General features: G+C 47.3%; 1 protein-coding gene across 1 annotated transcript; it reads right to left on the reverse strand.

Moving 5' to 3' along the window:
* Positions 1–20211: 20211 nt before the first annotated feature.
* LOC129381147 (uncharacterized) lies at positions 20212–23929 on the reverse strand. Its single transcript, XM_055063775.2, has 2 exons — positions 23382–23929; positions 20212–22039 (listed from the first exon to the last, which is right to left on the reverse strand). The coding sequence occupies exons 1-2, from the start codon at positions 23676–23678 to the stop codon at positions 20771–20773; spliced, it is 1566 nt and encodes a 521-aa protein (XP_054919750.1). The 5' UTR covers positions 23679–23929; the 3' UTR covers positions 20212–20770.
* Positions 23930–72089: the final 48160 nt, after the last annotated feature.

A 72089-nucleotide genomic window follows, 5' to 3' on the forward strand; every position in this document is an offset into this window, starting at 1 on the left:
TAGTACGACTTCCTGCTAGCAGGCTTTCTAAACGCAGCACGAACAGGTCGGGGCACCAAACGCACAAAGGTGGGACGGGTGCGAGCGGACGGATGGTAACTGGTCTTGGAAGACCTTATGAATACACGAACTCGTCCAAACCTGGATTTTGATTTATTGCTATCTCCTTCGTGTTAGCACGCTGAACGGAAAGTACTTGTTCATCTCCCACCTTTGACGCAGCTTTGGTCGCAAACCGCCATTAATTTTCTAATCGCAGGTGTGTTATGAAACAGCCAAGATGCAGCTACCACAATGCAGTGCAAGTATAAGGTTTTCATGTGTTTGAAGGCCGGCTCATGCCAGGACGCTGCGCTCCCCCTCGCGCACAGACAGAAACCAGATGTCTCACGTAGCCGATGGAATTCGCCGCCTTTACGGCTCCGGTTACGATTATCGTGCGGATGGCGCACTGATGAAGGCTACTACACGTGCTACAAGAGCCGGAAAACTTTTCGCGCATGTAAACCGTCTGTGTAGATTGCCGACTGCTTTGGGGCACCGCAGAAATGCCGACGATCGCAGTCCTCCTTACGTTGCACGAGGAGGCATGCAGGAACATAACAGTACAGTTGTTTGCCCGGAAACGAACTCACTGGATCGCTGAATACAGCTTTGCAAAAAACATACTCACCAAAGAATATTTCTAACACGAGGAGATGCTAACACATCGCTTTCGTTCGCGTCGAAAGTACTGCTTGCTGCCAGCATCTTTTGCTTCTTGGAGAGGCCGGCTACGTCTACATGTAGGGAGCAACGCCGAACTCCTCAGAGAAACGCAAGCTCGCGAAATTTACCATTACCGTCTCACGAAACCACAGCGCCGAACCACCTTGCACCGTGCTTCATGTGTGGCGGCAGCGGCCAGTCCGGACGAACACCAATGTTGACGTCGCGAGGCGCCCGACCAATCACAGGCGGAAACGAGGCGCGCAAGCTGCCCGAGTCTGCTGCTGCACTTTCCGTCGAAATAAAATAAATCTCTTTGCGGTTTCTTTCGCTCGATTTCGATGCGATATTCGGATTCGGAGGGTTGAAGACCATTACGTATAGCTCTTCACTCATTCTTTCTGGAAAACTCTTCAGCTTCCCTTTAAAGGGCCCTTCACCAGGCCATGTGGCGAAGTTTAATTATATGCTGAAAGTTGTTACGTGTCCTTAGGGAGCTCCGTCCTACCGCCAGAATGTTCAAATTGGTTCCTCAATAGATTGTTCAAATTGGTTCCTCAATAGATAGAATATTTGTGAGTGCTGCAAACCGATCATTTCAGGAGATGAGCATCACAGCCAACATATACACTCTCCACTTGCTCTGTCTAGCCTCCCTCCCCAAGCGAAATTCCATCCCTGTGCTCTTCCCTACTCCAGCTGAAGATCGCATGATGCATGCGTCACGGGCCCTGCCTTTCTTTTTTTTTTTCGCTCGCTTCATTACTGCGCGGCGCTCTTCCACTGACGGTCCTGCGTGTGAGCACTTGCATTTGTCTTCCTTTGCACAGCAAACAATTTGCATGCTGTGCACGACAACAATTACCAAGTGGTGTAAGTCAGTGCAACACAAATGCTGAGACAGACGCAAGCGGATTACAGAGCATGATCGTGCGCTAGTACATGGTAGACAATGACAGTGTCACTCGGCGCGTGCGAGTGTATGACCTGGGTACAAGCAAATGAAATGAAAGTACATCTCTCTTGCTATACGGTACGAAGTAAAGCAATGACATGTGGGCATTCTATTTGTAGGCTTTATTATTTCTCTAAACTTTAATTTGTCTATTGCAGAAAAAGGTCAAATAACTTGTTGCCTTGAATAATTCTCAAATTTACATGCCACTTTGAATGACATCACAGCCCTGGCATACATGTAGTGCACTTATGCGATATATGTCGACCCTCCGGCTGGGAGTGCGGCCCCCGCAAGGACAAGGGCAAACGGCGTCTCGTTTGACATTTAACTTGTTTTTTTTCGGTGCGTAGGGATGTAATACTTAGCAGACATGGTCACTAGCTTGCATTGTATGCACTGCACTTGTCAGCTCAAGATGGTCAGACCTGGTGAAGGGGCCCTCTAAAAACGGTGCTTTCTACAGTTGGTACATATAATCTGTTACATTAAATGCAACAAACCTAATCAAAATCAGTGCCTTGTATTCCAAGAAGTTTCTATCAAAATGTACTAGAAATTGCGTGTTGCAATGCCTAAAATACTGCGAAAAGCTTTTTAATCTGTACTTTTCTTGTTTTAACAAGTACCAGCGAAAACGTATATTTGTTGGGAACCTTGGTTCCACTTTTGCAGTGCAGGAGATAGAAGGAATGCAATAATGAAAGCTGATGCCATGAGCATGGCTTTGCATTCTTTTGTCCTTTATTTTTCATGTGTGCCGACCAACTATCCCATTAACATATGTGCAGCTAACTTAATGCGTCCATCAATATGACAAAGCATAGCTCGGAGCTGCTGTAAGCCAATGCTGTTGCTTAACAGCTTCAGTCTGGCCAAAACCTGTGGTGTGATCTGCCTTGTTATTCTTTTTCTTAAGGCTCGGCTGGAGTTTCAGCGGATGACAACAGTTGCAGTTATGCAAAAATTGAAAGAAATTCTTTGACAAGCTGCACAAAAGTCATTATGGCGTCTAAGAAGAAGTGATACCTTCAGAGCTTCCTCCAAAGATACGAGGAAACCATGAGCGGCATCTCGGAGGTCTCATAATATGGTACTTATCACCATATCAGCGAGCCACAACTAATATTTTATCATGTGAAAGCCTCTCCATAAACTATATGGGAGTGAACATCTTGTGATAGGAAAGGGTACACTGCAATAAGTTCTTTAGTGTAAATAGTAACAATAATTATAGGTGGGCAGCCAACCAGATTAGTGGACGGCATTTCCCCCGCCAGCCATTGTGGGGAGTTTGGTTTGGCAGTAGGGTTCTCCTGACATCCCACAGGCGAGATAGTATTTTCTAGGTTAATTTTTAAGGTGCTCTTTACTCAGTATGCTTCAGTACAGCTTAGACCCTGCCCTGAACTAGAAGACCACTGTTTGCTGGCAGTTGTGAGGAATTTAGTCCATGGTCTTTACTCTCTTGTGAAAACAATTTTACTCGCTTTGCTTTTATATGGGGCTGATGTGTTGCAGGATCCCTTGGCTATGTTAGCACTAGCACATTCAAGAGTATGTAGGACACAATTTTTGTTATAGGGACTCGGTTCAATGGCTCCATGGCGAACACGGAGTCTTCTGCACATTAGAAAATTCCTTAGGTGCAGTATACTACTACCGAGTTTCCTACATAGTTTCATGTAGCATTTACTGCAGCATATGATGGCTAAATGTCACGTCTGTGCATTTATGATGATCCAGTAAACCATTCCTGTGCAAGTATAGAGCTACTTTTTCTGCCCCACATAGGCCCATTATCCATGATTCCCAATCAAGGCCTTTCAAAATACGCATGCAAACGAAAGTGAGCAAACTTGATGTGTGGTGAAGCAGTGTGTCTAATGCTCCTGCGTAACTTTTTCAGAGATGACACACACAGCAGCAATTTGCCTTCTGCCCAGCATGGTGAAGGGGCGAATGGGAACCTTCATTTGTTCTTATGTAAGTAATTCCCTTTTCAGCAGCTTTGGGAAATTGCAGACTGCTTTGCATCTGGCTGCAATGTTGAGTTTATGTATTTTAGTTATAAATGCTTAGAAAGCATTCTACCTACTATTGTGGGCAAATAAAACAAACAGGAAAGCATTAAGTAAAAAAACACCTGACCTGTATGCAACAACTGTAAAAATCATTGTGTATGCTGCTGCACAAATTGTGCGGGTCGCGAGGCAAGTGTATAAGCCTAAATCATGCCGAGATCACATGGAGTGACAGATGTTGAAGCAAAAGAATGCATTCTGGTCTGCCCTAGTTTACTGTTCGTTTGCCTGCAATGGTACATCTGTGAACTACTCTATTCTAAAACTCTAGGGAGCTACATTTGGCCATGAGAGAGTGGCGTAAAAGGTAGCGATCGGCAAGTTGTTGATATGAAACCTGCAAACTGACGAGGACCAAGTCAAAAGATGATAGAATAAATGCTGGGCTCAGAATTGTTACTTTTTTCTGAGGTAACTAACATACGAAAGCACCACATCACTGTAAATATGTCTTAAAGTTCGGTCATTGCTTTTAATCACCGAGAATGACACAGTTCACTGGCACCATATTCCTGCGTGGAGCCGTTATTTTTAAGAAAGTAAGATATGCTTCTGTGAAGTTGCATCACATGTTTTCTCACCATTCGGACATAATTACACATTTACAACATGAGAGGGTAATTGGCCATTTACGGTTTTGGATAATGTGTCAGAGCGCCCTCCTGTTATGCTCATTGAAGAAAATTGCAATTATCAGGAGCAGGCCTGAATGCTAATAGAAAGCTTCAGCATAAGGGCTGATATCTAAATTCCTGGGAAAACCAAAATAACTTTTCTCGGTAATCACTGCACTGATGTTGATATAGTTGCACTGGTCTGGTGCATGCATAAAATGTTAGCTTGTGGTATCTTTTGAAGAAACCAAAAAATGAAAGTCCAGCATCTGTCCTATTTCCATCGTTGTCTCTGCTCTCATCTCTTTCGGCTAGCTTCATATATCCATGGCTTATCATTTTGGAAACACTGCAGTCACCGTCACAACTAAAAGTTTTATGCTAGTGTGTCGCTTTGTGGCACCTTGCTGTAGATTTAAAATTGGCTGATGATGGTGTAGCTTGGTAATATGAAATTATAGATAGAATTCTTGCATATTCGTTTCCTGAGTTCTTGCATTGTCAATGCAAATATTCTTTTATTGCAGATAGCATTCTTGGTATTGTCAGACCAGTTTTCTTTCCATGTGTCTACGCATTTTTGTGAAGCACCCAGATGGAAGTGGTGATGCTCTAGCAAAACTAAGTACTGATATTTAAGTGCTGAAGAAATTTTAAATAAGGGATACGTACATAAAGATTACTTGTATTATTTGTATTAAATAAGTTCATTTATACATAGGTAATAAATGCTTTACGTAAAAAAAATTGCTAACCAAGTGATAGTGTGAGGGCTCCCTCGAGCGCAGTACCACTGTGTGTGGGTTGCTTCCAGAATGCTATAAAGGTACAGATTGCACATGCTCTGCCCTAGGCGCTTGAGGATTTTAAAAATGTGGGTCGTTCCCGTGGTTTTGTGCTCTTGGGACCAGTAGGTATGTTCTTATTTTATGTTTCAGGTATATTTCCTTACAGAGTACGTTGCAACGTATTAGTCATAAAATACTGTTTGATTGAAAACAATGTAGGTTTCTTTAAAACCCATACCGTACTATCCTTTCTGTAAATTATAATTTGCATTTAATTTCTTGCAGGACCCCACAGTGGTGCACTATGTGCCCACTCTTACATTTGAGGGTGATCTGTTGGAAGCAAAATCATTTGCTGTGTGCATTGAAGGGCTGAAGATTGATGAAGGAAGTTTGTTGGCTGCAGTAGCCACTCTGCTGGCGCTGTACTGGGCCTTCAATATTGTTTTTATCAAGAAAGGCCAGAGGACACTAGATTTATTGTGCCGCTCGATTCAAGTGGATAGTGGTGTCCCAGCGACACCACTCGTCCGTGTATGCACAGTCTTTTGGTCCAATAAATTGTTCCAGTGAAACGCTTGTGGTTTTGTACAACCCCATAAAGACGCTAACAGATGCACTGCCATGGCTGAGTTGTCCTAAGTCTGTTGAAAGCTTGTCAAAAGTGAGCCTAAAGGGACAAGTGGGGCGACGGTTAATCTCCTGGATGAACCACTATTGGATGAACATTTGTGGCAAGTGGAGAACTTGTGGGCTTCAAAAGTTAGCCTTTGTGGCAGCATTCTGCAAATTCGGGTGCTGTGTATGTGTAGTCAGATATGAAGAAGAAAATACACTGAAAACGTTTATAGATTGCAAATAAAAGTTTTCACCCGCTGACGTAAAAGGCGTCATCGAGGGCGACCAACGTTTACTGCTTGACCGTGAAATTTGCGTCGCAAGAGGGATCGCTCGACAACACGGAGAGACAGCGGAAGTGATGCTAACCAACTTCAGCCAGGAGTTCCAGCACATCAGCAAGGCCACGACAATTCCGTACATCGAGGAAATTGTGGAAACCAGCAATGCGTTTACTCTCTCGCATTCTGCCGCATCTGCCTCGGCGACCATAGTTCCTGAACCAGACTTCGACATAGATCCAAGTTTCCCCAAGAGTAAGCAGCAGTAGGTCAGAGTTCTTCTCCGACGATACAAAGACTACTTATCGACGTCATCGAGGATTCGACAAATACCAGTCGCAAAGAACCGCATAATAACAGCAAAACTGGGAAAAGTGCGCTCGACCGCTCCGCCAGAGCCCTTACCGAGTTTCGACACGAGAACGTGAAGCTATTGGACAACAAGTCGATGAAATGCTGCGCGACGACATCATCCAGCCGTCGAAAAGCCCGTGAGCATCTCCTGTAGTTTTTGTGAAGAAAAAGGAGGGAACCCTACGTTTCTGCGTCGATTATCGTCGAGTGAACAAGATCACGAAGGAGGACTTGTACCCCCTCCCATGGATAGACGACACATTGGATCGGCTCTGCAACGCTAAATACTTCTCGTCGATGGACCTCAAGTCTGGCTACTGGCCAATAGAAATCGACGAAAGCGATCGCGAAAAGAACACCTTCATCACGCCAGACGGCCTCTACGAGTTTAAGGTCATGCCGTTCGGACTGTGCTTGGCACCTGCAACGTTCCAGAGAGTCATGGACACGGTTTTAGCAGGATTGAAGTGGCAGATCTGTCTTGTTTACTTGGATGACGTCGTCATCTTCGCAGGAAATTTCGAAGATCACCTTAGGCTGCTTGCGACAGTACTAGAGGCCATCAAGTCATCAGGGCTCACTCTGAAGCAGAAAAAGTGCCGCTTCGCTTACTATGAGCTTCTGTTCCTAGGCAACGTCATCAGCAAATCTGGAGTCCGGCCTGACACGCTGAAGACAGGTGCAATTGCAAAGTTCCCGCAGCTCATCAAGAAGGCAGTGCGTAGATTCCTTGACATGTGTGCCTACTACAGACGCTTTCTCAAGGACTTTTCAAGCATCGCTGAGCCGCTGACACATCTAACCAAATGTGATGTCGAGTGTAAGTGGGAAACGCCGCAGGCCGACGCATTTGAAGTACTAAAAACACGCATGCAGTCGCCGCCGTTACTTGCGCACTTCGACGTGGACGCCGATACCGAAATCCGCACTGACGTCAGTAGCCTAGGCCTCGGCGCCCTCCTAGTCCAGAGCAAAGACGGACTTCAATGAATGATCGCTTACCCTAGCTGGTCAATGTCAAAACCTGCAGGCAATTATTCTACGATTGAAAAGGACTGCCTCACCATCATTTGGGCTACAACCAAATTCCGCCCTTACCTATATGACAGGCCATCCAAAGTCGTCAGCGACCATCACATGTTGTGTTGGCTAGCTAACTTAAAGGACCCATTACGGCGGCTAGTACGGTGGAGCTTCATACTGCAAGAATATGACATCACTGTAATCTGCAAGTCAGGAAGAAAACACACTGATGCCGATTGCCTATCCCGCACCCCCATTGACCCGCCGCCGCAAGACGACGAGGTTGGCGACGCCTTCTTTGGAATAATAAGCGCGGAATACTTCATTGAACAGCAACGAGAGACCCGGAGCTAAAAGGCTCGTCGATTATTTAGAAGGGAATACAGACGTGCCTAGGTCATATAGGCGCGGATTCTCTTCGTTCACGCTTCGAAGCAACGTACTCGTGAATAAGAACTTCTCACCAGTCCACGCCAACTACCTTATTGTTCCGTCAGCGCAGCGCCCAGAAGAACAGCACGCCCTACATGACGACCCGACAGCTGGGCATCTCGGATTCTCCCGTACGCTATGGAGGATACAGGAAAGGTATTACTGGCCGCGCCTTACCGCCGACGTCGCTCGTTCCGTCAAGACATGCCGAGACTGTCAGCGACGCAAGACACCATGACCGACAAGGCCAGCGGGATTACTACAGCCGATTAAGCCTCCTTGTCGGCCTTTTCAGCAGATCGGGCTGGATTTGTCGCGACCATTTCTGACGTCAACATCCCGAAATAAGTGGATCGTTGTGGCGGCGGATTACCTCACCCGCTTCGCTGAAATGAAAGCTCTGCCTAAAGGTAGCGCAGTCGAAATGGCGAAATGTTTCGTCGAGAACATCCTGCTGCGACGTGGCGCCCCAGAAGTCCTCATCACCGACAGAGGAACGGCTTTTACAGCAGAGCTGACCCAAGCCATTCTGCAAGACAGCTAGACAAGCCACATAAGGACAACTGCCTACCAGCCGAAGACGAATGGTCTCACGGAGCGCCTGAGCAAGACCCTCGCCGACATGCTAGCAATGTACGTCGACTTTGAGCACAAGACCTGGGATGCCGCCCTGCTGTACGTAACGTTCGCTTACAGCACGACGGTGCAAGAAACAACACAGATCACACCGTTCAAGCTGGTTTACGGCACGAACCCGACGACTACTCTCTACGCCATGCTGCCGCACGTCTGTGACGAAGGGAATCTTGACGTCGCCACCTATCTCCAGCGCGCCGAAGAAGCCCGACAGCTTGACCGCCTGCGGATCAAGAACCTGCAGAGGAGCGACAGCCGACACTATAACCTTCGACGACGTTACGTCGAGTACCACCTAAGCGACCGTGTTTGGACTCCGATACGCCGACGAGGACTCAGTGAGGTACTATTGCGACGCTATTTCGGACCGCTCAAGATCATCCGACGTATTGGCACACTAGACTATGAGGTCGTGCCAGAAGGCATTTCGCATTCACAGCGGCGCCGCGCACGATCTGAAGTGGTCCACGTGGTGCGTCTTAAGCCCTCTTACACACGCTGACGAACTTCCTTATTTTGTTGTGTCTTCGCTACGAGTGTTTTTGTTTATTGCTTTCGTTTCTTTGCAGTATCGGCTCGATGTTTTTTAAGAGGGGGGTACTGACACATGTACCTGTTTATCGGGTGACCACGTTTCACCGGTTAACAAATGTTATCGCGCAGCGCAGGACGCGCCTGCATGTATTGTAAGTTGCACGAAAGTTATCGATGGTTCTATCCGCTGTCTGTTGTCACCGTACCCTGTGTAATCTGACTTCATCGCGTGACGCGAATGGTGTAGAACTGTGTGGAACATACGCGGGTCCCAGCGATCACTCTGGAAGATTCGACGAATGATGTATAAAAGCCGATGCGCTTGACCCGCTGATTAGATTTTAGACGATCGCCGATTGTGCTCGCCACTGTCGCCGTTCTTTGACTGTGGCCTATTTTTGACGGCACAAGTTCGCCCTATAAGGGCTAGTTTCGTCGTGCCCAGTTTTGGTGCTTTGTTCATCGTCACTACCACGTGACATTGTTAAGTTCCATTAGCCAACTGTTACACCAATCAATCACATAGTCCAAGTCAGACTGAAGAGCATTAGTGTCGTCGTTTTAATTATTTCACGATATTACACGTAGTTGGAGAAGTATGGAGTTGGAGTAACGGAGTTGGAGAAGTATGGGAGAGCCATTTGCCCTGCAGTGGGCGTAACCAGGCTGATGATGACGATGATGAAGATGATGACGACGACGACGATGATGATGATATTGCTACGGAACAGTATTTGCGATCACGAAGAGGCGATCAGTGTGAAGACGACGACGACGATTGGAGGCTGGCGCGGGCTGTTGCCTCTTGGCCAAGTGCGGCGAATTTTCTTGTAATTACACCTGTATATAGCTTTTCGTCTGCGTCTTCCTACGTAACACATCTGGTGGAGGTGGACGTTCCCTGTACCCCGTCACGGAGCTTCGCAGTGGACGTTACGTCGAGCCTTCTTTCATGGCTCCCGGCGACGACAACTCTACTCCGCCGGCTCCGAAACCTGCTGCCACTTCGACGACCTACATCACTCTCCCCGCTCCCCGTGATCCTGGCGTATTCTCTCTGGCGAAATGGGGAAGACGTCGATGACTGGATCAGCCTGTACGAACACGTCAGCCGCAATAACCCGTGGGACCCTACTATCCTGCCCGCCAACGTAGTCTTTTACCTCGGTGGCACACCTCGAGTTTGGTTTCGGACGCACGAAGATGAGCTCACCAGTTGGCATTCACTTAAACAAAAGCTTCGAGACTTGTTCGACAACCCCTACGGTCATCAACTTTCCGCGCAGAAGGCGCTCTCCGGCGGTGTGCAGACGTCGACAGAGCCCTATGTCACGTACATTCAGTTGACGCACACATGATTGAATCAGACAAGGTTTCCCACATCCTCAAAGGCATTGCCTTCAACTTGCTCGCTTGCAACAACTTAGAGACTGTGGATGCCGTTATAGAAGAGTGCCACCGCATGTAACTCGCTAAAAGCCGACGTATTGACCAGCAGTTTGCCCGTCTGCCCAACAACCCAGCGACATCTTCCTGTGCCGACGCTTCTCGTCCCAACAACACTGCCGATGTTACCAGGATTGTCTGTCGTGAGATCGAGGCCGCCTATGCGGCTGCCTTCGACTCCAGCCCCACCAACGCATCAGCAGTCACGGTTTCGCTGATCCAGGCAGTTGTCCGCCAGGTCGAAAACATGGGTCTTCACACAATTTGCTCGGCCCATCGCCCTGATACCCGCCCGACTTCTTCGATTCCGCCCCGTCCCGCATCTTCTTACCCACCACGTTTCCGCAACCCATCTCAATGGCGCACTGCTGACAAGCCCATTTGTTTTCACTGCCATTGAATCGGGCACATTTCTCGGCACTGTCGCAGTCGCTGGAGTTCCCCGACCCGGTCTACTTATACTGCCTACTCTCGCCCCCCAGGCGGCCCGTCTCGTCCCGATGCCGCACGCTCCAATAATGTCGCCGCTGATTCTCCTGCACCGAACCGCCCCTATACTCGTTCGCCTTCGCCCCAACGACGGCAATCTCGCTCTCCCCAGCCCCGTCGCTGCTATTCGCCGACTCCCTTCGGACGCCGCTCCCAGCCGGAAAACTAAACAATGCAGCACCTCGAGGTGACGCTGCATTGCTCCCTACGCCGCCAAATCCTGTACTTACATTGCCCACTTATCTGAACTTTCTTGACGTGCAAGTCGACGGTGTTTCTGTCCCTGCGCTTATAGACACTGGGGCGCATTTGTCAGTAATGAGCGCTGACCTTCGTAACCGGCTCAAGAAAATAATCACGCCCGCCACGACGGCTGTTGTGCGTGTCGCCGATGGTGGAACAGCCCCCGTAATTGGTATTTGTACCTCCCGCTTCACTATCATGCTCTTCACAGTCATCCCCCACTGTCCCCACGACATCATCCTCGTCTTAGACTTCCTCTCCGCACATTCTGCTCTCATCGATTGTTCCGCCAGTACTCTCCGCTTTGACCTGCCTGTTCGGGATCCCGCTGAAGCACACCCCAGTCGCCTCAGTTCCGTCGACTTTGTTCGCTTGCCACCTTCAGCACTGACTTACGTTGACTTCGTGTGATCCGCACCAGTCCCCGACGGTCACTACATCACGACTCCTATGCAAGACGTCCTCCTTACACACGGGATCACAGTGCCTCATACAATTTTATCTATTACGGCGAATTGCGTCTGCCTGCCAGTGGTGAATTTTGGCTTGACGACACAAGTGCTGCCACCCGGGATGTCTCTGGCCCAGCTTTGCTCATTCGAGTATCACTCAGTAGCATCTATTGCAGTAGACGACAATTCATTCGATCCTCTCCTACCATCGCAGTCGGCAACTTGTACCATCGCCGACTTACAGAAAATGATTGCGCCCGACTTGCCGTCCGAGCACGCTCGTGAGCGCTACCGCGTTCTGTTTTCCTACCACGATATTTTTTACTTTAACGATCGTCTTTTGGCCCAAACTACAGCTGTTAAGCATCGCTATAATACCGGCGATGCCCCTCCTATTCGTCGCCGCCCGTATAGAGTGTCATAATCATCATCATTTATTGACCCTTAAAGGCCCCTGTTGGGGTATTACATAAGGGTGGAGCATACCTAAGAAAAAGAAAGGTACAAACAGTCATGACTGAAGTAAGAAACAATAACAATAACATTCATGAGGGGTAAAGAAGGTGTAATCAAATGAATGTCAAACACAAAAAGTAATAACCAATGCACTAAAAAATGTGGGATGTAGGAGAAATAAGTCAAATCCATTAAGCATTAATGCTCGGAAAGTTCATTAGTATGTTTCGAAACTTGGTAGGGTTACGTTGGATTACTACGCGGTCCGGTAAACTATTCCATTCTGCAATAGCTACCGGCAAGAAAGAGCTGTTGAGGGATTTAGTAGAGCCGTGAACACGTTGAATACTGAGGTTGTTTGAGAGAATGGCGTGATGTACGGTTGGGTGGCAAAAGAAGTGTGTCGCGTAAATGCGGGAACTTGTTATAGAGCTTTTGAAAGAGGCATAGGCGTTAGATTTTTCGACGATGTGCTAGTGATTGGATGTGGAGGAACGATTTGATGTTTTTAACACTTAGCCGATAGTCGTACTGGGATGTAATAAACCGGGCTGCGCGATTTTGGACGGCTTTCAGTAGCTCAACAAGGTACGCTTGATGGGGATTCCATATTGCCGAGGCGAATTCCAGTTGAGTACGGATAAATGTTTAATATGCTAGTTGACAGATCACAGGGGCTGCTGATGATAGTTACCGTCTTATGAAACCCAGGTTTCGATTAGTGGCAGTAACCAGATTTTGGATATGTTCTGACCATGTAAGCTTGCTAGTGAAGGTGATACCGAGGTACCTGTATGATTGAACCAGCTCAATAGGAAGGGAATGCAAAGAGTAAGAGTATGACATGAGAGAGTGTTTCCGCGATATGCGCATGAACTTGTATTTTTTGTCGTTTAGCTGCATGAGCCACTCTGTGGACCATTTTTCAATTGTAGTGAGGTCACGCTGTAAAAGCAACTGATCATTGTATGAGTTTATACGGCAGTACAGCACGCAGTCATCGGCAAAGAACCGGATGGATGACGAAATACCAGAGGGGAGATCGTTAATGAAAATTAAAAAGAAAAGGTGTCCAAGGACTGAACCTTGCGGTACTCCAGACAATACTTCGGTGACTGTAGAGGGACGGTGTCCAATCACTGTAAACTGTGATCGGGCAATTAGGAAGCACCGGATCCCGGACGTGATTAAAGGATAGAGACACAAGCTGTTCACTTTGATCATTAGTCGTTCGTGAGGTACACGGTGAAAGGCTTTCAAAAAGTCTAGATAAATTACGTCTATTTGGAAGAGAGAATCAAGTTTTAAATGGAGGTCAGTAGTGAATTCAAAGAGTTGAGTTTCACATGAGTGACCTGGTCGGAAGCCATGCTGGTTACAGAAAAGGAAAGAGTTAGCTTCAAGATGAGAGGCAACATGAGAATAGATTATGTGTTCGAAAAGTTTGCAGGCAATAAAGGCGAGCGATATCGGGCGTATAATTCGATGGATCAGTTCTGTCGCCACTTTTGAAAACCGGGACAACCTTGCTTAACTTCCAGTCGTTAGGAATGGTACAGGTAGTTATGGACTGCGTAAAGATGATTTGTAGAATTTTGCTAGTAAGCACCTTAGTGCTTTTGACAACTTTAGCGGGAATGTTATCCGGGCCGGGAGCACTGGAGACCTTGATATTATCCATCAGGGCCAAAATGCCCTCTAATGTGACGTCAATTGAAGGCATGCAGGAAAAGTTGCAGTCAAGGAGGGTACTCTTACCTAAGGCGGGTTCTTGAGTGAAAACGGAAGAGAAATAAGAATTCATGACATCGGATCGATGATCAGTAGAGACAGGTGATCCATCAGGATATGACAAAGTTATATTGTGAGAAGCACTGCGGTTTGTGGGTAGAAGTTTCCAAAAGTTGTGTGGGTTTTCACGAAGGATACTAAGAAGGTCGATATGAGAAAAATTTTTTTTTGATTGCCTTAACAAATTATTGTATTGGCGGAGGCATGCGAAATACTTTTCCCATTTGGAATCGCAGTCCGAGTGTTTAGCTGCCCGAAAAAGGCGCTTCTTTTTGTTTACGAGCTTCCTAAGGGAGTTGGTGAACCATGGTATATCGACATCGCTCCGAAGGCGGACAAGTGGCACATATTTCTCTACAAGAGACAATATCTTCTGTTTCTAAAGTAGCCAATTGCTCTCTACATTGCGCGAGGAAGCGGACTGCTCAAAAGACACAACAAAAGCATCTAATTCCTGATTTATTTTTGAGAAGTCTGCTTTGTTTTAATCGCGGATATATTTTGTTGAAGGTTGACTGGTTGGTACCTGAGAGGTCAGGTCAAATAACACCATCTTGTGATCACTTAGGCCATCAATACTTGTTAATGATTGAACAGCATCGGGGTTTGAAACCAAAACTAAATGAAGAATATTGGCAGCGCGAGTCGGCGTAGACACCATTTGTGTGAAGTTAAATGTTAGAACAAGATCAAGAAATTCTTTAGATAGCTGCGAAGATGCTGTCATTTTATCCCAGTTAATGTCAGGAAGGTTCAAATCACCACAGAGGATGAAGTTACTTTTGGGAAATGTGGCAAATAAATGCAAAAGCAAGTTGTGTAAGTCTTTCGTAAAAGATTTATCGCAGTCGGGCGCACGGTAGCACGCGATAATAATATTTGAGCAAAAACGAAAAGACACTTTAACGCAAAGAATTTCTTGTGCGTTGTTGATTGGTATTACGGAGGAAGACAGATCAGATTTAATCAGTAAGAGAACACCCCCCCCCCCCCCCCACCCCGCGACCAACCCTGTCAATTCTGAAGGCGTTGAACACGTCATTGGACATAAGTTCTTGCGTGTCTCTATCAGTAGTAAGCCATGACTCTGTAAATATTGCAATGTCGGCAGAACTGTCTTCAATAACGGCTTCTATAAGGTCTTTTTTAGGAAGATAGCTTCGTACGTTTCCCAGAAGGAATGAAATACTGTCGTATACTGGGACTTTAGGCTGGTGTGAATGTGGCCATGTAGTGTGGCAGGATAACAGCGAGCGAGTTTGCCGTGAACGCAACGACTTTAGTTCTCTAACGGTATCAGTCAGATAGTCGTAAATGAATAATTTGTTGTTCATTGCTAGCTTGTCAAAATGAATTTTAAAGGAAGTGGATCGAGCCTCTTGCGCATGTGTAAAAAGTTTTTGGCGGGCTATTCTGACACGTGCCGAGTAATCTTCGCGAACTGCAAAGGGTGTATTCTTCAGCTTTTATGTTGCAGAAAGAATTGAACTTTTATCCTTAAATCTTGCAAATTTTGCAATTATGGGGCGGTTCTTTCCAACCTGGTAACGTCCTAGTCTATGCGCCCTTTCGATATCACTGCTGTTAATCGTAATGGCTAGCTTATCAGCACAAGATGAGACAACATGCGACTCTGATCGCATCCAGCTCTCCCCATTCTCATCCGGAATTCCAAAAAATAGCAGATTTGACCGGCGCTGACGGTTTTCTGAGTCGTCGCACTTTCCGGCTAAGGCATGTACTTCAGCAGTAAGTTTGGCAATTTCAGCATTAGGGGAGGAGACTGACTCAGAAGTAGCGTAACGGTTATTTTCAGCAAGTTTTTCTAAGGCATCAACACGACTTGAAAGACTGTTGACGAGGTGCTCAACTTTGCTTTGGGCAACCCGGAACATTGTTACCTCCGATAAAAAGGTAATTTGCGATGCTTCAAGACGCGACAAAGTATTAGAAATGGATTCAAGGGACGGTGCAGTGTTATGATCAGGACCGGGATTAACTTCGACGTCCCCAGACAAAATGAGCGTAAAAGCCACGACAACAGCATTTGCATACAAATAAACCAGTTTCAGCAAGCGTCGAAAAAAGTCACGCATTCCAGGGGGGCACGACACCGCAAGCAAGAATGGGTTGCTGCTGCGAAATGAAGCAGCATAAGGTAAGTAACTAACCTGCGTCAAGAAAGGGACAATCATGGCAGGTGCCTGCGCGGTAGCGTGCCCCGCCTGGCAGCGGAACGGAGGCGGGTTTAATAGACCAGCGGCGTTGACCGCGCGCAAGGTGGCTCCAGGTTGCTAGATGAGAGCATCAGTAATGGTGGGAATCAGCGGCCACGTAGCAGCCTCTGTCCTTGTTCCGTTGAAAAATTGGCCAGATACTGTGAAGCGGCGACATGCTGTGCCCTCGATGCAGGCAAGGTAGACGGGAAGGCTTCCAAAGACCAACACAAGGTAGGCCTGCGTCAAGAAAGGGACAGTCATGACAGGTGTCTGCGCGGTGGCGTGCCCCGCTCACCGGCTGCGCGTCAAGTTATTCAGGCAGACGTTCGCAAAATGCTTGCCAAGAACATTATTGAGTCGTCATGTAGTCCATGGGCGTCACCTGTTGTACTGGACAAAAAGAAGGATGGCTCATGGCGCTTTTGCGTAGATTATCGGCACCTTAACAGGGTTACCAAAAAAGGACGTGTATCCGCTACCTCGGATTGATGACACCCTTGACTGCCTCCACGGGGCTCGCTATTTCTCCTATATTGACTTTCGCTCCGGCTACTGGCAGATTGCCGTGAATGATCTCGACCGCGAGAAGACTGCTGCTTTTGTAACACCCGACCGCCTTTATCAATTCAAAGTGATGCCGTTCGGTCTATGTAACGCCCCTACAACTTTTTAACGCATGATGGACTCCCTTGTTCACGGTTTCAAATGGTCCACGTGCCTGTGCTACTTGGACGAGGTTATAGTGTTCTCCCCAACGTTCGCTACGCACTTCGAGCGCCTCTCAGCAGTCCTGGACGTTTTTCGTCGAGCCGGTCTGCAACTCAACGCATCGAAGTGCCAATTCGGCCGTCGCCAGATTACCGTCCTTGGACATCGCGTTGACGCGAACGGAGTGCAACCGGACCCAAGCAATATCCATGCTGTTACGGACTTCCCTGTTCCGAAGTGTGTCAAGGATGTCCGCAGCTTCATCGGCCTTTGTTTGTACTTCCGCCGTTTCGTGAAAAATATCGCCGCCATAGCACGACCACTAACCGAGCTTTTGAAAAAATACGTCCCTTTCCAGTGGGGCGATAACGAGGCCTCTGCATTCTCGCACCTAATCGACCTTCTCACAACGCCTCCCGTTCTGGCCCATTTCGATCCTTCGGCGCCTACCGAAGTCCGTACTGATGCCAGCGGTCACGGAATTGGCGCAGTACTGGCACAACACCAGCGCGGCAGCGACCGTGTTATCGCTTACGCCAGCAGGCTACTCTCACCCGTGGAGCGCAACTATTCCATTACTGAGCGTGAGTGTCTGGCCCTAGCTTGGGCGGTTGCAAAATTCCGCCAATACTTATATGGCCGACCCTTTTCCGTTGTCACAGACCATCGCGCGCTTTGCTGGTTATGGTCACTGAAAGATGCTACAGGACGACTTGGTCGCTGGGCCTTACGCCTTCAAGAATATTCGTATACTGTCACCTATAAATCTGGCCGACTACACAAGGACGCTGACTGCTTTTCTCGTTACCCGGTAGACGAGCCTCACGACGCCAACAGTAGTAGCGCCAACTGCATTTTCTCTGTGTTTGCCTTCGCTAACATCGCCGATGAGTAGTACCGAGACCTATCGCTGCGAGCACCCATCGAGCGTCTGCGCTCTACACCTACCGACGCATCCGTTCGCCGATATGTCCTCCAGGGCGGCATTCGGCATCGAAGGAACTTCCTCCCTGACGGCTCTGATCTTCTTCTTCTCGTGCCAAAGCATCTACGACAGACTGTGCTCTTTGAGATGCATGACGCACCCACTGCAGGACATCTTGGGGTAACCCGCACGTACGACCGCGTCCGCTGCCGCTTCTATTGGCCTGGTCTCACTCGCTCCATCCGACGCTATGTTGCTGCCTGTGATCCCTGCCAGTGTCGGAAAACACCTCAGGTGCTACCTGCGGGTCACCTCCAGCCGATCACCGCCCTGTGGAACCGTTCTTTCGTGTTGGATTAGACCTGCTCGGTCCCTTTCCCACGTCATCCTCTGGGAACAAATGGGTAGCCGTCGCGACTGATTACGCCACCCGATACGCTATCACTCGGGCTCTCCCTACCAGTTGCGCCACTGACGTCGCGGACTTTCTCTTGCGTGACATTATCCTGCTTCATGGCGCCCCGCGACCGCTGCTTACTGACCGTGGTCGAAACTTCCTCTCGAAAGTTATCGCCGACATTGTGCATTCCTGCTCCATTCAACACAAGCTGACTACATCATACCATCCTCAAACCAATGGCCTGACAGAGCAGTTAAACCGTACTCTTACCGATATGCTGTTCAAGTACGTTTCTAAGGACCACCACGACTGGGACATTGCCCTTCCTTACGTCACATTTGCGTACAATTCTTCCCGGCGCGACACCGCCGGATTTTCTCCATTTTATCTTCTGTACGGTCGCGAACCTACCTTGCCGCTAGACACCGCACTTCCTCCTGCAGCGATCTCAACAAGCGAGTATGCGCGCGACGCCATCGCCCTCGGCGACCATGCACGCCAGCTTGCCCTTGCTCGAATGACGGCCTCACAAACCATTCAGCAGTGTCAGTACAATGCCCGCCATCGTGACGTGCAGTTTTCGCCTGGTGCGCTCGCGCTCCTGTGGTCGCCCTCTCGTCACGTCGGACTTTCAGAGAAGCTCCTTACGCGATACACAGGGCCCTACCGCGTGCTGCGCCAGGTGACGCCTCTGACGTACGAAATTGCTCCTGTGGGTTCAACCTCGTCATCTACTCCGGCATCTAGTGATGTCGTGCATGTCAGTAGGCTCAAGGCCTACACTGCTTCCGAGTCCGCTTTTAGTCGCTCCCGGACGGCGCTTTTTCCGCCGGGGGTAGTGCTACGGAACAGTATTTGCGATCACGAAGAGGCGATCAGTGTGAAGACGACGACAACGATTAGAGGCTAGCGCGGGCTGTTGCCTCTTGGCCAAGTGCGTAGTATTTTCTTGTAAATATACTTGTACATAGCTTTTCGTCTCCGTCTTCCTACTAACCATATCACGCAATCGTCAGCACACAAGTGAATGTTAGACGTCAATGAAGAAGGTAGGTGATTAACATAAATCAGGAACGTAGGGGCCCCAGTACTGATCCCTGAGGAATACCGGAACGAACCTCAGTCAATGACGAATTATAATTGTTCGCAGTAACAAATTGATAACAGTTAGTAAAGAAACACTCAGTTCATTTCCGTAGGTTACTGTCAAGGTTTAAAAGACTCAGCTTGAATAGCAGCAGTTTGTGGCAAACTTTGTCCAACGCTTTGCTAAAGTCTCAAAATACGCGAACGGCACAGGAAGCCCGATCTAAAATACAGTATAATCTATGAGTGAAGGATATTACTTGGGCTTCACATCAGAATATTTGCGAAAGCCATGTTGAGCTGAGGTGAAAAATGAGTTGGAGTCAAGAAAGTTAACGATTCATCCTCATGCCGCGTCGCCGCCGCATTCGTCCTTATACTCTCTTCGTCATGTCAGATTCGTCATGCCACGGTCATGCCGTCATCGTCATAGCGCCTACGGCTGCGCCAAAGCACGTTTAGAAGTCCCTCGAGAGATCAAGCATTAGCTATGAGCGCACGCAGTTTAAATTGGGACACTATAAAACATTTTTACATGGGAACGTCATAAAATAAGCGGGACCTTTAAATTCCAAAGCGATTTGGTGAGCTCGAAACAGGGAGGACATCTTAAAAGCTTTACACAGCGATAAGTTACTGGACCATCGATTTTAGTAACATGTGAAGACGGGGAATTTCGGTTTGCCAAGCGCGTGACTTTGGTACTGCGCAGTGACTTAAGTTCTCTCGTGGTGCTTGAGTTGAGCTAAGATACACAGGCTTTTTCACCAAGCTCTGTAAGTTGCAGTAAGGTTTTGCTTGTTTCGATTCGTCTTTCTATATGCACCGTATTATTTGGGATGGAAAGAGGAATGCTTCTGTTCGTCTTCTGTCCATTCCCGTGTTTTCTGTTCTTTGTTTTCATGCGCTCCCGGTGTGATGGGTCGGCGTCCGTCGCAGGGTCATTGAACATACGAAGACACCGAGCTATGAATAGAAAAAAAAGGCTTCATGTTTTACTGCCATCATCGCAGCCGTCACAGTGTTTTACAGTCAGCACAGTGAAAAACTGTGCGTTACTATGGTTCAAAAGGTTGAGGAAACATTAACAAGGTTTCTGTCATTAGACCAATAAAATAAATCGGTAAAAAATAGATTCATGCCCATTGCTTCTTTAATAAAATCCTTCCGGCTTTAATATTGCAATGCTGTAGCTTCTGGCAATAATTGGTTAATTACAAGAATCGTAACAATAAAGGCTTGCGGCAATAATAGCACAATACTAAGGCTTCTCGGAAGTTACGTGATTCTTACTTACGGGGAAGCGCCAGTATTGTTTCCCGCTCGTCAGTCAACTAAAATGGAATACAAAACAAGCCTGTACGTGCAGCCTATAGGGCGCACTCGTCTAGCAAGGGCGCTGAGCAGTGGCATCGCGTGCGTAAAACAGCGCACATACTGCGCGAGTGAAGACCGAAGTGTACTTGGCGTCACGGTGGTCGAAGCTACATACAATATACACTCAAGAGCTCCAGCAAGACGCCGCAACCTATTCGTCGACTACGACTACGTCAAACTTCAGTTCACCGTCACGAATGAAGCCAGCCTCCCGGGGTTGCGCGACTCCAGTTTTGAACAGACGATCCGCCTTGCTGTTCTGTTCGGCGAAGTATTTTTCCAGCGCACAGTTTCTCCCGGGATCTTCGTGCAGCATCGTCACGCTTGTGACGGGCGAAAGCAGCCGGGACGTGCGCAAAAAGCCTGTGCAGGACACGGCCACGAGCAGGGCGTCGGAGGTGGACATCGCTCGGACCGCGAAAGACAAGCAGGCGTCGCTCCGGTGCCAGCGCACCACTTGAGCAGACGGGCGGTCCGGGGACGCGAACAGTCGGTCGGCGTTCCTGACGGTCAAGCGATACGTCACCAGCCTGTTCTCCTCGAACGCCACTCTCTGCGACGTCGCCAGAGTTTCGTCCGGGAAAAACTGCAAGAAGTTCGGAAGCCGCTCGCAGTAAGCGGTCGGGCGACGCTGGTACGACGGGGCGCTTTGTCGCAGGTGTTCCAGGGCTGTGAGCGAGACGCTCGCGAACACCTCCAGCTTTCGAAGGATGATCGCCTGCTCCTTGCTCGACGGGGACGAAGTTCCCGAATCGCTCGCCGCCTCGGGAACTGCGCCCCCTCCTCCTGGACGAACTTCGGGCGCCGAGTCTCGCCTCGAACGACGAGCTATCGACCGCTGCCGGGATTCGAACTCTCGGCGGACCTTTTCGGAGACCCTGCCCGCGATCCTTTCCATCTCGCGTTTCAAGCCGTCGTCGCAGTCTCTGATCGCCCGGAGCAGCTGCTCAGTGTGACGGTCGAGTCTTTCCGCCAGCTCGTTGTGGTCTCGACTGACCGCCGAATTCACGGTCTCCGACACTCGCTGCATCTCGCTCCTCAAATCGCGTTCGCAGAATTCGAGCGTGCGGGTCATCTCCAGCAGCTGCAGGCCTTGGCTTCTGGACTGTTGGAACAGTTCGTTCACTGGACTCCGATTTTGAAGCTCGGCCAACGAGTCACTGATGTGTACTTTCAACTCGGCCAATGCTGCGTTCAGCTCGTCGATCGTCAAACGGCCGTCGTTCGATGCCGGCTGTTGTGGGCCAGCGGGGATGGCGCAACCGCCGAGGTAGTGCGCCGGCAGGTTTCGCTGCAGGATTCGTTCTTCGCAGCGGCGACATTCTACCGCGTGGAAGAGGCAGTCTTCCTCGTAGTGGCGCAGCACGGATTCCACGGTGTCCGTGAACTCGCAACCTTGGGCTTCGTTCCAGCAGTGGGCCTGAATACGAAAGACGAAGAAATGAATTTACGGCGCGTGTATGCACTAACGCTGCCGCCGTACATTTAAATACAGCGTCAGTGACAGTTAAGATACTGCTAAGCAGTGTGTCGGAACGGAACGAAAACGAAAAAGAACGATATTTTTACCAGTATGAAAACGTAACCGAAGTGTTTATTGTTTTGTTTGGGAGCGAAAGCTCGATATTTTTTATCGGTTCCCGGTTCAAGAAGAAAGACTGCAATACAAAACAACCGACGTCAGATAACGTAAGAATTAGAGCTTATCTCAGGCAGGCAGAATGCGAGCGATAGCCGGTCGAACGCTCTACTAATCTAAGCCTGCCGCTCGGTGCACTAGCAGATCGGCATCGTAGGAAAAGACAGAGCTTGCCCGCTGAAGAGCGTATCATATCGTTTTCTGCGAGTTCGACGCTTTGTTAACGAAATTTCGTGACTCATTTATATTCGTTTAAGTTCGTTTTATCGGAAGAGCGGTCTCGCATTTCGACGAGTACACTCGGTGAAATGCTGTTTTTGAGATCTTGCTCAGTGCATTCAAGTGACTCAATGACTCGAGGCACTGAATTCTCTGAATTCATAATTGACTTATTGAAAAAGAAACTGCTACTATGTTTTTATCGTTATATTGCTTTGAAATATTTTGCATGCGATCCAAGACCGTTATGAAGCGTAATTAATCATGTTTTTCATTCCGGAGCAGAACCGGAAGGGAAGTTTTTTCAATGGAACAGAACTAAAACCAGAACGAAAAACATCTTGTTCCGAAAGTCTGCTGTTAAGTCATGATTTCTACGTTAGGTTATGTCCTGGACTGCCTGAAACTTTCTATCCGTTACAGTCATTGGCTGGAAACACTGCCTCGTGCAGTCCAGGACTGCCAGGTACGGTTATAATCTAAGAGGCCACCGACTATTGTGCTCATTAAAAGCGAGCTAGCACTTCCGGCGTGCCCAGCAATAGCTTGTCACAGGATCCGCCACGGAACTGCAGCGACGGTTCGAATCCCAGTTGGGGTGACCACGTTCCGATAATGATGAAAAAAAAAAACGCTCGCGTGCTTTCATCAGGTGTACTTTAAAGAACCGCGAGTATAAAAAAAAATTGTTGCGTAGCCTTCCGCTACGGTGTGTCCCGTGGGTTACCGAGTAGCCATTATCTTAATCGTGGACCTTAAATCGCGGGATTTTATGGATGCCGGCACAGGAAGCGTCACAAGGTGATCAAACATTGCGGCACGCCCGGGAACGCGGGTAAACATGTGTATAGTTTCATTCTGACTTAGCACTCGTCTGCAACGCTACGCGACAATTCACCCTCACCTTCAGGCTGTTCGCTTTTCTCGCTGGAAAGCGAATCGTCTCGCACTCCTCTTCACCGAAGGGCTCGCGATCCAGAGGACACACGCAGCCGCCATCTTGGACGCTAGCTCTGAGGCACAGCTCGCACAGAAAGTGCGAACAGGGAAGCACGACCGTGCTGTTGGGAAGGACGCCGCACAGGCCGCAAATACGAGACTGCGGCACGTCCTCGGCGATCCGCGTCGGTCTCCAGTTGACGCCGACGACGTCGTGGCCTACGATTCTCTGCATCTTCGCGCGCCTTCCCTGGTCTGCCATGGCAACGTTCCGGCCACAGTCACTGCACTGACGGGCCACGCGCGCGTGTTCGTTTCGCTTGCGCCCTCTGCAAAGTCGAGATTATCGCCGCTAGAACTGAACGGTGGGTTTGTTTCGTTGTCACGGTAACGGATGAAGAGTTGGGTGCACCATCGGTGACACGGGCCAACTTGAATGCGTAGTTTGTGGCAAAATCTAAGCACAGCAGCCAGACAAGAACGATGAGAAGTGCTTCAGCGCATGCACACAACATCGCCAAGATAATAAAACAAATGCCGTTGCGCTGTATACCGTGACGTCACACCCTGGACTACAGAACCGAAGGAGCGAGCAACGGTGGTTATCGCATCCATGCGTTCGCTGTCTTTCCTGCAATTTCTGCTAGTCTGCGCATTCACGGCCACGGGCATCGTAGAATTAATCAGCTGAGCAAAAAGTACACTAAGTCAAAGCATGAGCAAAGTTCCCTACAAGGTCGGCGTACGAAAAAAAAAGAAAGGTTGATTTTTTTTTTTTCCGAAGTGGCATGCGTTGACACATAACAGCGCAACAGGAAAGAGCGAAAATAACGTCAACCGGCGTGAAAATAACACGTGAACGAGTGCAATAGACAAATCCTTGCGTAGCAGGAAAATATCACCGGAAGTAGAGAACTGAAGTCGACGCTTGATAATCCGAAGCCTTGCATCGAAGTAGCGTCACGTCTTCATTCCAATGGCGGTTGAATGACTTCAATATCAGATCTCCCTCTAGTAAAGTATTGTGAAACGATGTGTTAGCAGTAAACATGCTGCCCAAGGAAGTACGTCGCACGAATTCGGGGTCGTATTCACTGGCTTCGCCTAGAATTTGCGCAGAAGGGTCTGAATAGAATCGGGAACAACCTCAACTCTAAATTCATCGTATTCATTATTCATTCTAACAGAGCTTCTCCATCAAGAAAATAAAAAAAATTCGAGCCAACATTGTATTGTTTTTTCTTGCGTACGCTTAATTTGTTAGGGAGAATAAAGTGTAAACTTTGCTTGCCGCAAATGGTGCTCGTACGGGGTGTCGTCATCTCCTCTGTACGCCATGTTGTCACACGCGTCTCACTGCGTTCTAGATTGGCGATTGTCTTCATAAACTCGTAACGTATTGCGGAGAAAATCTTAACTTTGAACGTAGACGGTATTCAAAAGTGACATCTATGCGTAAAAAATTGTATTATATGAATAGATACAGTGTATGTGCGTTGTGTAAGCATCGCCAACAATAATTCTTATCGCTTTCTTCTGCAGCGTCAACAGGCGCGCTGTGACAGTTTTACATGTGGTACCTGAGTCAAGGTGACAATAGAAAATGTAGGCATGAAATCTGGCGTGATAAATTGTGAGCTTTGACTGTGGTAGGAATATTCAAAGGGGCGTTTGGATCGGAAATCAATCGAAACCATACGGCCACTCGGCTTGTTCCGCAAGTGCAAGCGAAAGCTTGTACGTGTAAGAAGGATGGTGGTTTGATGCAGTGGTGTGTTGTCGCGCTCGTAAGGGAGGAAGTCAGGGAGGGTGCATGCCGGCTTTTCACGCGCTCAAAGGTGTGTGTGTGGTGGGGGGCGGAGTGGAAGTGATCGGGGAGACACGCGCGCATCGTTATTCCGTTTCCAAAAAAGACCAACATCGTAATTTTCGGTTACGGCACGAAATGATAAGGCGCGAAAGAAAAGAACGCGCGCTTAGGTCGTAGTGCTTTCTGTCTAATGTAAATACCAAAACATAAATTAGCTCAGAGGTTCCAGTATATTTGAAAATACGCTAAAAAAGAAATGTTATGCACGTCGAATACGCCATCAGCGCCAGTGCGCTTTAAAACCGAAATCACGTGGCCCGCGCCCCGCGCGGTAATTGTTCAATCCTGTTTGATCGGTCTTGTCAGTCCTGTGCCGCGGTATTCTGTGAATTCTGCAATTTTCCCGAGCGAACTGCATATCTATATACACATTGCACGCAAGGTGCATCATTTTTTATACATGTCATCTGGCTATGCAGCCTGTGGTGTATTGATAAGCGTGTGTGTACTTTTACATGGCAGCAATGCTGGGGAGAAAATTTCACCCGTAACAGCGAGTTCGCGCGCACAGGACTTGCTCCATCCGAGGACGAGCTTAGGTTCTACTGGCAATGCTTTCGGGACGTTTCGCATCTGCCGGAGACCCTGTCGTGTGTTGCGAAGTGACACTGCCAGCGAAGGAAACTCTTCCGAGTGGGTCAAGCGGTGCAGAGGAGCGACCAACACATCGTGGATGAAATTTCCTTGTTTTACTTTCGCTGCACGCACCAATCCAATGCAATGTTCCCTGGCAAAGCTTTGAGATAAGTTGCATATTTCAGTTCCCTAAAGTCATCTTCGCGCGTTGTAGTAGCAACATGCGGAGGAGCATACGCAGTGTACTGTGGTATGGCAAAATAAGAGCGGAAGGGAGCCACTTCACAATTGTATTGCGAGCTAAAAGATATTGGGCAGAAACAATCGACGATGATTCTAAGTGTAAGTGAATAGCCCGAAACAACGAGTGCGCGAAGGTTCTCCTTGTTGAGTGCGACCACAGATGATTACCTTTGATATGCAAAGCTCCTTCTAAAGAGGAGCATTGGTTAATTAAGCACTTCTACGCACTCTTTTCACAGCACAAAGCTTTCAATTTCATTCAAACAGAAGTCCTGCACAACGACTATTCAAACCGCTGTTTTTATTATTTTTATATTTTTACTGGCTCTTTTTTCGCGAAAGAGTACTAGGTTGCGCGCGATAGGTTTTTATACGGTGCGCGCAGTTTCACAAAACAAAGGCTCAAACCACTACAGCTTCGTCACTGATAGCTCTGAAGGTTTTCCAGTACACTCATTGGGCACCTCGGTGCTCATTCTGCGACAGGGAACGGCGGGTGTGCGCTCGTACCGTTATAGAACGCATACTATGTCCAGTGGCAGTGGCCTTCGCTTATGGCATGTTTCACCGCAATACACACCGTACGCTTCATTGCGTAACACATTTGTGCTGAGGCAAAGCTGACATCAAAATTTCACGCAGGAACTTTAGTGGTCTAAGTATGCGCAAGCATCGTGCCACTTGCTCATCTCCCCGCAGCCCAGTGTCATTATCAATGTTATGAAATTCGACCCTTCGACTCTTATCAGCACTTATCGGTCGTCATCAAACTTATCGGACTATCTCCGACCATTATCAACCCGTATTGGTTGTTATCTACCTTATCGGACTCGATCCGACCATTGTGAACCCTTATCGGTTATTATTAGCCTTATCAGAATTACTCCGACTATTAAAAGCGCTCATCTCTCTGTAGCACTTTGCACATTCGCATCGAACCATTATCAACCATGATGAGACCCATATAACCCCTCATCACTCCTTATCAGCTCATTGCTTATTTGTGTGTGTTGCGCGACGTGAAGCGCATGAGCCCTCAGAGATCGGCGACGTTTCGGTCACGTAAGGAACCACTCAACAGAAGGCACATCTAGCGACCATCGAAACGCATCGGAGATGTGGCGTGTTTGGCATTAAATTTTCGCAAAGTCGTAATTCTCCTGATGTCTACAATGCTCTAAGTCAGCTCTACAAGTGCTAGAGCTGACTTTTATTCCAGCATCACGAAGTCTTTCAACAAAGCCTTCATAGTGTGACGAAGAAGATCGGCAGGCTGAAAAGCCCCGTGGCCATCGCGTGGCACGTACCCAGTTCGTTCGCTGGCTGCGCCCTACCTGCTGGTGCTGAGTTTGTCTCTGCTGCTCTACGAGCCGAATAAACCCCCCTCTACAATTGGTGGAGGTGCTGGGTACAACCAGAATTCTGGAACTTCGTAATCGGACACTGCAGCCCGTCTTCATAATGCCGGAAGAAGGACCACCACAACCACAACCCGCTGCCCCGGTGACTACCGTGGTCTGCCCCGGCCCGTTGCGGCAACGTAACCGCCCATCTTCAGTGGTACCGAAGACCATGACGTAGAAGACTGGCTCGCTGACTACGACCGGGTGAGCATCCACAACCACTGGGACGACACCAAAAAACTTAGTTACGTGTCGTTTTATTTGAGCGGTGTCGCCAGCGTGTGGCACCGCAACCACGAACGTGATCTGACGACGTGGACGGCCTTCAAGACTAACGTGACAGAGGTATTTGGCCGCCCCGCGGTTCGCAAGCTTCGCGCCGAGCAACGTTTGCGTAGCCGTGCGCAACAGTGCGGGGAGACATTTACCAGCTATATAGAAGAAGTTGTCGATCTCTGCAACCGCGTTGACGTCGCAATGGCTGATGCCGAGAAGATCCGCCATATATTAAAAGGCATTGAAGACGACGCCTTCCAGATGCTGTTGGCGAAAAATCCCTCCACAGTCTCTAAACTCGTCAGTCTGTGTCAAAGCTTCGACGAACTGCGCAAACAACGCGTAGCCACCCGCCAATCTACACCTCAGGCCACTTCAATGTCGAGCTTGGCTGCTGCCCGGATAACACTTCGCTGCTGCTACAGATAAAGGTGTTCGTCCATGAAGAGGTGGCTCGTCAGCTTGATTCCACTTGCACACGGCCAGCCGAGTACTCCGTTGGCGCCCGCTCTACAATCTGTCATCAAGGAGCAGGTAGCCGACCACATTTCGCCTTCTCTTCAGCAGGCTCCGACGGCCACTCCCCTGACGTACGCTGAAGTCACGATGAGGCCTGCGCCACAGACCTACGGCCCCCTTCGCCCACCTTCGCGCCCACTCGTGTCCCCTCCAGTTCGTCCACTGGTGCATTATACACGACCTCAAGACCATTGGCGCACGGAAGACAACCGTCCGATTTGTTTCTTATTGTGGCCGTGCTGGACACGTGGCACGTCACGGTCGCCTGCTTACACCGAACGTCCCGAACAATGTGCGTCCGTATGCGCCACGTTTCCAACAACGCCGCAACTATTCGGACGCCTTTGAATCTCCTTCTGCCGTCGACACCGCATTCTCCGCCGCTCGCCGTTCACCTTCTCCTTGCCGCCGCTCGCTTTCCCCCATGCACCGGCGGCGGAGCCCTTTGCGCCAGGAAAACTAAATATCGCAGTTCAGGAGGCGAGAACTGCGGTGCCAGCGAAATGTATAAGGCCTCACACTTCCCCGAAGAACGTTATTGAAGTCGCAATAGAAGGAACATCGACTTGTCGACACCGGCGCTGCACTTTCAGCGATAGACGCCCGTATTTGCCGAAAGACAGGAAAAGTGACGACGCCGCTTTCTGGACTGCCTCTTCAAACTGCCAACGCGCATCACGTCGAGCTATCCGGCGCCTGCACTGCTCGTGTCGTAATTCAGGAGGTCCTCTATATCATAGAATTCATCGTGTTGCCATCATGGCCACACGACGTCATATTAGGTTGGGATTTTCTCTCCACACATCATGCGGTCATTGACTACGCCCAAGCTGAAATCAAGCTGTTTCAGTTTTCGACCGATATCATGGCTGACCATAAGGACCATTGTCGCAAAATCGCTGTTTCAGAAGACACCGTTATACCTGCCTGGTCTTCCACTCTTGTCAGTATCCCTTGCGAATCTGTAGATGACGGCACAGTACTCTTCGCTCCGTCCGAACTCTTAGTTCGCCGCCGTTCACTACCACTGCCGTTCGCCGTCCTCGAGTTCAAAGCTGGCGCCTCTCTCATGTGCGTCTCAAACCCATCGGCTGAACCAATTACTTTACGCCGCCGTGAAAGCCTTGGCAGAGCAGAGCCACTGACCTCATCTTCAATATTTGACACGATGGACGACTCCACTTATCTTGCTGCTCTCGAGGCATCGCCTCCTCAGTCACTGCCGCGTTCTTTTAGGCCATCTATTGCCAGTGACCTTACGACGACGCAGCGCGACGAACTTCTTCGCTTGCTCCAAGGCTTCTCTTCGTCTTTTGACTGCCAAGCAACATCATTCGGCCGCACAACGACTGTTTCGCACACTATCGACACTAGGAGCCATGCACCAATTCGACAGCGTCCCTACCGAGTATCGGCGACTGAAAGACGCGTTATCAATGACCAGGTGAACGATATGCTCAATCGCGGTGTCATCCAGCCTTCTAATAGTTCTTGGGCATCACCAGTCGTCCTAGTTAAAAAGAAAGACAGCACCATACGATTTTGCGTCGATTATCGAAGGCTTAACAAGATTACCCGAAAGGATGTATACCCGTTGCCACGTATTGACGACGCACTTGACTGTTTGCAAGGAGCGGAGTTTTTTTCCTCCTTAGATCTCCACTCTGGCTACTGGCGGGTGCCCATGGCTGACGCTGACTGTTCGAAAACCGCGTTTGTAACACCAGACGGCTTGTATGAATTCACTGTAATGCCGTTCGGTCTGTGCGATGCGCCCGCCACCTTCGAACGCATGATGGACGGCATCCTATGTGGCCTGAAGTGGCATACTTGCCTCTACTACCTCGACGACGTTGTCGTCTTTTCTCCTGATTTTCCGGCCCATCTTCGGCGTTTACATCAAGTTTTGACCTGTCTTCGGAATGCTGGTCTCCAGATTAACTTAAAAAAAGTGCCGATTTGCAGCTCGAAAACTGACTATATTAGGCCACCTTGTCTCCAAAGAAGGCATTCTTCCTGATCCTGCTAAACTTCGCGCCGTATCCGAATTTCCGAAGCCCACTAACTTGAAAGCACAACGCAACTTCATAGGCCTATGCTCTTATTTTCGACGTTTCTGTTGTAGCGGCGGATGCCGCCCAAGTACACGAACCGCTAGCAACCAAACAATCCCGGTTTATTGCCACATACAGTCATATATATACACATAGCGACACTGGTGCCTCTGGCGGCAGGTGATCCCCAAACCGGAACCGAAACCACATATACAACATATTCCCTTTCTTATAAAAAAAAGACAGCTACATGGGTTAGTGATTTAGTAGTGGTGGTACGTAGTGCTTTTTTACAGAATTATATTTACAGTAACAACAATGTGCTTGTCTTATGCACTTAATACAAAAATATAAAACAATAAGAGGAAAACAAGATACAACTCCATTTATGTCCATATTTCACAACGTCAGCAAACTCAACACTCGTGCAGATTGTGACAGGTTCATGTTCACTGCAAAACGTGTCTTTCTGTACTTAGTGTCCATAGCGGTCTGGAGGTCGTCTATTCTTTGATGGCTGTACCCTACGCTGAGGTCCCGATGCTTCTGAGAAACCACTGGCGGCAGGCGAAGTCTCTTCCGGCTCACAGCCGGTCACTGGTGGCATAGGCGGCTGCTTCGCAGCAGCCACAGCTGAAGTTCCGGTTGGCGCTTCTGAAACGGGTCTCTCCAAGGTAGGCGGTGAGCTGCTTTCCCTAGCGGTGTCATTTGTATCACTCCTTTCCCCCCACCCACAGATAGATGCAGAAGCTTGTGGCATCCTTGACAACTTTGAAGCGTTCCACGTTTTTCCATCATCAAGTTGGAAAGACGATTGCCCCTGCTTTTTTATCACTTTTCTTGGGCGGCTAAAAGCTAGGTCACCTTTAAAAGCAGTTGTTTGTCTGCGTACTCGTACAAGGTCACCAACATTCACTTTGGTTTCCCTTGCGGCCCTGCGAGCGTCTGTGTATAGTTTACTGGATTGCTGCTTTTGCTTCACCCGCTCGCGTAGGCGGTGGAGCTCTGAAGTAGGGTCGGTTGCAAATATTGCTGACGGATACCCAACGACATCGAGCCGAGTCCTTGGCAGACGTCCATGCAGGAGAAGTGCTGGAGCAACTGCAGTTGTGCAGTTGCTCCAACCACATATACAACAGTTTCGTTCTCAATTTCGCTACTGTGATCGCACCACTACACCAACTTCTCCAAGGCGACAATAAACTTTCTGCTTGATCGGAAGCCTCTGATGATGCCTTTGCGACTCTTCGTCACCTACTCACGTCTCCGCCAATGTTGCGCCATATTGATCCAAGCGCACCTAGAGAACTTCACACTGGCGCCAGTGGTGTCGGCCTTGGTGCCGTGCTCGCACAACGCAAGAACACTAATGCCGAATACGTAGTCGCCTATGCCAGTCGTGCCCTCACGAAACATGAGGCCAATTACTCAGTAACAGAAAAAGAGTGCCTGGCTATCGTATGGGGTCTTCAAAAATTTCGTCCATATCTCTACGGTCGACGCTTTGACGTGGTGACGGATCATCACGCTCTTTGCTGGTTGTCCAACCTAAAAGACCCGTCGGGCCGCCTCGCTCGGTGGGCCCTTCGAATCCAGGAATATGATATCCGTGTCGTCTATCGCTCTGGACGCAAACACGCTGCGCCGATGCCCTCTCGCGCTCCCCAGTTACTTCAGACAGCAGCACTTCTACCGACAGACATGACATCTCACCACCTGACATCCTGCACATGGCACGGAGCAACGAAACGACCCATGGATCGTCATGATATTCGACTTTTTGTCCAATCCTCCGGCAACTTCGGCACCTCGAGCATTACGCCGACAGGAGCAGCATTTCAAAATCCGGGACGGACTTTTATACCGCCGCAACTACCACAATGACGGACGCAAATGGCTTTTAGTAGTGCCTCGCCATCTACGACAAGAGTTCTGCTCCGCTTTTCATTCTGACCCGCAGTGTGGTCACGGCGGAGTGTCAAAAACTTACACACGGCTTCGCCTACAATATTATTGGCGAGGGATGTACACCTTCGTCCACAAATACGTACGCTCCTGCATTGCCTGCCAGCGACGCAAATGTGTCCCGCATCTCTCCACCGCACCTCTCCAACCACTTCCCTGCCCAGCTCAGCCATTTGACCGTGTCGGCATTGATATATACGGGCCTCTTCCATCTACTGGCGCTGGCAACCGATGGATTGTTGTCGTCGTAGATCATTTGACACGGTATGCTGAAACCGCCGCCTTGCCTGCCGCATCAGCAAAACACATCGCCTCGTTCATTCTAAACAACTTGGTTCTCCGCCATGGTGCACCTCGTGAACTGTTGAGCGATCGAGGCCGCGTATTCCTCTGAGATGTCTTGCAGTCACTCCTATCTGAATGCCAAATTATTCACCGCACTACTACTGCTTATCATCCACAGACCAATGGGTTAACAGAACGATTCAACAGAACTCTTGGTGACATGCTATCAATGTATGTTGCATCTGACCACTCCAACTGGGACCTTGTACTTCCGCTCGTCACTTACGCATATAACACACCCTCTCAAGCCACTACCGGATTCTCACCATTCTTTCTGCTTTACGGCCGCCATCCCTCCAGCACCATTGATACGGTTCTCCCGTACCGGCTGGACGCTGCTGAATGCTCACCTGTTTCTGTGGTTGCTGAGCACGCCGAGAAATGCCGACAACTGGCCCGTTCTTTGACGTCTGGTCAACAGTGCCGCCAAAAAGAACTCCATGACCTCAATCCTCCCCCTGACCCCTTCCCCGTCGACTCACTCGTGTGGCTTTGGGTCCCGCCTGTTGCTGCTCCTGGCCTTTCGTCCAAGCTCTTCCCGAAGTACCACGGGCCCTACCGCGTGGTTGCACAAACATCACCAGTGAACTACGTGGTCGAACCCGTATCGCCATCTCCCGATCTGCGTCGTCGGGGGCGAGAGACTGTGCACATTGACCGGCTGAAGCAGTATTACAATCCACCCACCTCTTTCTAGGTCGCCAGGATGGCTACTCTTCAATTCCGGGGGTGATTGTGACGAAGAAGATCGGCAGGCTGAAAAGCCCCGTGGCCATAGCGTGGCACGTACCCAGTTCGTTCGCTGGCTGCGCCCTACCTGCTGGTACTGAGTTTGTCGCTGCTGCTCTACGAGCCGAATAAACCCCCCTTTACAATAGAAACTGTTATCCTTTGACATTTGTTTTGCATGGCCGGTAGAACACAGTCATATGTATCAGATACCTTCACCGACTCCTAGCGTAGTTGTTTAGCCTATTGGGTAAGACACTCGGCTTCTGAGCGCGGGGTCGTAATTTCAAAACTAACCAACACCAACGTTTTTCCTTTCGAACTTATTCTGTTATACATTACACATTATTTTCTTTAGACATTATACAATAATTTCGTTACAGCGATTCGGTTTAAATGACCGACGGACGGACGGACCGGTTTCCTCGTTGGGTAGGCCTAGAAATGCTTACGCATTTAAAAACCAAATTATGCATCGCTTTTAGATCTTTGCGACGCTTGCTTCTAGTTTCAAGCTATATATATATATATATATATATATATATATATAATGTATATATATAACGAGTCCATTTTGATTTCTTCCCGCAGCATAAGTTTTCAATCGTGCGAATGCAATCGATGCTGGAGTAAGACAGCAAGGTGGGCCTACCGGGTAAGGATTCATCATAGTATGGGTAACAGCGTAAAAGTGTTCTTTTGCCCGTGTGCCATTTATTTCTTATTATGGGGTTTTACGTGCCAAAACCACTTTCTGATTATGAGGCACGCCGTAGTGGAGGACTCCGGAAATTTCGACTACTTGGGTTTCCTTAACGTGAGCCTAAATCTAAACATGTGGATATTTTCGCATTTCGCCCCCATCGAAATGCAGCCGCCGGGGCCGGGATTTGATCCCGCGACCTCGTGCTCAGCAGCCTAACACCATAGCCACTGACCAACCACGGCGGTTCGTGTGCCATTTGAGCTGTTACCAAAAGTACTATGAATACAATTGATGCGCGGATGCACAAAGCGCGCGAGACCAGAACAGCGAAAAAAAAAAAAAAGACGTGAGACGCGCATTTCATTTGCCATATTCATCACGAGATAGCAACCCAAAAGCTACCACCAGAACCTTGTAAATAGGGCTTAGTATGAGAATTATATTTGTCTTCTTGTATCCTTCAGTATATATAAAAAGCTGTTTTCTTATTTGCAAGGACACTTAGCAGTATTTACCGTGTTGGTAGCATCTCACTTTACATATATATTGAATCGGAACTTCCGCTATTGAGCTTTCTAGACGACGGAATGACCTCCCACCTCCTAGCGGCCGCGCGCTAGGAGGTGGGAGGGAGTGTGCCGGTTAGTGCGCATCTCTTCTGCTGCAGCTGCGGTGGCTGAGCGCGGTCGCGTGCGTTCCTTAACCTGGGACGCAGTCTGTCCTGGGTTCGAAGGCTAGCCGACATAATGGCTTCGTGTGCGCTTCGTGTGTTCTCGCGCGTCTGCTCCGCGTTGAAGCGAGAAACGGCACTGAGGGGAATTTGCTCGCCGCTGCTGCTGTCCTTCATCACTCCAGCATTTAGACAGCGAGTGTCCGCGGTCATCGAGTGAGATGTGTTCGTGTCCGCCTGTGCGCGAGTGGCCCCGTGGTTGTTAATTTATTTAGTAAGTGAATCTATGCAGCCTTTTTATGCAGCCGATAAAACGAGTAATCTTACTTGCTATAGCTGTCTAATATTTGGTTTCGCAATCAATGCATCGTCTGTCGGGCGAAACGATGATCATTTTTCATAAAATACCACCGCGCACAAGCCATTAGTAATTATCGCAGTAATGTTGTAACCTACCGAAACCTTCATGGGAACACGCACTATCTGATTCGGCGGGCCCTTCCATCATCGGCGTTGAAGATCATAATTTAATAAAACCAAAAGCGAAACACGAACAGTAATGTCGAGTGCGTCGAGATCGAGTGGCGGAAACGCGATAACGGAGTTAACCCGTCAAAAGCTGATCACGGGCAAAAGGCAAGACAAGGCGAGTGACCGTAAGCGCTGCCCTTGATTACCTCTGAAAAAGCCATTGTTCCCCACGCTATATATATAAAAAATAATAAAAAAATTATTTTTTTATTGCAAGGAAGCAATACAGAAGCACTCGCACTAAGAATGCAGAATATGTCAACAATCAGACAAATTTAAAGAGAAGTCAAAGAAATGAAACCAGTTAGGAGCCCCAGTACAGCGCTCATATATCCTGCTCCCGGCATGTTGTTGCAGTTGTTGTTGCCTTTAAAACAGTGCCTCCGAGCATCATCTAGGATGCTATCACGCCCCTTTTATTTCCTTTAAGTGATGGAGTGCTAAAGAAAATATTCGTGAAACTCGGTGAAGCGTTCGGCTGCTGTGACAGAGGAAACCGTGTGACGCGATTTCGCGTCCTACCAGCACTGGGAACTTTTTTTATGTTATCACACAACACTGCTGGGAAATTAGTCCAAGGCTTTGCACTGCACACAGACTCTGGGAGCAGTGACCACTCTGCACGTATCTTGGAGGCCAGAACGAGTAACACTGTAGTGGACGAGGATTGCACTATGTGGATTCCATTACACTCGTGTGTGCGTGCGATCCTTCGTTTTCATGCTCGTAACAAATGACGTCGACGGCACGAAAAAGACCATACGGGACAATGATGATGATGGGTTCTCAAACGTGACGCGTACCCGCAACCGAGGCTGCTCCGAGAATAAGATGGTTGTTCGAAAACAATGTCAAATGCATCGACAACACCAATGCCTACAGCGACGTTGTAGTGACAATGCCAGGTAGTTTACCCAGTAGCTCACAGGATTCACAGCTGTCAAGTGCTCTATTATAAATCCGCACTACAAATGTAGATGTGTAAAAGAAGCCGCTCAAATTTCGTAGGTGGCACTGCGTCACTTCGCTCGGTAATATCAGTTCTAGTATAGGTTTTGCCCTCAGAGTCGATCAATCGCCAGACGGGACCTTCAAAACGAGTCATCGAGCCTCAAAAAGCCCCGTCCGCGCCAGTATTGCTCGTTCTGGCCTCCGAAATACATGCACAGATGCTACTAAACTCACAGCCCGCGTGGAGCCCATAGCCGTGTAATAATTGCCCTGCAACATTGTTGTTCAAGCCACTTCGCTCATAAAGGTCTGTCTTTTGAGAAGCTGCTGCTCAAACCACATCTGTACTATGTTTTGCTCAAACGCGTAGCATTTTTCGGAACCTTCGATCCCCCTCCCAAGTGGCTTCCGCTTCCGAACGATTGCGCTCGCTTGCCCAAATTTGAAGTTTGATTCGATTTTTCGGCATAGCGTGTGTTTTTTGTGCATGTGTATGCATAAATGCACCGTTAATAGCGTTCGCCCTACCTTACTGGAGCTATTTCCACGCAATGAAAAATGTAACTTCCTAGATGGCTCAGTGATTACGCTCGACTCCCAAATGCGCATTGCTTCACTGGCCTCGGTTCGCAAATCTGGAATGAGGTTGTTGCGTAGTTGTCTCGACGCGGTTCACACTGTACTATTCTACAAATATAATTACATTTTAAATATTATACCAGATATTCATTGTTTTTCTTCATACCTTGAATTGATACATTTGTATACAACCGCACAAGCCCTCTTCTCCTTCCTCGGGACTCCAACAAACCGCCCTAAAACCGATGTGTTCTTGTCCAGTTGGCCGTAATGGGTAAACGCAATTAAATGACGAAAACGCAGGCAAGCGAATATAATGTGATAGTCTTTACCACAGGATAATACTGCTGTTGCAATGAATGAGTTCAGAGCCGAAAGAATCGCCGAAGGTCTTTATTTGTTGTTTGTTATTGTTATTATTATCTGTCAAAGAATTAATTGTAGCTGAATTATAACCCTATCAGTCGGCTAGTGAATTCAGCCCACGCAAAATTTATTTTCATCAAATTTCTTTCACCTTCAGCATCATGAATAACATGCGCTGTCAGAAAGAATTTGCAATCCTAAAATTTTCGACTAGTTTTGTTAAAGCCGTAAATATTCTGCGCCTTTACACTCGAAAATCCTTCAAGTGTGGAACGTCGACTATGTCACGGGAGAAATCGCTTGGAAAAAAAGAAGCGAGTGACTTCAGAAATTTCAGTGACTAGCTCATTTGCGCATATTCTGAATGTTGCCAACTTTCATACCCGGATTTTCAACTCAATTGCAATATGAATAGACTAGAATGGACAAGGAACTTCGAAAAAAAAAATCGATAAATGCATGAAATGGCGAAGATTTAGCGCTGGCATCCCTGAATCGATCAGTCATGTAATTGGCGTGATTGAACACTTGGTAGAGCGTGCACGTAACTGTAAAATCGAATAACAACGAAAAAGTTATGAAAACGATGGAATGTAGAAAAAGAACAAATCAATAAAAAGTGGCGGGATGCCTTAAGGCGGTTGCAGTATGAAGACAGAAACAGTGAGCGAAAATTTGTCTAGTGCGAATGCTTACTTTCGAAGCCATCACAAGAAGACGACCCGCCTCTAGCTTACACTGTAAAATAATTTACACCCTTGAACGGGAATAACAGAGTAAATCTGCCTGTACCTCGCACCCGTCCACCCTTTTTTCGCTAAGGTGTCAGTTATACACCAATTTACACTCTCATTCATTCCTAAGGGTGCAAAGTGTTTTACAGTGTACATGCTAACGTTGTGGCCAACATGAAGGAAACCTGCTTTCCGTCTCTTTTCGAAAACATGTCGGCGCATATGTGTCTCAGTTCGGAAGCACATGACAATAAAAAGGTGTTACAATGTTCGCGACACGTCCAACACATCGATAGCTTGCAAGGCGTTTTATTGACGCCTGTAATTGCACGCTAAGCGCTTCGAGGGGCGAACTATACGATTTCTTGCAACGGTTATAAAAAATGGACAAGCAACGCACGATTTCGAACACTGGAACTACTGCATGCTTATATATATATATATACGATTCATTTAGTTCAGCCGCAAGGACAGTTAAACGTTAGCGTGGACATTCAATTTAGTAGTCGCTAGTGCAGCAGACAAATGACCCTGTTTTCTGCCAACGCTATTTATAAAGATCGTTGTACAACAAGCTTCTGAACGCACGTATGCGCGATTTCGACAACCGCATGTTCAATTATCTCATGCCTCAAAACATCTACAGGAACTGATAAGGAATTGACAGGGACGATAAGTTCCGCGTTCCGGGAACATACACAAACAAAAAACTAGTGTTAGGGGGAAGTCATTTTATATACGCCTCGTACTGGAAATGGGAAACATGTCCACAGACAATGCGCGGTTCACTTGCACCACTGAAGGTGAGGTAATTAGCAATCACTAAGTTAATAGGAATGCCGATACAACGTTATTTTATTGCTACATTCACTGAACTCCGGCGATAAGCCGGTCAACAGATTGGATACCGCTGGTACAATTTGTGTCAGTGCAGGAGTCGACGTTGAGAATAGCCGAACCAGCAATGTCGTGTGTCAGGCGTGAAGCACAGCACCAACTGAGCAACGACGCAGTTATCGGCGTCAACTGGAGACTGATGCGTATCGTCGAAGGAGTGCCGCCCGAGCACGTCTGCGAACACGGTCACGTGATTCCGCAGAGAACTGTCTGGCTTTTCTGCAAGCACGCCTTTTGCGGACTCTGCTGCGAGGCGAACTCGTCAGCGAGCCACAGCGTCTGCCCCATCGACCAGCAGTCCTGCGGGAAAGACGAACCCCAGACGATATTGCTTCCAGAGAAAATAGCAAACAGCTTGAAGGAGAGTGACGAACCACAGTTTTGTTCCGCAGTTATTGTCCTGTTTCTTTCGTTTGTTTGTTTTTAAAGCGAAGGTTTTTTTTTTGCCTACCAGCCCATGTTTCGCATGGATCCTGAGTCAATGAGCATCTCAGCGAACATGTGTGTGTGTGCATACATATCTGAGAAGGCGGCATATGCACCAAATGCATGTACTAGCGAACAGGCTCTTATAACACTTGTATGGCTGACCGACAAAGTAGCGCCATTACGCGAACCTCTGTTTTGCGCAACAAAAAAAAAAACATTCCTACATAAATACGGAACTCGTGATGAGGATTCAAAGGTCCTCCTAAAACACAGCGACCTCTCAACGAAATTGTATTCAGCGTATTCGTTTCAAATCCTTGATTTTGCTTTACTTAACAGGTCGGTATCTGCCGCTGGCTGTGTGCCTATTCTTTGCCGGTCCTCCAGAATGAGTATGCCCCACTGTGACAGAGGAAGTTCACGATCCATAATTGTAACTATTTCTGTGTCCGTATTCTCGGCGCATACAACCGTCATCGCCATTCTATCGTCGACAGGTATACCATATATCGCTCTCGCCTTCCGGGCATCGCTGCATAAACAAGTGACATTGTTCAGCCTCCTAATTTGTTGTTCGCATTTCGGCACACCTTGTGAGCGGCGTATTGCCTATGAATAAATGTTGCATGAGAATCATGTTGTGACCTGGTGGATAAACAAACAACTCGCGGGATTTCATGTTCATAACAATAAAAGAATGCGGTTAGCGCGAACAACCCGCCGGGGTTGCTTAGTGGCTATTGTGTTGTGCTGCTGAACACAAGGTCGCGGGATCGAACCCCGGCCCCGACAGCCGCATTTCGATGGAGGCGAAATGCGAAGGACACCCGCGTACTTAGATGTAGGTGCATGTCAAAGAATCCCAGGTGGTCCAAATTATTCTGGAGGACCCCACTATGGTGTGCCTCATAATTAGATCGTATTTTTAGCACGTAAAACCCCATAATGTAATACGAAAATAAAAAAAAAACAGCGCGAATGGTCGATAAAAGTATCTTTCCCTTATGCAAGAGTGTTTTTTTAGTAGCTGAGTGTTTGTCTCCTCTGATTGCAGTGCTTCAATTCGAACTCTACATTCGCGCCACAGACAGTTTCGAAATGTCGAAATTGTTTCGAAATGTCGTACTGTTGTGATATTGTTGTGACATAGAATCCATTGTAAATTGTAATATTGCTTCTTATCACATATTCTTGTATTGTTAGGTTGTATTATAACACGTGAGCTTGCAGTAAGCTTTTATATTCTTAAGATCATGTTGTCCAGATTGCAGTACAAATTTAACCCACTCCTATCTAGGATAGCATATTCGATAAATAAATAATACGTAACTGCACGAATTGTCATTATTTGTACAGCATTAAATTTGCCACTACACTAAAGCTTCATTTACATATATTCCAACATGTACGTTGGACTTGCATATATATTTACGAATTCCGAGAGGCAATGCTTCAAGTAGTGTACTAGTAGTACACTACTAGCACCGTGTACCGTTTATAATTTAGCTGTGCATCCTCCTACATGCGCTCGGTGCTTACTCTCTCCCTTTTTCCTCTTTCTACTCCCCTTTCCCCACCCCCAGCGTACGGTGGCAAACCGGGTGCTCGTCTGGTTGACCTCCCTGCCTTTCCTGTCCTTGCTCTCTCTCTCTCTTTCTCTCCTAGAGGCTCAGCTGAGCAGTCGCCTCCTGTGCCGCCTATCTGTGCCGCCTATGGCTGAGCGTGACATTCACGAACGCCTATTCCTTCCGCACTGGAATGACCGACCGCCATGCTTGCGACACCTGCGCGAAGAGACGATCCCGCACCTCCTCTGTCCACGTTACAATGTGCCAAGAAAAGTGCTCGTGACCGCGCTCGAAAAACTGGACAGTCGCCCCTTCACAGAAGATAAGGTTCTAGAACACCAGTCCAGACGGGTTTCGGCAGTCAAGGCCTTAAATGCATTGCTTAAGTTTTTAAGGGCCTGCGAATTGTGCGACCGCCTTTGACTAATGTTGCGCGTATGATCGCGTTACTGAGTGCATTCTTATTTTGTTTTTTTTCTCTATTCCTTCTCCTTTTATTCCCTTTACCCCTTTCCTCAGCACAGGGTAGCCAGCCGGTATTTGCACTGGCTAACCTCCCCGTCTTTCCTTCCCTTTTGTCTGTCTCTCTCACCTATTAAAGAACCTTGGTCCTCACACCTGCGTGTCACTGTGCCACGTGCATGCCTCGCAGGTAATGAACCCAACCATTATTGCGCATGGTGGGTTCGCTCACTTTCATTTGACTTTCCTTCGTACATTAGAAATGCGAAGATACAACAGCATGTACATATGCGAAGATGAAGCTTGATAAAGGGCCAAAAAGTGTCACTGGAAGCAAAGTTCGCTGCACATATACGCAAAACCTCGCAACAAGTTATTTAGTTATACTTATAAGTCTCCAATAAATCTACTTATCTAATAAAAAGTCACTATTCAGGATGCGTCAAACAAGGCAAATAAACATGTCGCGCAACCACACATTCACAGATCAAAGCCCCCACCCCCTCCACTCCCCCGATGTATCGCGCCATATCTGACTCCCGGTGCATGGGCGTTGCCGCGAAATTCAGCCCAATTTCGCAAAGTTCGCGTTAAAGTGTCTTTTCGAACGTGAAAAGGACATTGTAGATAAAAGCGAGCATGATTTCCGGCGCCGGGGTTCTTTTTGGTCGGCGGTGCATGACAGCACGAAAATATTTGGGGGGGGGGGGGCTGATGCCACATAAGCCCCCCCCCCCCCCTGGCTACGCCTCTGCCGGTGGAATGTAATGATAGCACTTGTCTTTTCAGCGACAGTAGTAAGCTGCCAGCCAGGATCTGGCAATGCCTGCCGCATGCGCTCAAGCCCATTTTTATTCTTCTGTAGATCTCCTTCTCATGATCAGGGTTCCCCGTGAGTAATTGACCTAGATTAGCGCATTCCTTCACTGACTCTAGAAGCTGACTGGCGATCTTGAGCTCTTGCTCCCTTGCCAGGCTATTGAGCGTTATCTTTGTCTTCTGCATATTAATCTTCAATCCCGCTCTTACATTTTATGATAAGGTTCTCAATCATTTGTTGTAATTGGTCCCCAGTGTTGCTGAACAGGACAACGTCATCTGCAAACCGAAGATGGTTGAGCTATTCGCCCTTTATCTTCATTCCTAATCCTTCTCTGTTTGATAGCTTGAATGCTTCTTCCAAGCAAGCAGTGAATAGCATTGAATATATTATGTGTCCTTTGCTGATCCGTTTCTTTATTGGTATATTTCTGCTTTTCTTATGGAGAACCAGGGTAGTTTCCAATGGCAGCCTGTCCGGGTGCAGAGGTTCTTAACACCCTCTGCCGCATCGCAGGTCTGACCCCCACCGTGGTAACGTGCTCCGTAGCCGCTGGGGTCTGAGGGCCACGGGTTAATTGTAGGCGTCTTGAGGGAAGTAGTGGCCGAATACTGCACCAGGGAGGCCAAGTCCTGTTCTGGTGACGGAGTGCCTTTGTTGAAGCTTAGTGGGCCTTCCCATTTTGGTTGTACCTGGACTAGTAGAGCCCCACAGGCTCTGAGCATTTTTCTTTTTCCGGTATCATATGCCACCCCAAGCCTGGAGATGTAATGTATTGGAGGAGGATTCGAACTTACGACCTTCAGATTAGATGCCCGATGTCCTACCTCTGCTCCATCCCACCACCTCAGTCACATAGCTCCAACTGGAACACTTCCAAAAGAAGGTATGTACTGCAGTTAACCACATAGTAATCCATTTCTCTTGTCCTCAAAGAGCAATAAAAGAAGCGAAAGCGTGTAACCTCAAGAGATCCATGCCAAATCGAAAGAAATAACATACTATGCTGGTTCCCACAAATATTCATCGACTGCAGCACCACTTTCCCTCTAGTGATTTAGGTAAAAAACTTTCTGGTAGGCAGAGTCTAAGTAGAGCATTGAGTCGAGGAGCATTTGCGAGTAATGCTATCTGCTATGCTATCCCTCAACAGATTCTTATTTTCTACTTTTTCCTTTAGGCTCACTGCTGGAAGGAAAACAAAGGTTGCGAGTTTGTGGGCGCCATGGACGCTCTCCTGCACCACTACGAAGAATGCGCGTTCCGCATCCTTCAGTGCGCAGTAAGTGGAGCGACCATCCTAATCAAAGACCTACCGGCCCACTGTAAAGGCGGGTGCGTCGGTTCCGGTGCCGAAGCATATATCGAAATGCTCGAACCAAACGATCGCTGAGGACATCGAGCCTTCTGCCGAAGACATCAAAGATACCGTGGAGAAACAAAAGAAACAATTTGAATACCTCCGCTGACATCTGTCCAAAAATCAATATCGGATAAACAACCTCGGCGAAACGTCGGCGACGCAAGAGCGCAAGTTGCAAGAACTGCAACTCCAGAGAGCAGACGGCGGAAACCAACCAAAGGGCGACTTCTTCCGTGCAGTGCGCAACGTGGTGCGGCGAAGCTTCCGCCATGTGCGCCAGGCCGTTTCAAGCCGGCAACAGACGCCGAGGGAGCATGCCGAATCGGTCGAGCATCTCGTCGGCGGTGGCTAGCGAAGGCAAAGCGTGTTCGTGGGAGTACGAAGGTCTATTCCAAGATGATGCGGAGTCGCCCCGGAGTAAACCGCTCGTGTGAAAGCCCTCCAGGCACAAGTGCACAATCCTAAGGCGGCCACAGTGGCGCAACATGTCACATAAAATCAAGTTACCGATTTCAATTGCAATTACCGCATTCGAAAATCTCATTGATCACAGTTAACGATTACTTCCTTACGAAAGTAAGTGAGCAATTACTAAAAAAAAAAAGGTAATCGTTTACTTTCCTGTCAGCGTTTGTGACAAACACAGCAAATAAATTGAACTGGCAGGGCTCTCTGAGAGCGTCCTCGGCATCCCTTCCGATGCTGTTTTTGTTTGCCTAAAATTGCTTTTAAAAATTTTGTGTGGCTCATCTCCTATCGTTTTATTAGGAAAGCATCCGCAGCAACAGTGAAAACCTGCTCGATTTGTGCGTAGAGAGGGCTACGTTGTAGCGTACCAACAACCTGCGCGCAAGATTGCCTTTATACTCGTGGACAAGGTTTTTTGGCTATGAAGCGAAAGCTACGGGTCGGAGCTTCTGCACATGACTGTATTCGTACGCAATGTAGTCCGGGCGCACTCGGCAACGGTTTCGGTTTCACCAACCTCCCACAACTTCTCTAGTCAAGGCAAATACAGTAACTCGGCGTGAATCAATGTTTATTCACATAAAATATCTACCACGTTCTGAACAGCCACCAACGCAGCCTGCGTCGGAGCTGCGAAGCAGCTGTATGGCGACGCGCCACCGACGCTGCCATCGGTAGAGCCGGCGCAGCAGTGAGCTCGCTCCCTCGTTTGTACGTGCCGATGGTTGTGATTTCCAGATGGGCTCGCTTTGTTTCCGTGCAGACGCTAGAAAAACATTTTTTGTGTGCTTCAACAGTCTTTAGTTGCTAAAGTCAGTGAACAGTCTCTCAGGGGAGTTGATTGGCGGGACATGCAAACGACGAACACTCACCAGAAGACACTGGGATCATTTTTCGTTTGATGAATGCGGAAAACGTGCGGCGGTCTCGGGTGTGCGAAAACACGAAAGAGTAAATTAAAGTAAAATAAGATACCAATATTTGACTGGTGAATGTTACGTATTGTTTCAAATTAGGTGCTGTAAAAAACAAGTAATGTTTCCTATTTCCCACGTAAGGAAACATTAGCAAAACTGCGGGACTATTTCCAGCAACGGCGAAAGAGGCGCGCTTAGTTTTCATAGCCTTCGCTTCAAAGCCAAGAAAAGTTGTCTGCGAGTATAATCAATACCGCGATGCTATCGGACGGGTCCCTCACGAAGCGCAGTTCTTCAGTTTCTCTCGGACTCCGAACAGGTGCTCCTGCTATGGGGCCAATGAAACGCGGCAAAAAGTTTCCGTAGGCGATTTGCTGGCATCAGCGTCCGATGTGGTCATTGGTATCTAGGACTGACAGCATCGGTTCAATTCATCAGCGAAAAAATCTGCTGTAGCCAAATTTTTGCCAATGCGTCCGCCGCATTTCGATAGGAATGTAATGCAAAAAAAAACGCTGGTGTAATTACACTTATTTTTTTTTTCATTCGAAAGCATGCCCTTAGGCATAATACAAAGGATGTTAAAAATACACGAACAGATTCGACTCATGCAAAAAATCTGGGAGTGAACGATGATGTGGTCCATAAATCCAACGTTCAAGGTCGGGTGGGCGGCCAGGCCGAAGGCCTGTTGCCCGGTGGTGACGGAGACGGCTTAGATGAAGTCCTGGGCACGTCCATAATAGGTGTGTCACTGTCGCATTTTGGATTTCTGTGTTGAAAAATGGGCACGATGAGCCGTAAGGATCATGGTACTGTTGTGGCCAGAGAGCCGTCACAGACGGGGTGAGCGCGACCCCGACACGTATCCTCCTTAACGTAACCTCCTCTCGGCGTGTTAACCCGCCAGGGAGGTCTGACCCACACGGAGGTATGAGAGCTCGTGTGGTACGTCGGAGGTTCTCCTTTTCCCGGGTCAATCGTCCACAGATGTCTTCAGGAAAAATTACACTTATGTTCACGTTAAAAAAAAAAACCAGGGAGTCCAAACAATCCTTATAACAGGAGCGTGGTTCTGGCAAGCAAAAACCCCATAATTTTTTAGATATTTCAAGGAGAAATTAGCCAGAACCACAAACCACATCGAGACTTGCATTGTCATTTAAAATTATTTTAAGGTTGTCAACGTTCCACCCGGAACATTCACGGTGGAGGAAATTCATGGGTTTTAATTACATCTAGAAAACGATTAATATGCTCTGGAAAGTATGCACCGGCTCGTCTTTTTACCTAGAAAGCAATAGAAGCCATCCACACGGGAGCACCATGATCGCACGCGTAATAATCTCGTGCAAAAATGAACTGTGTGTTTTTGATACGTCTGGCATATCCGGCACGGGCCAGTTCTCGCATACTTCCCTACTGACCCATCGTGCTATGCAACGCTTTGTGTTTGACTGTCCCACATTCAGGTTCAACCCACATTTCGTGGTCCCTTCCTTGTAGCAGCCAACAAATAGACCTTGTGCCACATTACACCCCCGCTTCAATATCTGCCCACATCGTAGCAAAACAGACTGTAACTTATATATTTGTTCTAGTGCAAATAAACACATTCGTCATGCCGGTACCAGCATAATGCCACCGTCATTGTCTTTGCCGCTGTCGTCTCACACACGTTCGCATTACACATACAACTGGTCGCATTGCACAAGCATGTACAACTGTCTCCTTATCAAAACCCTTATATATGCTGGACAGCCAGCTATCTGTTCAATTGTGCGCATAGCACCGTTCCAGCAGTAAAGTAGAATATGCATCACTTTTTTCCCACTTTTCGTGCATTTACAAAAAGTATAACACATGCAGAAAATTATTTCCAGAATACCAAAGTCAACCAAAGAAACTCATGATACTATGAAAGCAGCACTGTTAAGTAAGTAGGTCACTAGAAGGCCTGTTCGGCGGTCGTATAACCAAATACAACTATACACTTTAACAGCCGTTTCACTAGCTGACGCCGACATCAATGTAACCGTGGTTCGGTCCAGACGTACAACCAAGTTAGAACCCTTCGTGTGAAGAAAGGCCACGAGGGACGAAGAGAAGTCTCTTTGGGCATTACCAAACGTAAAGACAAAAACGAAATCGCAATAACTGCGAGGTTTTAGAAGTTCTTTTCAACAAAAGACAATATGAAGACTGAGTCATAATGACGGCACAATTCCACCAGGACGATAACATGTACATAGTACGAAGGATTCCATACATGGCACGTTTTGTAAGAAATGTCCGAGACCTCACTCACTAGCATATAACCGCATAAACCGACGGAAAGGCACAGTTACAAATAAAGTCATTGTCACATGTATAAAATGATGTTGCATATATACAGTGTACACAATGGTTATGTACAATGATTATGTGACAAAGACATTTTACATAATTTTTAAGTGATGCTATGAGATGTGTACATATAAAAACTGTTTAGAAAAAGTTTATTTACACAAGAGGCGATACGAACAGTGAGTCACAATCACGGCATAATTCCGCCAGGACGAAGCATATAAAAGAAACGAACGATAGTACACACGGCACTTTCTCAATAAACTAACAAGCAGAAAGAACTAAGACTAGAACTAGAACTATAACTAAGAACTAAGAGCTCAAACAGTATAGTGCAAATTGGAGGTGACCGCCGTCACTTGCACTTCGTTCTACGAAGAGGCCGGACGTGTGCCCAGTGAGCTCCTGAACAACACTTTGCGATGTGGTGAAAGCGGTTTAAATCATGGATCCGGGACTTCAAAGAGGTGCAACGTAATGCGTTTTCTCTCGAAATCACCGCTGAATCGCCACTAAGAAATATGCAGATGCCACGCACTGTGGGAGTCGATGTAAGCGAAGCTTTGTCTGCTGTTTGCGTTCATTGACGTTATTTGGCGTTGACGTATTGACGGCATACGACAGTCGTGGCGGGATGTGAAATATTACCTTGCCTGCTCCTCTCGACGCTTTATGCGAGCCTTCGTCTCGTCGGCACGAAGTGCACACTTCCGCGCCATTGTGGGTTGTAGCGTTATAGCTTACCGAAACTGTCTTTTTTTTTCTCTCTATTTCCTCGCTCGTATTCTTCCCACCTCCTTCCCTCTACCGTGGTTGCTGTGGCGGGTGCGCACGGAGACAAGCGCGACAGCTCTTGTACATCATTTGTAAGGGGTCACGCCTATGTTACGGTGTCCTAAGGGCGTTGTGCAGATGGGACCTGGCGTAAATCTTGACGCGAGTTTCTCTGGCCGTCCTTACTCTGTGCCACACTGTTGTGTACTAACGCAAGAGCGTAAAGCGGCCCGTGTCGCAGAAAATTTTGTGTCGATGGCCACAGGCGTCGTAAGAATCATACTGAACCACAACCGCGCAGGCCGTCCACGTGGCGCAGGTTTGTTTTAGATTCTTTACAAAGTTATTCCTCGGAATTTTGAGAACAGCAGCTCATAAGAAAATGTCGTGAAATAAAACACCGACAGCACATGCCTTTTATGCACTTGTGACATGGCCACGTCTCGACCGCGTCCCGACCCGGTCATCGTCAGCTGCGTGCGTCTCAACTACGTCCCGACGTGGCCGGCGTTACAGCAGCAGCCGCAGCAGTGGGAAAGCCAAAAGAAGAGCCAAAGACAGCTTCGCTTTAATATTTTTATTGTCCTGGTCACGTGGCGCTACTTGAACATACCTTATGCAAAAAAAAAAAAGGAACATCCGTCGGGCATGGCGGAGAGTATACATGTACTATGCCCGGATATAGTGAAGTGTCTGAAAAGCCCCGGCCGTAGCGTAGTAGTAAGCTCTCAACTAAAGACGCACTCGGAAATTCTCGGGAACATTTCCAAACATTCAGAAACCAGGCCCCTAGAATTTCCGAAAGGTGTGAGAATTCCCTCATCGAACTTTGATGCCTTGGATACATCACTTTTTCTCGCTTCTGCATAGTTCTCCCGTTTTCTTCTTTTTTTTTCTTTTTTTTTGAATATTTTGCCGAAGAGAATATATCCCAACTATTTGAGGAGCCTATTGACCTCAGCCTGTGCGAAGCACTTCAATAACAGAAAGCTCGTCGTAACCCTATGGTGCCCAATTATTTGTTTATATCGCTTTCAAAACCGTCAGTACGTTCATCGGCGACGCGATTCGTCTGAGAATATGAACGTTTTTCGCAGCAGTACATTCAAACAGTTGCAGCCGTGGCTACCATCGTCACTAACGTGGTGTCACATCAGAGTCCAACACAACAAAGTAATTAATTAAATGTAGCCCTCTGGAAATAAGTAAAAGAATACGAGGACGTGCTCAAAGAATAGAGAGAGAAAGGAACTGAGTGAATCGAGGTATACTATATACCGCCAAGACACGGGACCCGTACGAGGATCATCCCCGTGCCCGAATCGTACGGGTCCAGCCCTCGGACCGTTTTCTACCGGACAAGGTCGACCGCGCCAAGGCTGTGCTCCTAGAAAGGGGCGCAAACAAAGTACTCCCGTTTCGTGTCTCGCGTGATTCGCTTTTGCTCGCTCTGACCCTCAGTGTATGATAGCCCAGTATCGAGGGCCCAAATAAGGAACTCGCCCATTGGGAGCTGTGTATGCAGCATACGTCTTTACTGTGGCCATGTGTACTATCGGCCTAAATTCAAACGCGAACAATTCGGATGTCACTCTAGTGCGTTGTTGTGTTTTCGGGTTCACCCACATTTGTAACAGGGACTTAATTCCCGACTCTAAAATACGCACTAGCGACTAGTCCTCGTTTCAAAACCGGCTACAGGGCGATTGCATGCCGCACTTCCATGTCATTACGCATACCGTAAGCCTTCTGATCGGTTCCTTCCTGTTTGCGTTTCAATTTATACCGATGATACGTTAGACAAACAGAACGCGGCGCCAATGAAAGTGCCCGAGGAATTCACCACCAACTAAAAGTCGCGCCATTCTCTCATATTGCGTCACATTGCCAGTCGTTCCAGTGCCGTCCATTGTTTTCTCTTTTATTTTTTTTAGCTTTTCTGGCCACAGACAAAATGTCTTAAAATGAAAGTACAGCCATTTAGTCCCGGCTCCCTGACCTGATCATGGACAAATCTCCCAGGGGTATATCCTACATTATAGCCTCCTATATAAGATAATAATGATGATGATGATGATGGTGGTGATGATGATGATCAATACCTTATATCAAGAATGCCACTCGTTGTGTAAGTGAAATATCCTTAGCTCTTCGCAATACATAGACTGCATTTATTACTGCTAGGCAGGTGCCTACGTGTGTTTCCAGCTCCCGTGACGCGCGCAATTTGTCTGTATATTGTAGGTGTATTTAGAGCTATTGTAAATTGCATCCCGTATACACACTAACTGTGGGTGTACCGATTATGACGATGATGACGATGATGATGGTGGTGGTGCTGGTGCTGGTGGGGGTGGTCAAGAATGCCACTCGTTGTGTAAGTGAAATATCCTTGGCTCTTCGCGATACACAGACTGCGGTGATTACCGTTAGGCAGATGCCTACGTGTGTTTCCAGCTCCCGTGACGTGCACAGTTTGTATGTACTGAGTGTATTTAGAGCTACTGTAAATGTCTCCCATATACACAGTAACTGTAGCTGCACCGATTATGACGATAATAATGACGACGACGACGATGACGATGGGATTTTTCGGCATCCCCTTTGCAACGGGGTGGTGACAAGTAGTCACCTAGCCTGCTTGTGCCAGCTGACTCATTGCGTGCCACATCGTGGACGTTTCGCGTAATGGACTTGCTGGCGCTTTTCTATGTCGGCGCATGCCGGCTGCTGTTGTGAGCGCATAAGTACACTCTTAGCCCGGTCCTCGATAACAGCCTGGCTAGAAACGGCACCCTTCGACGTACTGCTTAATATAACGGCTATGGCCAGCCCGACAAAGGGAGATATACGTGACACTCTTCAAGCGGCCTCCAAACCAACTAGTACTGCCTATATGCACTCGCTGATACGCGGCCCATGTCCGTATACGGCCCCGCACGCCGATCTTTGTTCGCGATACGCTACCGAATGCGCCGAAACCGAAACTGCCGAAGCGCCATATATAAACAAACTCACCACGCATGCGCGAATGAAAAGCGAAAAATATATACAAGAAAGGAGAAGTTTTGTATTGACATCGGAGTAGCCGTGCGGACGCGCCTTGTAGACGCTCCCGTTCTGCGGACTATTTGTGCAAACTGGTTGCGAAGCTTTGTAACTGTGTTGGCGGCGCCTTTCGCGCGCGCAGCAGGGCGATATGTTTTCACCAGTGGACATGAAAGGTGTGTTGCGAGGCCAATGCAATGCCGCGCAATGTGAGTGCGATGGATTTTGCCATTCCGCGAACAATGAACCTGCTGCACCATTCCAGGCCTGTTGGCGCTCATACTGTGGACACAGCGCAGTACAACATGCACGAATTGGTGAGTGGAACTTTAGTTTTTTTCTATTTCTATCTCAGGAGGTTTACTGACGCGCGTATAGGTGCAGTGCCACGCAGTATCGCTAAAAAAAAGGGGGGGGGGGGAGGGCAGGTATAGGTAGCTCACTGTACACGACACAGGGCAAAAAAAAATCCGTGTACAGCAACTATAATAAAGACCATGTACGTAAATTTTACAACGCTACGCATTCGAAGCGCGCACACGTGCGTCTTGAAGACAAGTTTAGCAGGATACATAATTTAGTACGTAATTTACACTAATTACGCTCTAACCAAGAGACCCATAATAATTTGACTATATTATATTGCACGGAAAAACCTACAGCGAATTAAATTGTGCGTCAGCTTCGTGTGTATACATATAGTCTTTCGTGTGCATTAGGTTTTTCGCGGAATGCATTACCAGTTGACAGCCTGTCTTATGATGTGTACTCTGTTTACATCATATTTGTTTACTGGTTTACTCGCTTGTTTTGCGGCTTAATTATGAAATGCCGGCGTATATACATTTTCAACAGTTGGCCTAATTCTGTATCTTTTGTAGGGACAACCCAGGACGTGTATTTCTCAGCACCCAGTCAACTGCCAGAAGTGACTCAAACACAGGCCACCAGTAAGTGGACATCAGTTGCAATTTCACATTACCCAGTCGGCTGCTGGCTTGTACTGAGGGTTTTTTTTGTTTTTGTTTTGTTTTTGAGGTGATGATGTCGTTCTAATGTGAATTTGACCAAAAAGGCGCGATCATGTCTCACAGAGGTATATATGGTTGCCATTCTCTGCGAGGGACATGTGCTCGTGTTCGGGAAGCATTAGGCAGTATTGCCACCTAATGAGTCAGATATATATATCAACACTGTAATTTGCCAGTGCCAGCAAGTAGTTGCGAGAAACACGATATATTATGACGCTGTAAAGTTATTTCATTAGTTCGAAGGAAGGTTTTGCAGCAGGAAAAAGGTTGCTATTCCAGGTAAACGTGTCTTTTTCGCACACTGTATATAACCAAACTGTGGATGCGTGAAATTCGTAATATATGAATGGATTTTAATACATCCTTTAGTAATGCTTCTAAAAGAGACTAAAATGACATGTGACTGCCTCTCCAATCAGCATATCATGCACATACAGTACTAAGTGGTAGTTCCATGCAGTGCCGCACTCTATATAGCCGTTCCTTTCAGCAGCATTCGAAGTGGTGGCTGTGTTTTCAGAAGGAGAAATGCACTTGACAATGTATATGTATGTGTGAATTCGGTTTTCTTTGTATGTGTTGGCTCACTGACACAAACAGTGCAAAAATCAGTTGTACCATGAGGCTGACGATGACTTCTGCTGTTAGAAATGCTGCACATCATCTTTTATAGTACTTCATAAAATTTAAAGCAAAGCTAGCGCATAAAATGAACTAACTGCTGTTCTAGCTGTTTTCCTCAAAGGAAGCTTGTCTGTTATAGGCTGTGTTATTCTGAGCTCTCCACTGATGTTTCAGTAGTATTAACCCTTAGTGAGTGAGAGATTGGGGGAAATTATTCATGTGAGTGTTTAAATGGTCTTCTAATTATGTGCATTTGTTCCAACAAAGTTGTCTAGATTACTTTATTATGCAATGTACAGCTTATGAAAGCGTCAGCAACTACTGAGTTGCTAACATGCATATGCATTTCTCACTATGCGGGTGGCACTCGGCTGTACCACTGCAGTGCTGCGGAAATTGCCAGCACCAGTGGCTTTGCAACAGCTGCTTCACAGCCTGTCGCTATGTGCTAATTTACAGTTATCTTAGGATGGGCTAGTATTATGGACCACTGCTACTCTGTATTGTGACAGATCCATATGATAAGTGATGTAATGGGTACAGCGAAAACCTTTCAATATTTTACTATAGTACATAGAAAGACTCTCCTTTTCATCACTGGAGCAGGGGAGAAGAGCATGCACGCGCTCTTGAATGTACATATATTTCAAAACCTGACAAACACACACAAATATATATATATATATATGTATATTAGGGACGTTCCATCTTCATCCTAAATTGACTTGTACAGCACAAAAATACAACACCGACCCTAGAGAAGCACACATGTTAATAGATTGGATACGCACGTTAATTCAACAGATTTGATACTACAGGTGTGCTATTTTACGCAAGGGGAAGCGAAAGGGGAGAGTCAGAAAAATTTGTGGAGTGGAAGAGAAAGCAATCATGCCAAAAAGCATGAGAAGCATCGTGCAGCCAAGATCACTAGCAGGACACCTGAAAAGCACTGATAAAATTAAATACAGGACAACCTCACGTATTATTTGTTTCAATCAACCCAGATCACATGCAGCCATTAGTGCAATCAAGTTGTTTCCTTATGTCATATGAGGGAGTGATTTTGGAACAAAAAACTGTTTAGAGCTGAAGGATTATGCTCCAAGCTAGTCTCTTTGCCTGCTTTTTTATCATATTCTTATCAGCCGCTTATGTTAGGGACAAAAAGTAAGAGCACGAGCTGTTTCCTGATTAGCCATTCCACGCAACATGTCTTTGTGACTATATGTACATGCAGATGATCCATAGATAGAAAATATTCAGTACAGCAGAATCTCGTTACAAGAGACACTTGGTTGTAAGATACATTTGAAAATGGTTTGGTTGGTTTTTCTATGTTTGCCACGTTAACAACACTGTATACAAGAGGCAACTTTGTTACTAAGGGTTACTTTTAAAGTATTATACACTATTTCGAAGGCACACACCCCAGACACATTCACTTCGTGCACCATGTGTGCTCTGAAGGGCGTAATGATCACGGAATACTCACACAAGTCAATTGCGCATGTCTCCTTAAGCATGGACTAGAAAAGGAGGGGAACGAGGACAGTGCAGGGCAGAAAGTGTCGGCAGTTGAAGCTGACGAGCGTCTAAGAGCACCTCAAAGTTACTGCGAGCAACAAGGAGGCTTGCAAAGTGAAGTGTTTACCTTCCAGAAGTTGGGAAGGAAGCTAACACAATCTACAGTCACTAAAAAGCTGTGAATGTCTTCTTTAAAGGGCCCCTAAACCACCGAGGTTGAAATTTAGTTGCAGTGTTGCAGTTGTACACGATAAGGCAACGAACACGTAGCCACGATAATTTTTCAAAACGGTGCAGTAATAGTGGAGCTACGTGTGTTTGATTATCGAAAAGTAGTGCCCGCTCATTTCACTCTTTCATCTGGTACGCGCCATCTGGATGGTATCGTCTTTTCCTCGCCGAGTACACCTCCAAATGTTACGTGACAGGCTATCACCAATGAGCTCTGTTGCTGCCGTGCCGGCCCATCGTCCTGCGAGGGGTGCCGTTAATGACCTCGCCAATACAATGGAACCGTATGGTGACTCGCTGTGTTGAAGAGCCTCATAGGGACACCCTTCTGTCGGCGTTTCTGCTCTTTGCCCCCACTGGCTGCCCACAATGGCATCGCAAGCAACGCGACGAGGAAGAGGGTGTGCGTGTAATTGCTTGCAGACCTTGCCGGCAGTCGTACACTCTCGTTCAACCAATCGACAGCACCAGAAACTGGTGACATCATCAGAGACCGCCTGGTGATGTAAGGACGAACTGAGGGGTGCAGGATTAGTCCGGAGAGGCACACAGTGTCGTTTTCTTCATTTTGTGGCACTCCCGCAGTGCGTAGCAATGCGGCGTTTGGCATAGTCGATTGTGACGGCATTCTGATTTTGATATGCGTGTTTGCTTGAAATGTTCAAAAAATGTCGAGAGGTGGTTTAGGGGCCCTTTAAGCCACCCTGAGCAATTATTCCTTCAGAAATATATAAACATACTTTAGTGATGATGCATAATAAGCTGATATAGTCTGGCTCCTCAGTGTTTTAAAATTTTTGGTTTCGAGAGACATGTTTCCCGTGCCTCTTGAGTATGTCTTCTAATGAGGCTTTACTGTAATGTGCACACACAATTGTGTAACTCCTTCTGCAAGTATTATTCATTAAGCCTCGTCACTGATGTGCAAAGCTTGTGGTTAAGTTTTGATGTCCGTACTTTTTCGAGCTATGTTTATTAATTCAGGCTGTTCTTATTGGTTCTTCGATGCAGGAGACAATGCCTACGAAATTATTGGCCCTGATGACGAGAGTCCTCAGGGGGCAAACGACATCTCTGTTGCAGAAGTGAGCCCGATACCACCTGAAGTTACCATGACAGATGACACGGCAGCAATAGATACAGAGACTGCCATGTCTACTGCACCTGCAACAGTGTACGAGGCAAGCAACAGCGCGTCAGCATCAGCAGCAGTGTCAGAGGAACCGCACCAGGACTGGTAGGGCAACATGTGTGCTATCACTGTGACTTTTTTGTAGTGCATACAACTCATTTGTCAACATACAAAAGCTTTTCACCGCGACTGTGAGCCAGTGTTCTTGTGCAGCAAGTGCAACGCTAAGTTAGGTGTTATAACACAGTACAAGTGTCACTTTAAAATATGCTAACATATTACAGTTGTTGCCTCCCAAGCCAGCCCACATAGCGACAACAATGTGGAACACATGGTGGGACACACCTCTCCCCCATTAGAAGATAGTAGAGACTGTCAGTGTTGTTGCTAGATTAACTGGTCTTTGTAGGCAACTAGAAGGACAACACAGGTGTCATAAGATTGTTGTTTATGTTGTTGTTGAAGAGGTAAAAAAGAAGTTTGGTGCAGCTGAAGTGCCAACTAATATTGAGCAAATTAAAAGCAACCACCTGAGAAAGCAACACTATCGAAATTTGGGTATCTATCTGCCAACAACTCTGGTAAGGATGGCATAGGACAGAAGTATGATGAAAATCACAAAGACACTGCTGTGGCATCCCTGGCCACAGTGAGCAGCGACTTGTAGGGCAAGAGAGTCAACTGAAACGAACATTATGACATAGTGTCATGCTCCCATGTGACCACTTTTCATGTTATTTTGCATGATACAGCTCAACCTCCAGAAACGAGACTGCAACTTGTCTGCAAAAAAATTTCACAAAAAATTATTCAAACACTATTAACACAGCAGTATCTTTTTTGTGTGGGTTCAAGGTTCCCGGATGTTCATTAATGCAAAAAGTGAGGGAAAAAAGAACATGTGTCGTACTTGCACCTTTTTAACAAGTACGAGGGGGACAGAACTTTTCTACTCATGCATCTTCATTATACTGTCAAGTTTTTAAATGCATTTTATAATTATTATTACCAGTTATATCTGAGTGCATTGTATGCATGTAGCAGGTGTAAAATCAGGTCAGTTGGGTCAGATGCCTTATCTGCAAGAGAGCCCTATATTCAAGAAATATTAATTAAAATAGGTACGTTAGACGCAGCCTTTCAGAACTTTATTGCGTGTGGTTGAAGCATTGCTCAATACTTTTGTGGATGGCAGTTTCAACCGGCACAGCACTGCGCTTTGCCACAGTCATATGTGTCTTCAAATTGGTGTTTACGATTTGTGTTGATCTGTTTGTGTATGCATAGAGCAAGGTTATAATTTATTTTTTTCCACAATCTTGTGCGTGCACTAAGCTTGTATAAGGCAGTTACAAAATGTGCGTCACTATAACGAACTGTTCTGTGGAGCTTACATTTGCAAATAATAGTGTTCAGATGGCCGCACTTCTATGTAGGTGCACTGCTAGCTTTGTGTATGTTGTCATGTTTGTATAAAGCTTACGTAAGCTAGATACAAAATGTATGTCACTAAGCATTGTGATATTCTTTAAAGAACTGCTTGGTTGGTTTTACACTCGTGAATTAGTACTGAGGCGGTGGTATTTCCATGTAGGTTCACGGCTAGCTTACTCTGTGCTCACGTGTTTGTATTAAGCTTTTACAAGGGAGTTACTGCATGTACGCCACTAAGCGCTGTGATATTTTTTAAAGAACTGCTTTGTTGGTTTTACACCTGTGAGTAATAGTACTCGGGTGGCACTAGTCATGTGTAGATACACAGGGACCATTTGTATACATTATGCTCATGTAAAGCAGTTACAACGTGTATGTCACTAATCACTGTGGTATTTGTTGAAGAATTGCTGTGATGGTTTTACACATGTGAATAATAGTGGTGAGGGCTCAGTACTTGCGATGTATAGTTGAATTTATACAGTGCCAAGACATGGGCTGTATATGTGCCAAAAGAAATGTATGTCATTATATTGTTGTGATTATTACTGTTTGGATTTTATTAAACTGTAATAAAATTGTTTCTTGTATCTATTGAGGTATGGCAATTTGTCTTGCAACCGAACAGAGGACCTGAACTTGTGCATACAAATAAACAGCTAATGTAAGAGTATACTGCTCATATTCTGCTAAACCAGTTTGACAACTCTTGTACCACAATGCTGGAAAATGACAGCTGACTGGGATGTACAGAAAGAGTTCTGCACTGGCTGAAGGACTGCCCCACAGTGGAGTTGGTAATGTTGCATTTATTGGAATACAACAGAAAGTGCACTTCTATTAAAAATGCGACAGTCAGTGCAGAAACGTAAGGCAGACGAGCAAATGCGGGACATTTTTTTCAGTTCCCTCCATGCCTACTACTGCATTTCTAGTCTTCCTGTGCTCTGCGTACAAGTACCTGTTCAGCTAAGGTTTTTACTCTATGACAGTTGTTTTACAGGGTTCGTAGCAATACTGAAGCAATAAATTCAAGGGGTTTCAAGGACTTTCGAGGCCGCGACATAGTAACTTCAAGGACCTCATGCGATGTGTTTAGTAGCTTGGAGAGGCAATAACTTGTTCAACAACGACATCGTTAATGCAAACAAAGGAAAACAAAACAAATCGCATTTCACTGATTTCAAAGATTTGAAAGACTGCGAATTTGCCTTTCACCACCCACCACTAAACGCACACAAGGAAGCATTTCCAGAAAGCGCTCAAAGTTTTTCTGCAATAGCACAATTAACTGCTTGGACGTGCAACATTTGCGGTTTTTGAACACTGTTTGATTTGACAGTGTATGTGATGTCATTTTTGCCTCAGCTTTTCACCATCAAATAAGCAACAGTCATTTCTAGTTCCTTTTTATTGTGTCTGTAGCTCTCGATTTACTCCTCACGGCTTATCTTCGAATGCCTCAACTGCTGAGCTTCCTGCTTCTGCTTCAAGTACATTTTTTACCGGTTCCATGTGCCTAAAACTGGTACCCGTGGCTTCTTCGTAATTTCAACTTTAAAGATGCCGCTTTCCTTCTAGTACCTCCACTGACAATTCTTTGTGACATGCAAGAGAACCACAGAAGGAAAAACACGCTTTCCAATGTCTGCTAAGTCTAGCCAAGTGTACAAATTTAAGGACTTTCCAGTCTAAAAATTCAAGGGTTTTCACTGCCTTGAAAATGGCATTTTATAAATAAAGGTTTTTGAAGAATTGCTACAGACCCTGGATTCTAGCACCTAAATAATTTCACAAGCTTATTTTGGCAAGGAATTCGAAAATTCATGCTTTTTAACTAACGCTGCACTATCTCTGTACATTGATGCCACGACAGCACAACCATTTTGGAGTAAAGAAAAACACTGAAAGCCTTTAATACCACTCTTTCTTTCTATTGAGCTTCCTATTGCCTAGTTAAGTTTACGAATGTGCCAGGTTTTGGTGGGCGTTTCTTCAAAATTTTCTGTGAGAAGCAGATGACTAACCCCCGTATTCAGAAATGCATCTTAATTTGAAGCTCATGCTTGACTTGATAGAAAAGACGCCTGGTGCGAACGCCCCCCAAGACGCTCATTGTGTTTTTTTTTTTTTGTGCGTTCACGACCTGCGTCATTTAGATCAAGCATGGGCTTCAAGTTAAGATGCATTTCTGAATACGGGGGTAAGTGCACGATTCGGGGCAACGCACTGTTCCACTGAAACTGAGAGGAAACGGGGAAAACAAAGTTGACCCCCCATGCTCCGAAACTTTCGTGCACCTGTGGTGTGCATTTATCGTGGAAGAAGAAACAGCGCTAACACAAGGACGACGAAAAAGCATCAACCACACCAGCGCTTCGTGGTGTGGTCCACGTTTTTCCGTCGTTCTCGTGTTGCGCTGTTTCTTTTAAAATGCTCAACCAACTAGCCGGCAAGTCCATCCTGTACGTATATATTGAATACACACATGAGCGTAGATGGTCTGCGAAGCTTTTAGAATGAGCACTGCCACAGGATACGAGCAGTGCACGCGTAACAAGTGGAGACATTAGTAATATAAACATGCATGCCGATGCATGTGATGCGGATATCGGCAGACGCAGTCTCCAAATGCTGGAATGCGTGCGTTCCAAAACGCTAACGAACCGCTGCTAATGCAGGACAACCACTTGCAGCGGAGTGAACCAAGCTCTAAACTAATGCACTCGAAAAGAACGGCTGCACGGCAGTGTGAGGCACGTCGAAGTACCTGGCACTGGCGTCGCAGTTGACCATATATGAATGGAACTGGCGGAAAAAAATAAACAGTAATGCTCACCAGTATACGCGCGAATTCAATTCACATGCGTGGATGGTTGGCGGGATACTTTGTATCCGCGTATTTTCGGAGAACATATAATGCATGGACTGGAGAAGCATTCGATCATGAGCTGAACGGCACATTTGTTGTTTTCCTGCGGTGTCGAGAAGCCGTGAAGGATAGTTCTCACGTTGTCGTCTACGTTGTCTTCCTTCGTCAGTCGTAGCAAGGAATGGAAATGATGCAAACATGTTCCAATACTCAACAGCACAGCGCACTGCAGAGAAACATCAGCCACCGCCGCCAGTTCCTCAAATACATTTCGTAGATATATAAACCCTAAAAGAACATCAGTGGGCGTGGTGGCGCTGTGGTGTAATGGCTATGACGTGTGCTTTGAATTCTGTAAGTGCGAGTGTTCGCGGTTTCGAATCCACATGTGTATAAAGTATTGTGAACTCTTCATAACTGTGTGATTGCCTTGTTGATCGTGTTCTAATTAGGCTATGTGACTCCTGATTGCGGAACTTGCGAAGATAATTACCGATTAAGTGTTAATTCGCTTTTCTTTTCCGCACTGGCGTGCGGGACGTATGCGCACAGGCCGCCGTCAGAGCAGTCAGCCTCATGGTAGGCCGCAGATAGCCAGGAAAAATTTGACTTAAAATCCTGCATACTTTGGTCACGCCTATTCTGAAGGCCGCTTAGAATTGGGCCGCTTGAAAATGGGCCGCTGTTTCCGGGGGGCCACCTGTGGAGCCGCCTAGCGAACGGTATATCAGCGTCCGTAATTTCATCTGATTTCCTGCCTGCATTCGTGGATTCTAGCCAGGACTTGGCTAAAAAGGCCTGCGTACTTACAACACTTGTTGCTGTCGCACCGGCTGTGCTGCAGCTGTTGATACGCAAGCGAAACGTGTTGTATTATGATCGTGTGTCTGATCTGTCCTGCGCTTCACGCTACAGACGAAAAACAGAGAGTTGTTAACGACGAACTTGAGCCAAGTTGTTGAATAGACGTAGTAGAATATATTGGAACGTGAAAAGACCCATGGCATTCGGTATAATCATTCCGCGCTTCCACCGGCAGGACATTTCGGTGAGCAAGTTATCCACGGATAGTTAGGTATAAGGTTATTTAAACAACTTCTTAATTTCTTCATTAAGGGTTTAACTTCCGTGGCGCGCGGAGGTGCAATCATGTGAAGACCTTTCGTATGTTGTGCGCTACGAGTAAAGCGCGAAAAGAAATAATTAAGCGAGACATGGCGCCAGAAAAACGACCGAATTGGCTGTTTCAAGAGGCAGTGCCCGTGTTCCCATTGAATGTCCTGCCCTGAACTAAAAAAATTTAAAAGTTTCAGTATTGACCTCTAGTATCCCGGATATTGACACACAACACTTATCCTGGTCGCGGCGGAGGCCTGATGTCTGAACACCATGATCCTCATATTATATAATAATATAACTGACCTGGTGACACATATTCGTTTCATTATTGTCATACGGTGCACCAGATGATTGAGAGCATTTCATATTTTGCAAGCTCCACAAACGACCGATCGCCTACTTGTAAAAGGCATTACTGGTGGGCATGAAATAATGTCAATATTTGAGCATTTATAGCGAAGCGAACTTTACAAGAACTTCACAGGTCACTTTTGTTCATAAATCACAATAGATGCGGTATACGATAGGATATGTGAAGCTCGTTTTCCTCGAATATTCGTGCTTGATTTGTATACTTCACTATTCAAACACCTCCACTTTTTTTTTACTCCTGCTGCTTCACTCGCGAGCAAAAGTTCGTGGAAGAGATGGCAAGTAGCTTTTGCGATGCCTAGATTGAGCACTAAGCTGGCATGAACTAGTTCGCGAAGCGTACAGCCAAGTCAAGAGAATTCGACTTTGTTTCGTTCGGGCTGTTGCGCCGGCGTGCCAGATAAGCGTCTCTAGGGAAGCGTCACCGCCGGCGGCGCTAATATCCTTCAGTCGTCTGAATACCTAATCTATATGCACCTTTTTCTTTCCGCGATAGATATGAAACACCGAAGGCAAGACGTAACGGTCTACGACTCAAGAAGCGCCGGCGGGACTTCCTGGTAGTGAAGAACAGGCCTGTCGATAGCCATTCTGGTACGCTGTCAAAAAGGAGCCACCGTAGACTAGAGTACGTGGTGCAAGTGTCTTGCCGAGGTGCTAAGCCTTCTGTCAGCCGTCTGCTTCGCGATGCCTTTCACAGTGATTCTCATTACCTACGTCCTTCTGCACGCATCGTCACTGGGAGCACGCTTATCGCCATCCGTTGGTCAGAGCACCGTATCTCTTGGCGACGACTGCTCGCCGAAGCCGCAAGGAAGGAACATCGGCGAGCGCGCGACTTGCACGTTCACGACCAGCGTCGACGTGGACGCGACGAGAATCCCGGCCGAGTTGCCCGTGGTGAAGTGCAACTGCCCGAGCAGCCTGTGCAGTTCCAAGGGCGACTACCGTTGTAAAGAGGTGAGGACCACCTTTCGTGTGGCCTATTGGGGCGGTGCCAGCGGCTTGGAGCTCGCCAACGAGACGGTGGAGCTGACCACGTCGTGCGTCTGCGCCGTTAGCCGGACGGCCCCTGCTGGTTCCGGAGGAGTCAGGACGTCCAACGTCGAAAAAGAGCCGGTCTAGAGGGAGCATCGAGCTCCAAGGCTTCGAACCAACTGGAATTTCTACTTGAATTGAGTGTCGTCACAAGTTCTTGCGATTTCACGTTGGGACTTCTAGAGCCACTAGCTTTAGAAATTTAACCCACTCCTCTCCCCCCCCCCCCCTCTGGATGGAATTCACGGAAATAAACGATTTCGACCGGCAATACTTTCGAGTGACGCCTGAACACCCGAACTTAGTTAATTCCTTAATGTCGCTCAGAGCAGAGGCCACTTCTAATCTGCATATATGGTGTTCTTTTGGAAATGATTGCAACAGTAATTTCTCAACAGATCTATGAGCGTTTTACGTTGTATTCAGGAGAGAAAACTTCCTTTCTTTCGTTATCTCTGCTTTAGTACGGTAAATCTTCTCATTCACGCATCAGCATCCCTTGCTTAAGGATAATATTGGTAGGAGATTATTGTGCTCCATTCCTATTTATTTGATTTTCTTTTTCTGTATAGTCTCCAAAAAATCTAAATTTTTTCAATACAATAAGCTGTGGCTGTTCATGGTGAGCTTAGTTTAGTCATCGCACCCTCTTGTAGGTTTACGTTTTTCAACTTGCACAAACGGGAGCCAAAGCGTTGGCAGTCCAGTGAACTTAGTTTTCCAAGAAAACCATGTATATATATATATATATATATATATATATATATGACCCAAATTTGTGCCAAAACAATTTTTAGTATGTAATTCTGTACTTTATATTTCATCGCTTGCTTTCTCTCATTTTTCGACGATACGCGCATTCTTACTCAATATTCTAAGTTCTAAATTTTTCATTTTACTAATTTTTACACAGCCAATACGTCTTTATACAATTCAGTTTCTTTTAAGACTTTCTTTCTTCTTTTTAGTCTCGTTTTTGTTCATTTTTAAGCAGCCAATAGCGTTTAGCTATCGCTTGTTACTCGCTGTTTTTGTGAGAAAACAGAAAGTGAACGTCTGGTAAGGTTTCACGGAACAAGATGTGCAGACAATCTTCATGAATGCCAAGCTGCGCTTCATATGGTTGTCAAAATTAAGACACACACGAAGAATTAAGGCATGACCACACTCACAGAAGTTGATGCGTTGTATCATCTTTTCATCGTCGGTCTCTAGTTAGACAACTTCGAATACACGATAAAGATCTATATACCTAGCCTACACGAAACCGGTGAAAGAATCTTCAAGGAGAAGCGGACGTTGTCATGTTTTCCCGAGCGTTGTCTTGGTTTTCCCAGAAAAAAAAATATTCATTTCCCAGTCTATGTTACTCACTTCCCACTGTTGTTACTCGTAGTGGTGACTTTCTTTTTTCTTTATGAGTCCACTTCTCCTCGGCCTATAGTATGTGACCTCAGTATATCGAAATAAATAAATTTGCAGAAACCAGAACGCTCCTTCAAAAAATAACGAAAAAATAAAGAAAGCACCGTTGCCATAACAATAGTTATTGTCCTAGAATTTACAGTCGATACCGCACGGTGCTTTTAATCTCTTTGAACAACGAGGTCTCTGTGAGATTTGAACGCAGTTTCCAAAATAAAAACCACAAAAAGAAAAAGACAGCCGTTGCTTCGTCAAAAATTTATTTTGGAAAAATTCACTGCGGCTATCCTCAAAGTTAATTTCCACAGATAATACCAACGTAGCATTTTTTTTTTTTGGTGGGTGGGTGGGGTGGGGGGAGCTGGGTCTTTGCGACGAACTTCGTGCAGCGGAGAATCCATAGCGTAGCGCCGGCGTATGCTTCTCACCCTACGACCGATGCAAGTAAGAGCGGGCGAACAACGCCGACCACCGTGCCGTTGGCCGTGACGGCGACCACGACAGCAACGCCGCCCACGAGGAGTCATTAGGGAGCTTTAGTTTACGAGACGCAAGCGGTTAGCGTACGCAAGAACTAGGGGCGACGGTTCTGCGCATGCGCAAACCCTTACGTCTGTGTCTGCGCATGCGCAGAACCGTCGCCCCTAGTTCTTGCGTACGCAAGGCGCTTGCATCCCCTAAACTAAAACTCTATTGTGACCAGACGAGCTCGACGAACACCAACTGTCGGCTCGACTCGGGCGACCGACAGACGGAAGCCGGCGGCGGTGCTATGACGTCACTGTTCCGCGCTCTACGGCGCCCACGACCACTTCCGGCGGCGACGACATTCGCTGGGCGGCGGATGTCTGGAGCGAGTAGATCGACGGTGAACACGCAGTTTTTTGTTCTTTTTTTGCTTCGGATGGCGGTCGGTGGGCGCAGAACATTCACCGCTTTCTGGCGCATTGAATCTTGACCTTAAGGAACGCATTTACTGAAAACTGGGGCGCTCCTTAATTAAAGAAATGAATAAAAGACACTGGGCCACCGTCTAAACTTTTTGTGCACACACGCACATACACACACACCTTGGGGCAGTCAGTTTTTGTGCATGTGCAAGTAATTACTGTTGGCCGCTACAATCTCAAACGTCACATCAACAAATTGTAGTATTTGTGCGCGTAAATAGTTTGCTTGCCGCGCGAAAGAAGCAAGAAGATGAAGCGGTGCGATGCTTCGGTGGACAGCCGACGCGCGGTCGAACTAGGACGTACTGCGCTCGAACTGCTGGGGGTTAAAGAAATTATGGGGTTTTACGTGCCAAAACCACTTTCTGATTATGAGACACGCCGTAGTGGAGGACTCCGGAAATTTCGACTTCCTGGGGTTCTTTAACGTGCACCTAAATCTAAGTAGACGCGTGTTTTCGTATTTCGCCCCCATCGAAATGCGGCCGCCATGGCCGGGATCTCGATCCAGCGACCTCGTGCTTAGCAGCCCAACACCATAGCCACTGAGCAACCACGGCGGGTTGCTGGGCGGAGGGCGTCGATTGAGTGGAAGGGCCTGGGGTAGACAACGCGCCCCACCCCATCTCGGAGGCTATGTGGGTATGGAGGGATTTCGCGGTGGCGTCGCCAGGAGGCCCAGCCTGTCCAGAGGGAAGCGCGAGTGAGGAGCGTCGCTGTAGTGCGGGGCCGCTATCTTGTACATGTTCGAAAAGAACGACGTTCGATTTCGCCTCACGCGATTGGACTAGATGGCCTAGGCCATGATACCGGCACAGCCTGGACAATCGCGCGAGGCTAAATCAAACGTCGGCTTTTCGAATGTGTACAAGATAGCGGCTTAGGCCTTATACGTGGTGCGTTTCGGCTATTTGCATACTTGAGCAGTCAAAGCATATAAGGCATGTGCCTACGATTTTACTAATACTGTTATATAGATAAGACGCATGCGCCCTTTGTGCTTAACACTCATGTTGCAACCAACCTATGCAGAATGTTTTGGAGACAATGTCTTCTTTGTTAACGTCACACGGCTTTTGCGTATCTGACTAACCATTAAGGTGACCACTTAACCGAGGAAACAATTCCTTTACTCGTAGCGAATCGCAAAATTATAAGCATAAACTAGTGCATGGCCAGTACCGGCTCGAATTTGTTAGCACTAAACTCCGCGAGGGCGAATGTGTAACAGCTCTTTCGTCATCTCTCTTATCACTCCACCACCTAGCACCTGCTTAGCACCGAAGTCAAGGCCGCAGACATCTCGACTGCAAATTAGTTTCAGTTCCACTAATTTTATTCACGCCAGTAATGACGAGGGTGAATGCAGCCTCCCTGCGCATAGCGGACGGCTGAGAACCCCTGAGTCTCAGCGGCTGCTTCGGCTAGCTAGACGGCCCAGACCTGGTCTCGCTGGTCTGAGCTGAGCAGCAAGATCTCCCAGTGCTGCTGGCTTTGAATTTTGCGGCCCTCGAAAGGAGCCGCCTTCGGGCATGCCCATAGAATATGTGGCCGATCCGCCCTACCCTTACATAGCTTAAATTGATCTTTATATTGCCCTGGATAGAATCTGCTGCAGGCCACCGGGTTAGGATACATGTTTGTTTGTAAGAGACGCCAGGCTACCGGCTATTTTTTTGTTAACTCTGGATGAGCTGGTGGGTACAGGGCCCTTCCCAGCCGATAGTAATCAGTGATTACTTTGCAGCTGACCATGCCGTCTCCTCTCGTTACCGGCTGGACTGGCTCACTTGCTCTGCGAGTAAGTCCTCGAGCTACGTTGTGAGCCACCTCGTGGCCGGGCAAAGAGGAGTGCGTGGGCACCCAAATAATTTGGATCATCCCGCGATGATGGTCGCTGTTATTATTCAGAATTCTGAGCGCCTCTGGCGAGATGTGTCCTTTTGCGAAGTTATGGACTTTACGCTAATGCTAGCTTTGGTGGAGGCCACTGCTAGTGCTACTGCTGATTCCTCCGCAACTTCGGGGTTGTCCGTTTTCATGGTTCTGCTCGCTAAGGGTACTCCGTCCGCGTCTACCCTTACGTGGGCACCTTATTGCTTTCCCTATATATTCCGCGGCGTCTATGTGGGCCACGTCCTCAGCATCATGGTATTTGCGCACAGTATGGCACGCCTTTGCTTCTCGTCGCTCCCTGTGGTGCTCCGGGAGCATGTTCTTTGGCAGTGCAGGAATTTTAAAGTTCCTGCTGGTCTACAATGGAAGGCTGAGTTTCGTGCCGTTTTCTGCTTCGTAGCGAACGTTTAGTCCCCGTAGAATGGGGCAACACATTCTATCATCTGAAGAACATATTCTTCCAATTCTCAAAACAGCGATAACAATCATGGCCCATTTAATTCATTTTGAACCGCTTTTTTATGCAGTTATCGAAGCCTTGACACTTGACAAGAGCCCTCCCCCCACTCCCCGCGCCCCCTTTGCTTTTCATTTTTTATCTCTCCTAAGAAGTGCCTCGGAATAAGAACACCAATACCTGTGGTCTCTTCACTTTCCTGCGTACCGGACATTTCCCGACATCCGCGGCCGTGCAAAGCGAACAACGTCATCCTCCGGGATTGGGGACAGGAAACCGAACCAAGCGTTTGACGGTAGTCCTCCACCCCTAGCTGCGTCGAAGGCAAGGGCACCGCAATGGTCCTTCCACTAATGCCCTTGAATCTGCCAACGACTTAACGGTTGAAGAAATGGAACCACACAACGATTTCACACTTGCCGCTAAAAAAAAACTCGGTTGGACATCAAGAGACAGTGAATCGTTGCCCAGGCAGTACACTGGCAAGCAATCATTCACTGTTGCTTACGTCCCTACCACAGCATCCAACGATCTTAACACCTTGAACAGGCAAAGATTAACAGAGTATTTTGAACGAATTGCTCTAGGCCAAATCAGCGAGATCAGATTTAACGCACTAAGGAACATGCTTTTGGCTGACGTGAATAATTCTGGATACGCTAACGGCTGCCACGCTACTAGGAAGCATCCCAGCGCGCTCCTTTTTTGTGTATGCAAAAGGAACCTCGACTGGCGTTATCTCTGACGTGGGCATGTAAATCAGAGACACTTACCTCGAGAGGCTTTTGAATTCTAGCGCACGAATAGGGCAGATTCACCGCTTCGGTCAAACCCAGTGTGTTAAACCAGCCTTTGAATCAGAAACATGACCTGACTACTAAAAGTTGGATACGTATAACACCCTGTGCGCCCCTACGTGCCAAAAGTGGTGCAGTGTCGCAAGTGTTTCAAAATAGGACACGTAAGCGCGCCTTACCAGGGCAACGTAACATGCCAGTGGTGTGGAGCGGCTCACCGAAACGATAGCTGCTATTCTACTGACCTAAAATGTCCAAATTGCGTCGGTCCACGTGAAGCGACATCAACTACTGCCAGAAAATCAAAGAAGAAATGTCGGTGCTTCGAAAGATGGTGCGGAACAACGCCACTCACAGACATGCTGCTACATCGATACGCCACCGCGGGTGCCGACCGCCACACAGACGATAGCAAGACAAGAGTATTTCCCGAACACATGGACGAGTGGCCGTATGCAGAACTCCTCGCTTGCCAAGTTTGCTTCTGCGATCAAGATGCGAGCCCGATATACCTTCTTCGGCAGCAGTACGTGGAACAAATGCGCAGCATCAAACTACGCTCCCGTCGGCCGACTCTGACATTGAATGGCCGTCGCTCCCATCAAAACAGCCAGGCATGAATGCATCGGGTGAGGGGTGTGCAAAGGTGGTTGAGAATGACAAGCAAGACAACGAAAATTTACGAGGTATGCTGAAACACCTCAAAACTAAGATGCGTTCACTTCTCTGCGGACTACAGACGCTGGTTGCTAAGACCGCGCTACATGTTCCACATGCTTTGGAGCCGCTCATCACGGCTCTACAATAAGGCATCATGTCAGTATCTTTTGAAAACCAATTACGAAGATTAGCAGTAATACAGTGGAATGCCAGAGGCCTACGAAGCCGCCTCGCAGACTTTCGGCAATGGATGTTCAAGTACCAGTTTCCCGTGGCTGTAATATGTGAACCAAACATGGCGCCTTTACTACGCATATCTAGATATGTGCCACTGTGGTCAAAGAATCGCCGCAATTTAATCAAAGTGCTCACTTTTGTTCGTCAGAATTTAACGTGCCTTCATAAAGACATTCCTCCATATGATTCTAACAAGTACGCTTGCATAACGCTGAAGTACAAGCGGTGTACATTCTCATTAATTGGAGGATATATACTCTTAATACCCAGCACAGACTGTTCATATCTGCTGTCCATGCCGCAAACTTGTCCAGGTCCCCACATAGTCATCGACAACTTTGATGCCCCCCATCCCATGTGAGGCTCTGCTTCGACGAACGCCCGCGGTGTAGACTTGGCTGACTTCATGCTTAGTTAAGGCATGATGGTGATAAACGATGGCTCGCCAAAATGCCTTCGAGGCTCTTACTACAGCAGTTTTCTTGACATTGCGTTTGTTTCAAAGAGCCTGCTGTCGGCTGCTTGATGGTGTACCGATCTCGACACCCATGGAAGTGGCCCTTTACCAACACAGTTGAAATGGTTACATCTCCCTGCTCCGTAAACTGTGCGTTCCATCGATTAGCCAACATTTCGAGAATCTGAGAACACCGACTGTCAAGCCCTCCAATCACCATCCAATATTGAAGATGTCATCGCATCAACATTAAACGACACAACAGAACACCTCAGAGCACCTGCACCTAAATCAACTATTGATAGCCAGTACGAGCGACTTCGCGTGATATGGCGTCGAGCAGAACGGAAATACAAAAGGACCAAATCACCGTTACACGTTGCTGCATCTCGCCGGGCTCAGCGTCATGTCCTGTGCTACCCTGACAAGCTCTACGAACAACGCTGGAGATCCTTCTGTGGCTCTCTGGACCCGAGAAAACCTCTCTGTAGAATTTGGCAAAGAGTGCGGCCTTCCTTCGCCTACGCAACAGCTGCACCCGTTCAGCGCTGTGGCCATACGGCAAGGCTGGTGTGAAGTTGAGGTCACAGATCACTTCTGCAAATTACTTGTGAGTGCCTCCAACCGTATACCAACGCAATCAGCATTGAATTTTCCACGATCTAGTGATGACCGTCTGCATGCTGCTTTTACTATGCATGAGCTTGACGCTGCCATATCTACTTCCCGCCGGTCATCTTGTCCAGCACCAGATAGAATTACATACTCCGCGATTTGTCCTCTTGGAGTAGAAGCTCGAGAAGTTCTCCTGAGGCTCTACGACTCGACGTGAGACACAGCAGCTGCGGCCACTGGAAGTGCAGTTGTCGTGTGGCTTTGCAAAAACTCGGGAAATGCCCGCATTATCTTTCACATTATCGGCCAATAGGCTTGGCAAGCTGTGTCAGTAAAGTGATGGAGCGGATAGTACTGAGTAGACTGGAATGGATACTCGTTGAAAGTGGTGGATTTCCTGATTTCATCAATGAATTCCGATGATGCCCATCGTCCATTGACAATGTGATTGACCTAGCACCTTCTGTTCAACAGGAAAAGAGAGGCCGTCGTATGGTAGGTGCAATATTTCTGGATACTGAAGGTGCCTGTGACAACGCCTTCTATCATTCGATACTTCGGGCGCTTGATGACATTAGAGTTGGTGGCCGGATGTACGCATAGCTGTACAGTTACCTCAGTGGCCGCACAATTTTCATGTCCACTTCGAATAGCGAGACTGATAAGCATGACTTTCACAGGGGTGTTCCGTAGGGTGGGGTCCTTAGCCCAATATTGTTCAATGTCATACTGGTGGGCGTTGCAGACTAGCAACCTGACACAACGCATATTAGCACGTACGCGGATGATATCTGTATCTGGTCATCAGGGGTCGCACGTCCACAAGTGCGTGCAAGGCATCAACGTGCGGCTACCAGCACAGCGATGTACTTGCTCCATAGAGGTCTGCAACACTCACCAACTAAGCGTGCAGTGTTGGCATTCTTGCGCGAATCAATGTCATAATATCCAATCATTGTAGATGGAACAGCGCTCAATTTAGTCACCGACCTCAGCTTTCTTGGTGTAATGATAGACTGCAATCTTTCTTGGACCAAACATGTTACTGCGCCTAGGGCTCAACTGACGAACCTTCATACCCGTTCTTCGTGTTATATCTGGACTCAGATGGGGCCCCTCTGAACGAACTTTGTTCCAAGTGTACCACATAATTTTTGTGGGCTACATACGCTACAGCATGCATGTGCTACCTAACATGGGATTATTGTGTTTGTGCACGCTGAAAAGCCTACAGGCACTGCGTATATGCCTTGGCTTGCCACGCTGCACGTCAATTAAGGGCCCAATAGCGGAAGCACGGGCTTGTCCAATCGACATATACAGGTCTTGTGAACATGTGCGAACCTATCTTCGCCTGCTGAACAGACACTCACACCATCCTCTGTCAAAACTCCCAAGAACCAACCTTGCCTGTGCTTTTTCTAAAGCAATTGCATGTCATGCAAGCATTACACCTGCAAGGTTACAGGCCACCAACATCCCCGAGACACCGCCATGGACATTGCCGAGACCACTAGTACGGCTTCAAATACCCGGAATCACGAAGAAATCCCACGTTTCTTCCGTTTGCTTGAAGCAGCTCACCCTGTTCCATATATTTACATTATACAGTGGGACTGTACAGGTACATACCGATGGTTCGGTCACACCATCTGCCACAACGGCAGCATTTGTCATCTCACAACTTGGAATTCCTCGGCGATTCCTATTAGACCAGAAATCGACATCTACGGCTGCGGAGCTTGCGGCAATACGGAGAGCCGGTCTGTTTTATGAGAATGCAGACACCTCATAAATGAACGGTGTTCTGTGATGCCAAATTAGCGCTACATGAGCTGAAGTGCTTTTTAAAGAAAGGGCCACATTACCTGCTCGTACTGGAAATCGCGGAACTTCATCACAGTGCCGAGTTAGGTGGCCACGTCGTCACTTTTCAATGCGTGCCTAGTCATTGTGGTCTTGTCAGCTAGTCATTGGCGATGAACTAGCTGACAGTGAGGCAAGATCGGCCTTCGCTTCGTTTGATGAAGTACGGATTGCCTACTCGCGACCTGACACCAACTCTATGATCAAGGCACTCATGCAGTACTTCGCAAAGGCCTACAGAGCCTACCATGACAACATCCACAGACGCCAACATATGATCTACCCAGACAGTAAATGCTGTTTGCCTCCGAAGGTTACGCGGAG

The sequence above is a fragment of the Dermacentor andersoni genome, chromosome 1 (genome assembly GCF_023375885.2).
Source record: "Dermacentor andersoni chromosome 1, qqDerAnde1_hic_scaffold, whole genome shotgun sequence".
Taxonomy (NCBI): Eukaryota; Metazoa; Arthropoda; class Arachnida; order Ixodida; family Ixodidae; genus Dermacentor; species Dermacentor andersoni.

Bases quoted from the DNA above. Each gene is read 5' to 3' on its own strand.
- LOC129381147 (XM_055063775.2), bottom strand. From the start codon at position 23,678: ATGGCAGACCAGGGAAGGCGCGCGAAGATGCAGAGAATCGTAGGCCAC. The intron at 22,040-23,381 runs GTGAGGGTGAAT...TTTCGTATTCAG, and splicing joins GAAAAGCGAACAGCCTGAAG to GCCCACTGCTGGAACGAAGC.